We start from the raw sequence: 72,089 nt of genomic DNA, 5'->3' as shown, positions 1-72,089 counted from the left end.
GCCCTCCTGCCGCTCGGGCAGCCCGCATCCCTTCCAGCTCCCAGCTGTCCATTTGTGAGAGCTAAAGACAGCTCATGCCATTTCAAGGCACTATTTATAAATGCCCCTGCGTTGTAATCAGTGAGGGGCACCCCCAGCAGCATACGCTGCCCATAGCAAGGGCCTGGTAGTCCGAAACTCAGCACCAGTCAAGTGCCTGCAGCCAGCACTAGCACACCCTGGGGTTTTATTCTGTCCCACGCTACAGCTGCCAGCCCGCATAGCTGAAACAAGAGCCAAGCCCTGCATTTTCCCACTGCAAGATAAGCCAGAATCTTATCTTTGTCCAGCGCAAACACTTTCTCATTCTGCAGCAACCACCCCACGTACCATGTAATTGTTGACAGATGAGAACTTCCCCAGTAACTGCATTTCCCAGAGCTTCCTCGGATGCCTTGGCTAAGATCGCCTCTGCAGCAACTTTTACACAGATTGTAATTTTTTCTCCCAGTAGAATCTTGCCAGTTGACAGCCAGCTTTCTCCAGCCCACGCCGTCCCTGTGTTCAACCTCCTGAGAGTACCTAAGTGCATTCAGAAATACCCAACCAAAGTCTGGCAGGGATGGAGTTAACCACCCTCATAGCAGCCCATATGCTGCCCTGGTTTGGATTTGTGGCTAAAATAGCACTGATAACAGCAATGTTTGGCTGTTGCTGAGCAGTGTTTGCACAGCCTCAAGGCTTTCTTTTCACCCCCCACTGTGCTTCCCCAGCAAGCAGAATAAGAGAAGGCAAGAAGAAAACTGGAAGATTTAATTACTTTTCACAGATTGTTAGCAAATGGGACCCACCAAAAAGTTTTCCAGGTTCTCCGTTGCCACTCAGAGCTTTAACCATTGGTAGTTTCTCTGCACATTACTCCAGTCACCCAAGAGATCTGGGATATAAAGATTGTTGAAGGGCACTTTAAAGTAATCGGTTTTAGACAGTACTATGTTTTCTTTGTTCTGTTGGGTTTGGTTTTTTTTTGCTACATTTAGAATTAATACTTCTATTGCTTCTGAGTACTGCATTGCTAGCATACTTCATATTGTGGGTAATTTAACACTTTGTTAGTCATAAATGATGAGCAGTGATAATTATAGCCTGAATACTGTGTGTGGCCGAAGTAACATCTGTGATGGCAGAAGACTGACAAGTTCTGCAAGGATTCATGTAAGCCCCAGCCTGTGCAGAATGAACTGCTTCCAGGAGAAAAATCTCAGACCTCCCTACTAGCCTTGTTCTCCTTACACGGGACAAAGAAGTCCAGACTGCTTGTTCGGGTTTTCTTTTTTGTTTTGTGGCCTGTTCTTTCTTCCTGTTCTTCTTTTACTCGCTGCCCCCAATGTTTTTTCATTCAGCAAAAAAACATTCATTCAATTTAGTCTTCTAGAGAGGCTCCTTGGCAGCCCAACAAGTAATAATAATAATTGGAAAAAAAAAAAACCTTACCTACAGTCCTAGCACGCTTCAGAACAGAATGAAATAGAAATGAAAACTGCTTCTCCCTCCAAGATCTTCTGGATGGATGAATGGATGATGTAACACTGTTAAATAATACCCTAAGAAGAGGAAGCAAGGGTAAGCAGGCAGACAAGTCCCTGCCCTGCTCAATGAGAGAGTTCTTGTGGCCAGTAGCTAAATGACATGCCTACCATCAAGGACTTGTCAACTAAACATTGTAGAAACCATCAAGTGTTTTTATCAAAAAGGATGAACAAATAATTGAATTCATAATTATTTGGACAAACACATTAAAAACAAGATTTCCAAGGAAATAGATGGTGCAATAAAAAGAGGTTCAATAAAATCACGGTGATATCCTTTCATGGCTATACATAATGTCCTTGTCGTTAAGAAATGAAAAATTATAGGTAGATGTATGTTGTATTAAAGCATTTGAGCCTTTTGCCAAAGAGAAACCCCAAATCAGTCTTGGCTGGATAAATAATGCTGTAATTTTCAGGATCTAATATTACCATGTTCAACTCTTCTTGTATTTGCTGTACAGAAATATCCACACATTCTCTGCCATCAACACCACTGTTATATACAGTGGTGAACATATAAAACCAAAACACAAAAATAACTTTCCTAGAATTCAACCCCTGACCCTGACAATGACTCCCTGCCTGAGACCTTTCTCATTCAATGAAAAGAGGTTCACCCAATGAAATGCTGTTAGACTAAATCAGCCCCTTAAGGGTTTGGGTTTTGTTCACGTATCAAAATAAAATATTCCAGTTTTGTATAAGCCTAAATGGTAGAGTTTACTAAACCATTGTATCGGTAAAGGTTTACCGAAATCTTCTTTTTCAGTCTCTATTAAATATATGCCTCTTGTACTCTGCAGACATATCAGAATTCAGCAGTCCTTTGAGAATCCTTATGAAAAAAATTACTGAAGTTATATTTTTAAGCAGTTCTGTGGACAGCAGAAGTCTCAAGCATAAGGCAGGAAATAAGATCTGTCCAGATACATTTTGCCTTGGTGACGTACATCCCCTGAAGGCAGCTGGAAGCCCGCTCCCTCGATGAGCCACATTTCGGGTCATGTCCGGACACACACTTACTCAGCCAGTCCTGGGCAGCAGGGCATCCGTAGAGTTGGGATGTCAGACTTTAATCTTGCTGCCAGTGATTTTTTTCCCTTCTCAGCTTTTACCCCTGTGAAGGAAATCAAAATGGAGCCAACATTCACTCACTGATGTGTGCCCTTGTGGAAGCCACCAGGCTTTGAAGACCTCCCATTCACCCTCAGCGCAACAACTTTTGGCACAACCTGCAGAGAGCATGTCAACGGTTTACGGGTGTTAGGCCCAATTTCTGTGACAAAGGGGACGGGGGACCCAAGGGCCCACGTCCCGGGAAAAGGGGAAAGGGGAAAAGGGTAGGGAGATGGCCCTGAGAGCAAAGAACAGCGGCAACAATCTGAGGAGAAACAAACTAATTTACTAAATAAAATATCGGAATGCAAAACAACACACTATAATACAATATAATTACAATTTAAGCTGATAAATCCAATACAGAGAGAGAGAATGTCCCAAAATCAAGGTAGGCCTTACTCTACTACCGACGATAAGACGGCTGGAGAGCGAGGTGCTGCCAAGACGAGAGACAGCAGAAAAAAGGGACGAGGTCTCGTGATCTGCAAGTTTTTATACTGCGAGCTTCTATCTTTTCCCTCCGGCTGGAAAATGGTAACAAAGGAGCAAAGTACCGTGGGGACTGTAGTAGTTCTTCTCTTCTGAGAACTAGGTATGTCCACTACATGATGTTATGATGTGGAATACCAATAACCGAAAATCATAAAACCATGACAGAGCAACAGCCAGGAAACAACACACACTTTCATTGTTCCCTTCGTTCCTCCCAGCCCACCACCTGCGGAAGGCTCTGACAACCCCTGCTCCCATTTTCGTCCAGGACATTACTGGCTCAGGAGGAAACCTCAAGGCTTGACCCAGCACACGCCGTTCCAGAAGGACTGCCGGACATCTCCGCACCAATTTGAGCATTCAGATATTTAACTTATACACGCGTCTGTGCTTAACTGAGCTTTTTGATACTTTATCAAGCTACCTTCTGAGACCAAACAGAGATGATAGAGAATCACTGTTTCAGACTTTGAAGGAAGGTAAAAGGAGAGCGAGACATTCCCGTACATTTGTTATGCATATTTTTGGAGACTTATACAACTTTACTTTTGCAAAGCAATTTTCTGACTTACACTGACAAACAAACCTGATTTGAAAAATCTTACATCAGCAGGGTTGGCTTGCAGATGTTATTTGCACCATTTATTTATCAAAAATAACTAGAAAATGTTTTTAAAGCATCATTCCAAACTGCACAAATAGGAATGTGACATGGGCTGTCTGTTTTACTTATACGGTTTTACTGCTTCGTAGTCTGAGCAAACAGAGAGGCTATTTTCCCCAGGGGTTCAGGAGGGCACACTATTTCATTTCTTCAGAAAATTGTTTCTCTGGATTTCAATCTTTCTAGCTAGAGATGACAAAATATAATATCAAGAACACTTATGTTTTTTATCAGCCCTATTTTTAAAGCATAAATAATAGATCAGTATACATTTAAATCAGGTGACCAGGTCTTATTTCAGGAATCACATAAGCATTTTGCAATTTTTAAATGATGCTGTACACTTTCACAACAGTATCATTATGCCTTTAAAATGCTTTCAAAAGACCAATTTATAAGCACGGAGCAATTTTGAAGATATTTCACTAGCGTTAATAATACCTCACTCAGGTGGCATTCAATTTTCTGAATCCTTGGGTTAATGAGGCAAATAAATCAAAATTAAATTGGCCTTGGAAAAAAAAATGCAACAAAATTGCATCTATCACATTATACATCCTGAGACTCCTTCACTACTGCTCACAATGGCTAACAATATTCCATCCCCCAGAATCACTGCGCTTACTAGTAATGCATCTTCTGAAAGTTCTTAAAGCATCTGAGGTTTTGAAACCAAATATATCAGGCTGCTGCCATGGCTAGATGAGCATAATGCCTTATTATAGTGTGCCAGGAGTATTCTCAATAAGTTGCACACAGTTGCATAATTCCCCTCAACATTTCAACTGCTCACCTGTCAGTAATCTAACAGGCTCCTTCCAGGAAGTTTCCACCATTGCAAACCTATAAGATAAGTCTAAAGATAAGCCTTGAGAAAAAAATACATTCCACTACCATGCTGTCTTTCCCTGACCCTATAAAAGGGCCCAGGCAACACGAAGTCAAATAGCTGAAACAAGTCCTAGCTTTAAAAATAAATAGAATACATCCACTCATTGTTAGAGTAGGAACCATGAAAAAAATGTATTACATTCACTCCCTTCTCTAAAATATGAAAGGGAATACTTTCCAGATTCTGAGTGGGACTCTACCATTGGGGAATACCAGTGCTGTCAGTTCTTTAAAAAATAGTAACAATTAAAAAAGGATTACTATTATATAATATTGTTTACAGAGAAGAATCCGAGATGCCTAAATTGTTACTAGAAGTAATAAATTAAGCATGAGCAAACAAGACTCAACAGATAGTGACATGCAGCAACGTACAGGGGTTGCCACAGTTGCTTGCAACCAGACACCTGCCTGTGCCTTGGCCGGGGGAACTCCCTGTGGAAACGGACCTGACCGAAAACAGGGTTTTGCAAAACAGTTGCGTGATTGAGAGCTTGATTAGGAAGGCCAGGTTGGATGGGGCCCTGGGCAGCCTGGTCTAGTATTAGATATGGAGGTTGACGGCCCTGCCTGCGGCAGGGGGGTTGGAGCTTGATGGTCCTTGAGGTCCCTTCCAACCCCAGCCATTGTATGATTCTGTGATTTCTAGAACGATCTAATGCACTTGTTTTGCTGTTCCTCCTGGAGGAGGAACAACCCTATGGAGTCAAGTATTCTAACTGCTGTCAGAAACATTGGTTCTCCTCCAGGAAATTTTTCTAGCAACCTCAGTATACAGCAGAAACCTTCCCAACTCCTGAATTACAAATTGTGGTCTTCACAGAGGAGAAAGTTCAGCACACAACTCCAGCAAGGCAACAAAGCTCAGCACCCAGCTGCTGAGGAAGCAGATCTTACAGAACAAGGAATTCTGTTTGAAGTTATTCCTTCGAGTCTTGCTCATGACAGACAGCACTGATGCAAAGTCACCGTGCAATGGTTATTCAACTGCCTGCTCAGAATAAGACAGTAATTTAATTCTGATTTTTAGTCTACAGAGCAGAAACCACAACTGCTATCAGCTCTTCCTTCCTCAGATTTCCAGAGGCTTTTGGCTCTTTGTGGAGGAGTACTGATTCAGGTTCTCACAGTGTCTGCCACGTTGGCACCGGCATTAGGCAAATAATTTATAACAACAGGTGAGGAAGAAAACTTGTTTATGCTCAGGAAACAGATGAAACATTGATGGAGAAGCTAACTCAGCCTTCAGTACAAGGGGACTGAAAGAGACTTAAAAGCATGTAGATTTGCATTATCATCATGCATGTAACTTTTGTGAATATTACCACGAGAGGTGGGAACACAAGGTGTTAACCGGTTGCAGGATCAGGCTCTTCGGCCATAAATCAGAACATGAAACAGATCACACTGGAGCACAACAAAAAGGGTTAAAGGTACTCTCTCAGGAAAAAGGTACCACAAAACAGCCACTGAACCAGCGTTAATTTAAAAGCCAAGATTCATTTGAAAACATCCACCTGTAAGTCAAAAAGCATCCAGAGATTAATTTCCGCATTTACACTATTTGCAAAGTATATTTAACTTAGAAGCATCCTTTTTTTCCCTGAAATAATTGCTTACAAGATGAGAACTAAAGCACAATCTCAAGTGTAGTAAAGGTAATTGCTGCACTTACTGCTCATGTCATGTTGATGTATTACTATGTATCAAAGGTCACAGTTCTGTACTCATACATTATCAAATTTGAAAGAGCAATATTCGATTCTGACCAACCTTTAAACTGCCCGGAATGTGTGTGAAAATGGATGTAGGGCTAACTCGGGTTTTTTAAAAAAATGAACCCATGTTTCGGAAGCTGAGGGGTCAATCAGGCAGACTGACAGGGTTAGGTGTCAGTTCTGTGCAGCTAATACTCCCTCGGATTATCAATGAGGGGCAGCACACTGATCACAAGCTAAAGCAGCTGTACTAATGAAAATGAAACGGTCTGAAAAAATTAGGTAATACAGGCCTGTGACACAGGGCAGTACCTTGTGGACAATAATGCAAGAATAAGGACATAAATCACCATTTAGATACAATAAAACCTGCACTACCCACCCTGAAATGTGTCTTTGGAAGCACAGGCAAAAGTCGGCATCTTCACCACTCCACGGTCCCCCCTGAAGTTGTCACACCATTTTTCATACTGAGTCAAGGCAGGTTACCAACACCTCTCCCTCACTGCACACACAGCGTTCTGCAGCCGCACGCCAGCCTGACCCCTGAGGGTAGCTGGCTCTGGATGCCATCAGCCAGGAACTCTCACAACTGTTGGTAGCACAGATAAATGGGTCTCATCAGAACTTAACCCTGAACAACCTGCCCTACCTATGTCACCCCAGCTGTGAGGGTACAGTTGCTCTGAAGAAGCAGGGACACTGTCATCCTTTTCTGGTAACATACAAAGGTCTTACACAACAAAATATTAAATCCAAATTGATTGAGTACAGACAGTATAGAATGAACCACTGGAAAGTATCACTGCCTTAAAAGTATGTGTCACTCCTATGCAGAGCAACCTGCCCCTGGCTCCAGCCACCATCGTAAACTGAATCAGGTGAATATCAAATAGCTTTTTCAGACTTCCGTTGGGTTCTTTTTTCCCCTTTAAGAAATTACATAAACAGCAAAGGCAGTATAACTTTCAACAACTATCTATATACAGGGCTGTTCTGAAAGTACTGCCTCCTATTTTATTTTGTTGGCCCATGACAGCAGAAGTGGATGTTGGTGGTATGGCAGTAGAGGTTGAACTTTCCCACCCATATTCCATTCCATTTCATTGCCCTGAGACAGATGGCAGTGCGGGGGGGGGAGGGGGAGCAGTCTGACAACATGCCCTCTGACATGGAAGTGCATATGGAGCAAAGGTGTGGAACTGAATTCTTCCATGCAGAAAAGTTTGCCCCATTGTCATTCATCGATGCCTGTGGAACGTTGATGGGGACCAACCAGTGGATGTGAGCACAGTGAGGCTGTGAGTGGCGCATTTCAGCAGCAGTAACAGCAGGTCACCTCCACTGGTGCATTTTTACAAGTGCGGCATGCAGGCTCTTGTACATCACTGGTGAAAATACATAGTTAATGGTGGTGACTGTGTTGGTAGCTCACAGTTGTCTTTAACAAATAGTGTTATTAAGCTCTTTTTGTCTGTCATTGTTTTCATGGAAATAAATAGGAGGCATTACTTTCAGAGCAATCTACATAATTTCATATTTTCAAGAATTTGTCTAATTGGGAAAGTATCAGATTTCAAAAGAGAGGGCAAAAGTTTAAGTATTTTCTCACAAGCAGAAAAGCTAAGAACAATGAACACTGTCCAATAGGCAACATATCATGAAGCCTATCGGACCTTAAGAATTCACACTTTGCCATTGGTTTTAATGGAGGTGATGCAATTGTTCATCAAGACCACTGCTAGGATTCAAATGCTACTCTCAAATAAAGACACCGTTTATAGTACATACTACACAGGTAAACAAGATCTTTGCAACAAGGCCATTACAATAATAGAAAAAACATAAATACACAGGATCTCCTGTTTAGACAAAGTTCAATTTACAAAATATATAGGATACGAGTGCAAATATTCCCTAAGAAATACTGACTTTCACATTTCCTCTATAACATCATGTAAAATAGTTTCCTTAAAAATAATTTTCTTGGTGTTTTCGTAAAATGTTGCATGCAGAGCAATTCAAAATTAAGCTGCTTCAACTAAATAGAACGCCTCAGAGCAACAGAGGAATTAAAGAGCAGACCATTTTAGGATAGCAGGAAGGTCTTTGTTGCTTGAGCGTTCTACACATGCAGCATCTCTATTATCATTTAGGCAGTAAAATGGAGAAAGCAAGAGAAAGAATTATTTCAATATAAGTTACAAATCTAGAGTTGGATTTGAATTTTCCAATTTCAATACCCAAAATTGCCAGATCTCCCGTATTTGCACCCCACGTTTTCTCCCATATCTGATTATTTCAGAATTTTTGCTGCATGCATTTCTCTCGGGCAGTTGCAATCTCACTTTTACATATAATTCCTGTCACACAACAGAAGGAGAATACATGATTTCACAGTGGAAAAGGCTTACAAAACCCTTTTGGAAAAACATCAGCAGTTGTACACAGAACACTTAGCAGCGCAGTGCTAGGTCTGCCCAGAAGTAGCACCGAAGCATGTTTCTTCCCATGGTGACTATGGTGAGAAATAACCAGTATTACAAGAATTGGTCAGGACCCTCCCTACTATGTAAAAATTAAGTCGTGATCAAATTGATTTTATGCAACCTTGAAAGAGCTATATTATGATTCAGTGCTTTGGATTTTGCACCGTTGCCAGGTTAGATAATCTATCAAGAATCTTAAGAGCGTTTGCTTTAATCTCAAAACCCCATGGTTTGGGAGCAAATTATTGTATAATCAATATGTTTCATTTTAAAACCCATCTCTCTATCCTGCCCATCATACACCTCTGTAGGTCTTATTCTTGCAGAGGAAAGATTGAATGTGACCTGACAGGACCCTAGAGAGGTTCACAAATCAAAAGCAATGGGGGAGAGAAGTCAAATTCCTCGAGACTCATAATCTTAAGGGACAACTCAATGTGTTTATTTTTAAATGCTAGAGGGTAGCAATTTTCACTGTTAAAAACTATTATATCTTATTTTATTTGTTGCATAAACAAATTGCCAATAAAGACCAAGCGCCAAACAACTCCAGCCTACTCGGAATGCCATCTTTTCCCCCTGAAGAACCAGACTTCAGAGCACTAAACAGTTGGTCTAGCAGACAATCTCAAGCATGGAACATTTCTGATTGAAGTTCACTATTTCCTCTAACAGATGCTGTGATGCATGATTACACAACAAGACCTGGAAGGCAAAGTCCTGTGCCAATCAGCCCAGTAGGGACAATTAAGGGAAGAGTTGGTTGTAATTCCTCACCTTCATCATCCTCCACAAACTTGAAAACTATCAACTCCACCTAAAGACCACAAACTGGAAAGTGAGATCGCTGCAACAGATTGGTAATTTGCAAGCATTTTCATGGTATTAAAACTCCCTGACAAAAACTCCTCCATGAATTATCACACAAGTGCCATCATTTAATACACTCTTAAGTGAAAGAAGACAGGAGAGACATATGAGAAAGAATCCACTGATCACTGAATAATCTATTGACTTCTCAATCTCCATTTGAAACCTTTGACCACTGCAAGACTTTGTCCAAATCATTAAGAACTTCCAAACTTTTAGTCTGAGGTTATTCACTATCAACTCACTTTCTTCCTAGTTTTTACATACTGTATGCTATATTTGTAGGGTTTTGTTTGTCTGTTAAATAATCTGTACACTAAAAACACATATCTATGTGAAACTTCAGCAGCTCACTATGCCAGGAACCTGGACAGCTTTGCACTTAATTCCAGAAAGTAATGAGGTGCTAATTTTCAACCACGTAACTGAACAGGAAAGAACATCTGAGGGGTACTGCACATATGAAAAAAATCAGCAAGACATGGAAGGAAGTGAGCACCTCGATTTTGTTTGAGAACATTTGATGTACTGGTCAAATAACATTTAGAAACTTTTTGGCAAATCATATCTTCAGGGTTATACGATATGTGACAGACAGGCCATACCCCTGTGGACTGTCTTCCTCATTGTGGAAGATCTAACAAAGCCTCACTCCAGAATAAGCTCATTTACAAGGTGCTTTTTTACTTTATTTGTTTTTTTTTAAACTTTCAGTACTCTTATACTGAAGACTTTATGAAGGTTAGACTTTATGAAGATTAAGACATTTGAGAAATAGTTATTGAATAATGAGCAGCTTCATCTATCCTATTCACCCAACCCCACAAACTCACAAGTGGGCAAATACTGCTACGAAGACAAAGCAGAATCACGTGAGGGAGAAATGTTTTTTTTTCCCCATGCCTCTGAAGGTCAGTAATTTGTTATAAGAAGTAATCACTGTTAGATTCAGGAATAAAAAATAATTTCTATGTTTTTGTTTGAATAAAAAGGAAAAAAGCAACTTTATACTGTTTGCCTCTACTAGCAGTTAAGCAGTTTTACTCTACCACGTTACCATTACCGAATAATTTTGGGAATAAATCTAAAACAAACAAGTTTATCTGATATAATTTTTTGTTAATTGCAAAGACATGCTTACTGTTTCTAACACAAGATATTAACCTGGGGTATATACTATCATGCAGTACCCTGATACAGATCCTGAAAATAGAAATGTTTTCAAGGTCTTACCTTCTCTGTCTTAAGGCCTTGTCCTGTCAGATAAAAATACTCCCCTCCCTTCCATCCTGCATCAACTGGTGTCACCTCATGGTTCTGTTCTTCAAGTCTTTCCATTGGATTTACTCCAGCACCATAAGCCGTACAACCTTCTTGATCTTGACTTCAAGGCAAGCATCTGCACTTCTAGTGACACACTTTTGATAATCTCTAAACCAGTCTGTAAATGAAGGCAGCTTCCATATCATTTTTCTTCGCTTTTTCTTGTCAGCTTCCACTTTCCTGCTTGAAAACTGAACAGCTTTCTTCACACAAACCACCTTCATACTAGGATTCATTCCACTAAAAGATATACTTCTGTCAAAATGTTTAAGGGCAACCAATCGTATTCTCCTTTAGAGAAAGTGTTACAGTATAAAGTAGCATTTCTTCATTTCTCTGTTCTGAAAGGTTCTTAAAATTGACCAGCTGACTCACTTTGTTTTGAACTACACCTACTTGTCTTTCACAGCAGTTTTTACGTAGCCCAGGTAATTCCCCTCTAATGTATATACACTATGTGAATCAAAGGAAATCTCAGAAATTACTTGCAAAATTTCAGAAGCAACAAAAACCCAACATCAATAAGCTTCCCGACTGTTTCTACATTACACCACTTCAAGATTTTAATCTCCACCTAGCCGGAGGAAGAAAGGGCGGATTGTATAACATCTCTCACAATTAAATGAGACTTTCACAGGACCAGGCCTTCCAGTATTTCTGAAACAAAATGAGATTCGAGTACCTACTAGAAAGTCAGAATACAACCAAACCTGACATCGTAGTATTTATTTTCCCTTGCTTTCTTCCATCTCCTCTCATCTTTCGTGAGTCAGTCTGCAACTGGATTAAACATCACTGGTAATTTGCAAATTTCCAAATTTTGCTTTACATAATCCTACTTCAAGTTTTTTAGTGTCAGGAGACATGACTTAAAATATAAACTTTGTTTCTTTGACATGCATTTTGATCCAATTCCTCTTGCACAGGCTTTTTTTTTTTTAACACTACTGCCTCTACTGCAGTAAATGGAAGTCAAGAAGCACCTGCTGCAGAAACAAAATCCTCTCCTCTCAAGTGTGTCAGAACTGGAGCACACATACTTGGCATGAGTAATGTGTAAATGCTTACTGTAAATTGAGGAAAGCCTAGAGTCATATTAGTATCATATATATATCCCTGAGCCTGAATAGACCTGCAAATTAATCTCATGTACCATAACTTTAAACGCTTGACAAACTACAACGTTAAAAATAGATCTTCCTCCACAAAAATATGGGTTGAAACTAGATCTTTAAGCCCCTTCCAACACAAGCCACTCTTTTATTCTGTGATCTTTAACATCTCTTCTAAACCCTCTGAAGCAGTTAATGGGAACAATTGCATGGATACACTGTTCTAGGAACCACAAAGCAAGTTCGCTGCTAGATATCTTTATTTTCCTTTAACAAAATACACAAAGGCACAAGATTCACTTATATCTTGTCATTATTTTACAGGTATAAATAGTGCTTCATATTCAAGTACAATCAAGTGCAGAGACTTTCTATATTTTATGTAAACACAAAACAGATCCGTATGTATGTGCCTCTGGTTCATTTGCAATGCAAATACCAAAGGAGATGCCATTTTTGAGTGTCATTTAACTGAATTCTGTCAAAAAGTTAAACTATGAATAACATCAACACTACTGTAATGACACTTTCCATATGCTTAAGTCAAATGTTCGATGACATTTCAGCTTGTAAACATCTGTTTTTAAGATGTACTCAATTTACTTCAATAGGGAAACATTAAAAGGTATCTAAGTTCACTAGACCAAACTTACAAGATCAGCTGTGGGCCAGTAGTTGCTCTTTGACAGCTAAAGAGATGCCAAGTTATAGGTCACCTTTAATAAAACTTAAAAGTTAAATTTTTCAAATATGCAAAGTGAACAATGGTTATGACTGTTAGACTTCAACCAACTATACATTCTGTGAGTTAACTTAAAGACATGCTTAATTTACAATATCCACTTATACACAAAGCTTTGACATACTGTGGCAGTTGAGGCAGTTTAAGCTCAAGCGAGATTTTTAAGTTGTACCATTTAAAAAAGCTCACCTGAATAGTAACAACAGGCATGAACAAAGCTAAAAACTAGCTACAGAAGGCACTTGAAGTACATTATTCTGCTTTCACTAAAGATTCTTCACTTTGTTCAGTTGAAATAGCAGAATCTGAAATAGAGTCTTCAGTTGAAACATTTTCTGCTGCTTCTTTTTCAACTTCTATAAGACTATCATTCAACTGCTCATCACTTGGTGTTTTGTCATCTGTTTCATTTGTCTCAACAATGCGAGCCACTTCAGTTTCTGTGGAAAGAAATCAAATAATAATTTTTAGAAATGAAGATATAGCTAATATTTCTAAAGTGCAAATGAAAATATTTTGCAATCATGTACAAGTTTCAGCTAGTCCCTACATGAAGTTCTCAACTGTCAAAAGTAAAACCTATAAAGAAAAACGAAACTACTATGGAAAAGAGTTCAGACCTCACTGAAAATACTACATATTTGTAAACATTCATGCTTAACAGAACCTTTCTAGGCTTGTTCTTTTAATGTGAGACAGTGTTAGAAGTAGATATTATGGTAATTCAGCTTCTTTATTCTTGGTAATGGAAGCAATACAAACTATAGCTTTTTTGAGTTGAACCTCCCTACAAATACATTCCAAAGTATTCTACTTGATGGAAACTACTTTAAACATAAGGAGCCAAGTAATTAGAAAAAAATAGAGCAGTCTAGTTCGACATCTGAAAACTGCCAATAAATTTGAGTATTCTTGATCCCGCTACTTGTCTCACCCCTGCTTATTTTCTTCAGTCTCTGATACTATGAATGAGTTTATGCCTTTTGTTGCTCCAGCCCCTCCACACTCAAGTTACATTAGCTCTTTATTGCAGCTGTTGAAGCTCGAGTGACAAAGAAAGTAAGAGGATGGGAGGAAAACAACTCCATGCCCCCAGTTCTTCCATAGTATAGCCCAACCATTACTTGCCTACCCAGTCCTGTAGCCCTTAACAGAACAATGCTCAGCATTCTACAGAAGTATCTTAACCTATCAAAAAACATGGAGGCGCTTTCACTGCAAAAAACAGTTATTTTACATAACTTTTCCCTTCACTTTTATTTTAAAGAAATTTAGTGAAGCTGCTGAAACTCTCCAAAACATACAGTTTAAAAAAAAAGCTTACCTGGAAAGTTAGTACAATAATTAAAGGTCTGACAAAGTTAAGGAACTAAAGAGTAGGTTCTTTAAACAGGAAGCCATGGCAGTCATAGTAAATGGTACTGCTAACTCCACTTATAAACATGATAAATCTCTGTTAAATATACACAGTGATTCCATTGTAAATGCACTGATTAGTGGAACCTGAACTTAATATTAAGTGGTTTAAATTATTGTAGGAACAGTAGCTAAGAGAAAGCTCTGTAAGTAAACTTAAAGATGACAAAAGAAAGGTAGTATTCCTGATGATTAATCATTAATCCAAGATTTAATTGAAGAATGCAGTTAGACACGATTGACAGCAAACAGGTCTATGATGGTTTAAGAACTGTACTGTTGCAACTTTGAAAGCCCTGTTTTTGGCTGCTGTATTTCCCTTTTTCCTATCATTTCTGCTTAATGCTTACAAAGCACATGTACTTCACACTGTATGAGGTCATGAACCCTCTTTTTTAAGTGGGTATTCCATTGTATACCCAGTGATAACCACAATACTGCATCACTAGAGTAAATAATTCGAATACCAGTGTTACAGACAAAAACAGAAAGCAATTTTTAAACTAAAAGAAATGTGAAAAAGACATTAAACTCCAGGTAAAATGAGCCATGTCTGCTTAGAAACCATAGAATTCTAGCCATGTTAAGTGGATTACAGAAAAAACATAGCAGGCAGAAATTCACTTATTTTAAGAGACATATCAGCTTACAAAAATATAGCATATTCACACTGTCCTGTGAAAGCAGAGCATATTTAATAAAGAAGCAAGTCAAATCTCAAACAATTTGTCCATTCCATTATTAAAAAAATACAGCAAACAGACCATTTTGACCAGAAGCTTACTCCTTAGTTTTGTCCTCTACCAGTTGTATTCCTCATGTTTCTGCTCCATCTGAAACACTTGCAAAAAGCCAAGCTCTGCTTTTGGTAGAACTCAAATAAGCATATGCTCAGAATAGCACTATTTTTTGAGAACAGTATCACTGTGAACACTACTGTTGAAGTGCAAACCAAGTTTCCGCTTCTGCCTTGTAAATGGAAATCCTTTCAAATATACTAACAGCTGCTATATGCCAAGAACATGAAATAATTGTAAAATATTCTAAGATGGCCAGGGTACTCCATGCAGATCTGGAGATCAGAAGTAAAGTTGTCTTCATAAACTTCTGACCGCTACAATGAAATCTGAAGTTCAAAGGCATCTAACAAACATCGGTGCCAGATATTCACCACCAAATACTCATGCTGTAAATTTTTGATTCAACTTTCAAAAACATTGCTAAATGACAAACTACATCAAGAACAGCGCACAAGTACCTAACACAGGGGAAGCAGAATTAATCACAAAGACGAAAGTAATTCCTGGTGTGCTTCCCCCGCCCCCCCAATATAGGATTCAAACATTAATACTTCTAGATGTTCAAAATAGAGTTGCCTTTGACAGGAAAATAAAAAAAAGAAATCAAGATCAATTCTTTCCTTAGGAACTGAAGTATTTTGTTTCATTCTGGTACTAAAATCTCCCAAGTTACATTGCTGACTAGCAAAGCATAATGTTTGTGCCAGTAATCTGCATCAGACTGACAGCTGATGACTTCATGTTTCCAGAAGATTACAAAATCCAAGGTTCAGCGCCAGTAGCACTCCACATAACCATTCTTCAGATCTCTTATCCATAGAAGTAGCACGTAGCACGCTTGTCACTGCGTGAGCACACAGCAGAAAAAAGATTGAGCTTCATGCTCTATTCATTAGTAAAGTAGCTGACTGGTAAAAAATATTTATAGCACTTCCGCATCACATTAGCTTGCAGTTTCTTCAAGCTACATAGCTATGGTTTAAACAAATTACATAAGAGTTGGATATCCTTGTGTTGTCAAGACTGTGGTGAGTTTGGTTTCTTGATGTTAATGTTTGTTTACATCTAAGTGAAGATATTCTATTCTTGCTATGACAGCGTTTATATTACCACAGTGAACAAAAGCCTTCCCCAGAGCTAAACCTTCACAACTTAAAATTACAATCAAGGAAGATGCTCATTTATTAATAAAGCCCAACTGTCTGTAAGCAGAGTTATGTTTCAAATTAGGGTTCTGATGGAAAAAGTGATTTACTGAAAACGATATTTTCTCATTCATAAGAGATTACTTTGTGGACACAGGCAGTTAATACACAGTGACAAACAGATAGGGTAACATATATTACATCAGCAAGACATTCCTCAGATATTAGTTATGTTAATATTTAACGCATACTCTATTCCTGGCAGCTTACTAATTATCAAAACAGAATGGTTCATACCTTGTAGATGAAATACTCAGAAAATATCAGGTATTTAAACCACATAAACAAAAGTCAACATACCAAGTTACTTATTTCTTATGTCTCCTCCAAAAACTTTCCACATATACTTCTTAGCAGAAAAAGATGACTAGGGAATGACCCCCCACAGAGGTTTAATTTTTGTTGTTTCTTGTTGTTTTAAATTCAAGAACACCAAACTACAAAGACCACATCCAGAAAAAAAGTAATTTTCAGTGTTAAAGGTAATTTGAAAATAACACTTTTACAAAAAAAGAACAAGCTGTTTTCTCCTGAAAATTCCACTTTCAAAAAAAGCAAAAGTACTTCACAGAATTTTCACTCCCACATCTCAACTGCCTAATGAAAAACTCGCACTAATTCTTAAAGCTTTTTTTTTTTTTTTACAACATCTATAAACTGACTCAGCAGCTCAGACCCATTAAAAGTATAGTTTGATAAACATTACTTCAAAGATAATACTAGCTTAATTAGCACGCCTTCTCTCAAAACCCCTAAAAGCCTGCAGCTGAACACTACTCAGATGCCCTCAAGGCACACAACTCCAAGAGCTAAATATCAGTCTGCAGGGGCTTCTCTATTTGATTCATAAAGAAGAAAACCTGAGTTTTGAAGACCCCAGTAACAAACAATGTTTTTTCTACAACAATCTTCTGCCTTTTAAAGTAGCCACAAATTTATCAATCCATCCACTATTCGCCAAAAAGATCAGATAATAAGTGGGCAAAGGTGAAATTTGCATGGTCTGGCTTCACACATCTGATTTAGGTCTTGTTTCAATACTATATCATAAAAGTACATTTAAGCAGTTAAGTACACTTATCTCTGTTGCCTTTCTACCATAATTCTCTATCTCCTCAGTTGTGTGAAAAAAACTGTTAGAGATAGCTATGCTTACATACTTAAGGCAGATTGTAACCTGTGGCATAAGGGCAAACACAAGGAGAGAGAAATAAAATATGCTGTCTTAATCAACAAACGTTGAGCTTTTCAATCTACATCAGAAGTAATTTCTTCCCTCCTGTATGTTGCTCCATGATACAAACAAACCAGACATTAGTTCCTCAGGTCGACAGCTGGTTGGGGAACTACACTGAAACTAGCTGAGGCAAGCTGCCCTGTTACAAACATTGCTTTGACAGGAAAAGAAGCCAAGCAAGTTTTCCCTGCAATGTACCTTGCATCAGACCACACCCACAGAGATGGCTACAGTTAGGTAAGTTTTCCCTACCTGTCTCAATCAGCATTCCCATGCTAGAAAGTAAGGCTGATGCCATTCTGTAGTTAGTGTTAAAGATAAACAAGTATTCTGTTACAATCTGACAGTCTCCTACAGATGGTGAGCTTCCAGCCTGAATATCAGGCCTGTACCATCTTAGATAATGTTTTCCTACATAATCCCTGATTTGAACTAATGCAAAATGCCAGTAACTATTCAAGAACACAGCTAACTGGAGATTCCTTGGTTCAAAATTATCATTTCCGAAGTCTTTTAAAACACTGCATCTTCCTGTTGGCTGTATACCAGATGCCTACTGTATCTGCAGACTATAAAAAGTCTCAAAAGGAACTATGTTAAATTAAAATTGACAATTTGTCTTTGAACTCCCTGATTTTAAACAAGGCGGTTTTTACTAGATTTTCCTGCCCTGAGGAAAACAGCAAAAGGAACAAAGGCAGAAATTCCAGCGTAACTTAATCAAATGACCTGCTGAACACAGTTGAAGTTAACTACTTAGGGATGTATGTCCACTTTAACTAATTTACAGTGCTGTTTTCCACGTGTTTATCAGTAACACTGGTATACAGAATTTTGCTGTGCCATCATTGGCACCAGCCATACTGCATGATATCAAGAAACTTTAGAGTTCGGGACCAAAAACAACAGCATTAATAAGTTAAGCTCGAAGCAGGGACAAAAAAGACAGGAAAAAATTATAGACTACACCTGCTATGAAGCTATTCCTTATAGAAAAAAATCACCCACAAAGAGAACTCTAAATGAACAGTAAAAACAAACATATAGACATTACATATCACTAAAAGTTGGCACATTCAATACCAGCATGCATGGGGAAATGGAGATTTCATTGGACACTGAGTAAGAGCAGACTTGACGAGGTTAGCATGTACCTTCTGTCTGCTGATTCCCCTGCGGTTCTCTCTCACTTGATTCTGGACGCTCTGTTTCCGACTGCAATTCTGGAAGTTGCTTTTTTTCAAAATTGAAATCTGGTAGTCGTGGAGCTCGAGGTCTCGTTTTTCTTGCAGGATTCAGGAAAAAGCAGTAGGCACATCTAAATGCTGCACAAAAGCACATCCAGTAAATAGCCTCGATAACTGATTCCATGTTTCACCCTACTCCTGCACAGTATCTTGACTGTCCAAAATATTATAAAGAGAATTAAATGACTATCAATATCTAAGCTTATTCCCATCAAATTTACACAAACTGTTCTATTTAGCTCCTTTTTTTTTTCCTTCAGCATACATTTACTTCCAAAATACCCGTTTGCTTTCAAGCTCTGCTGCACTTCTGCATAGGCACTTTTGCCCATTATTGTGAAATATCTGACCACAACAAAATAATGCAATTCAGTACCATGAGATGTTGTTACATGTTGTTCCATTCTTTCCTACAGAAGACCTTCGCTGGCAGATTACTTTTTTCTTAAGATGTCACTGTGCTCATCATTCAAGTAAAGGGATGCTGTGGACCTTTAACACATTTCCTCACTATTTGCTATTTGAGGAGCATTCTGCTCCAGTGATGCTTAACTAAGAAAAGGCAATTTCGTTCTGAAGAAGTACTGTAGACCACATAACAGTTAAATGCATATTTCCACCAAGACACAAGCGGGGAGAAATGGTCATCTCTTGCACACTAGAACTGTGAATACACTTGAGCTCGGATGACATATACACTAAATATATTCAGACTCAGAGGAAACTTTCATCTTATTCTTTTACAGTGCTGTATATTTTCTCACAAAATTAAGAGAAACAAGATTAAATAGATTTATCTAGCATTCTCTCATTTTTCAAACATCAGGCTTACACTTGTGGTATAAAGGAGGCGAAATAAAACATCTGTGTTCAATAAAGAGCTGTGTCTGTCTTAAGTTATTGTCAGCCATAAATTCACATATAGCCTCCCAGGGCTTGTTCCCACTCCTTTTCCGATATCTCCCCAAGATCTTCTTGCCAAAGCAAAATTTTAAGTTCTGGTAAAAGAGGAAAACTTTTATGTCACATCATTTCTCAACATAAAACCCTTCTGAGAACCCTTCAAAGTCAGTAGCAATTGTCAGGGATGTATTGGAGGGGGCTTATTTCTACTGAATAGTTTTCTGCACAGAATCCTTGGCCTGGAGGTTGCAGTAAAGTACTTCTTTAAATCTTAAAGTGAATCTTTAGATACAGAGTAGTAAGTTACCATAAAACCGTTCCGATATGAAATGGCATTTCACGGTGTCAGTTGAGTATTTAACCACAATCAATACGAAGCACGATGCATGTTTGTTACAAAACACAAGCCAACTATTATAGTCTACTACTGATGAGTTCTTACCTATGTATTCAAACTCCTCCTTCAGAGCCATACCATTGTGAGAACAACATTGCTGACATATAAGAGCATACCTAGAAAACATTAATACATAATATCATACCTTTAAGTAATAACAAACTCAAGCAGGAGAAGCATTTTACTTTAGACACTAAAAGCTTAGATATTTACTCTTAAAAATTAATTTCCACTGTGAAATCATTACTATTTAAGGCCAACTAAATCTGTATACTTAAGAATAATTTTTATAGTTGGTTTAAAAACAGCTACAATTTAGACATCATAGTTGAATAGATTTTTAATATCAGCATTTTCAGAAAATAACATCAAAACCATTTAAATGTTTGTACTACATCAGTGACCATGGTTAATATGGGAGTTCTGATATGTCCAGACAGTTCTGAAGGCAATCAAAGCATTTATAATGGTAATAAAGCTGAAGTGCTAAGATAATTAAATGGTTGGGTTTCTTGAACTATTTATTCACCTACTGAAGTATCAAGGTTTTATTTTCATATCATGACTAATACCATTCAAAATGGTTACCATTTTCCCTACTAACAGACTTCATGAAGCACTAAGAAGTAGCCATTTCATTAAGAAATTTGCGATATTTTTAGTCTTGATCCTTTTGATTTAAAAGAAAGCTAAGTTCCCTATCTCTCAAGTATTTGCATACTCCCTTAAGCAATGTCTTACCTGTTCTGAGGACCATCACCAACCAAATATTCAATAACTCTATCCACAACTCCTCTTTCTCGAGGAAGAATAGCTCTTGCTAAAGGAGGGCCTGGAGGATGAAGACCTAGGAAGACATGAACTGTATCAAATGGATTTTCAACTATATTATATATGATCTGTCAACTGTCCATGCTAGCATCATTGAAATTCCACCTACTTAATATAAATGCATATTTTCAAATCTACGCTTAGTCATAGTCAGAAGACCACTAGTAATATCAAAAATATTTTTATATTCCATCCAACTACTACCAAATAAAACTCCTTTAAAAACAAGTAACAACATTAGTTGCTACCATCTTTCTCTCTCCTTACATATAGCAAATAAAGCACACCAATAGCACACACACACTTGTCTTTCAACGAAGTCTGAAAACCTCTGGTCTACTACAAGACCATCACAAACTACCATTTTCCATTTATGTCACTTATGTCCATACTTCTATCTTCCCTTCCAGTCTTAACACAGAAGTTAGGCATCATGAACAAAACAACAAAAATCATTCAGACGTGACCACTCAAATATCAAACATTTAAAATCGCTTCCCAAGGACAGTCCTTGCCAAAACCCATTTTACACACATCTGAGATGAGTAACTTACAGTACATTCAAGAATTTAACACGTTTATCAGATTATATGGCAACATATACTGCCTTCCACTTCCCTGTTAGTTAACTGTTGCTATTTTAAAGGAAATACTGCTTTTAATCCACAGTAATTCTATGCAATAAGATGTATGCCTCCCAGAACTGGCATATCACATTGTCACACTTACAGGCTACAGACAGCGCTTTGTATTTTGAAAAACTGCTTGATCAGTTACAGTTAAATCTCTTATCTGGGTGTCCAATCACCAGCCAACATCCACATCAGGTTAAGTTCAAATAAGTGCTACCAACTGAAAACATCTGGTTTCTCATCTTAAAGGACAGAACCTGAGAACATGTCCTCCAGAGACCACTTACACTATCTAAGATAAACTTTATGTCCCAATACTTCAGATTCTTTTTAGAGGTGACAGTAACTGCAGTCTACTGCACAGCTTGAACACTTTGCAGAGTTGTGAGAATACACACACACACTCTTCCTATTCCTCCAAAGTATTCCCTCCTAAATTCTGACCTGAAATAACTCATCTAAAGAGCATGGTTTCTGCAGATTATTCAGTCAAGAGTTCATCTACATTAATGATAAGGAGAGATTCCCTCCAGGATCTCACACAGTTTCCTGAGACAAAGACCATGCTACACCCACTAACCCAGTAGGCTAATACCTATATGTGAAAGCTCATTCATCAGTTGAGAAAGCTACTACAGCATTTGAAATTATATTTGGCAGCTCATTAACTAAACCTCTACCACATCATAGAGGAAAAAAGTACTTATAGCTGAACAATGCTAAAACCTTATGGGTCAACATACAGCATTAGTTCCAGACAACTTGTCCTGTTGTGCTCAGTGCCAAGGAGAAAGAAATCAACACGTGATAATCTGAAGCCATGCAAGAACTAAGTATATTTAATCCTTAGGAGTTAAATTCTCAAGGCCCAAAAAGCAACTAATATTCTCTCAGGGAAGAGTTCTGGCTTGTAACTATTCGATATATCCAGTAAAAACACATATATAAAAGGAATAGCTTAGAAGGGCTTTCAGCGACCACACACTTAGCTTTTGATTCTCTTTTCCAGTATTTTTCTTGGAAAGACATGTTTCACAGATTGGATTAGTAGAACTAACTCAGAAGGATATTTAATTGAAAGACACCATGAAAAAGAAAAAAAAAAGAGGGCAGACTTCAAGCCTCACAGAATATAAACTTATCTTTCAAGTAGCCTTCTTATGCATGTCCTAGTGCTGCCCCTATCTGCAGTTATTCCTTCCAGTAATACATCTTCCAGCAGATACTCCTTCATAAGTACACACACAGAAGCAACATGTATGACTATACACAGGCAAAGACAACATAGCAGATCTTGCCATTTAGTAAGCTGATTCAAGATGAGCTTTCTGCTTAAACAGCATTAAATGTAACTGACAGCAATCATCTCTCAAACCTTGCATCTTTTAACCTCCACAGATGGGAGCAAACGGAAAGAGAAGAGTTACTTATGCCAAAACACGCTACAATCAGTTGTAAACCTGAAGTTAGTGGTCACATATCTGCAGCTCCTAAGGTAAAAATCAGAAACATTGTTTCAAGAAGCAGGTATCAAACATTTGGAGCACTGTCCTCTCCCAGTCCTACACAAAGAATGAGAGTAATCTTGTCATTAAGAGTGCAATGTTTCTAAAAGAAAACGTCTCTCATCAATTCTGCAAAATTTAACTAAATGGTCTGTCCTCATCTACACATGAAAAATAACATTTGATCAGAATATACTGCAAGTTACATGCTTCCAATAAGCACATCTTTTCATGCTTGACATGCATGGTTTTTTGAGGTGTTTTTTTTTTTCCCCACTCATCCTCATTTTCACAAAGAAGAGAACTGAAATCAGGAGATACAAATCAGCATTGTCAAGTTATTCCTATATTCTGCAACCAAATAGTACTTAAAACTAAGAAAAACCTCAAAGCAGTCGCCAGAACAAATTCACTGCCATGTTAACGAGGCAGAATTCTACTTTTTCAGATTTTTCCAAAAGCTGTCCGGGGAAAACTTCAAGTGAAACACATTTCCTAAGGCTTTACCAAAAAATAAAAAAACTCAGTGCTTCCATTAAAAAAAAAGTGAATGGTCAATGTTTAACACGAGTGTGATGGCAAAGGAAGACTGATATAATCTGCAATAAAATTAAAACTCTACAATATTTTTTTCCAATGTCTGGTTAGTATTCAAACACTGATTAATATCCAAAGATCAAATTTTTGTATGCCCCGTATATCATAACAAAATTTCTAGTAGTTAAAAAAGGTAAAGTTTAAGTAAAACTACCTAGCATTACAACAAGCTCCAAGGAAAACTTCAATTACCTGCCTACTAATAACTCAAACCAACCATCTTAGTTCTCATGCTGTTATGGACACCAGTAATTAATATGAACATCAAAAGCAATCATTGTAGAAAGACTGGTCATTTTTGCAAAGCTTGGCAAACTCTCAACTACCTGCTGGTTATTAATTTTCAAACATATGGGAGCTCCGTGGTAATACACGTTAAATTGATTCTCCTCTTCAAAATATAGTATAATGAAAATGAATTATTAATCTTCTCTACTTTAGAGATAATTAAGGCTATTCACATTTGTTGCAAGCCATGCATAAACTTAGAGGCAATGATATTACTCTTACAGATACTGCATTTACATGCTTCCCTCTACAGCTACATGACTAAGATTTTATACGCTTGAAAGGTTTGGAGAAATTCAAGAGAAAACAAGGCCTCCACACTGACAGTTACAGCACACAACAGAACACTGCTGCAACAACAGAACAACACATTTAAGTAGAAAAAATGTACGTGCATATAAAGCATTATCATGAAAATTACATTAAATATTGTAATTAACAGTCTTGGCAACTGTCCTTTTAAACAAGCTGGTTGTTTTCCCCTCCAAACCTTTTCAGCAAGTAAAGGCTAACATTCACCCAGCTTATTCATTGTTCCCATTTCTTTTTTCCAGTAAGAAAACTAGCAGATCGCTGATACATCATTATAAAGCCAGCATCTTAACCAAGAAGGAACATGTGATTTTAAACTCATTAAAGAATTTTCAATACGCAGGTTTCAGTAAACACATTTTGAACCCAAATGACCACTTACATGGTGTGTGAAGCTAATTTACAGAACTTCAAGATAATCAAGAAGTATTAATATCTTGCCATTATAGTTCACTTCAGGGATAAAAACAAATTTAGCGGTTTCATAATAAAGGTAAACAATTACTAAGCAGTAACAAGGCTTAACAAAGCGCAGAAAACAGATCACTACTCATGAACATTACACCAAATTACAGTGGCGCTGAAAAGAACCTTGGCAAGTTGCATCCCCATGATCACCTGAGGAACATGAACATCCACAAGTCTATGGGTCCCAATGAGATGTATCCCAGAGTCCTGAGGGAATTAGCTGATGTAGTCACCAAGTCACTCTCAACGATACTTGAAAAGTTGCGGCAAACAGGTTAAGTAAAAGGCAACATCACACTTGTTTTTAACAAGGGTAAAAAGGATGACCCCAGGAACTACCAACCTGTCAATCTCACCTCTGTGCCAGGAAAAATCATGGAGCAAATGCTCCTGGAAGCTCTGCTAAGGCACATGGAGACAGGGAGGCGATACAGGAGAACGAGCATGGCTTCACCAAGGGAAAATCCTGCTTGACCAATCTAGTAGTCTTTTATGATTGTGTCTCTGCATCAATGGACAAGGGAAGAGCCACTGATGTCATCCATCTAGACTTCAACACAAATGCCTTTGACACAGTACCCCACAACATCCTTCTCTCCAAATTGGAAAGATAAGGATTTGATGGTTAGACCATTCAACGGACAAAGAACTTGCTGCAGGATCGAGTCCAGAGAGCGATGATCAATGGCTCAACATCTGGATAGAGATCAGTGACAAGTGGTGTCCCACAGCAGTCAGTGCTGGGACCGACACTAATATCTTCATCAGTGACATCAGCAGTGGGGTTGAGGGCACCCTCAGCAAATTTGCTGATGACTCCAAGCTGCGGGGTGCAGTCAACACACCAGAGGGATGGGACGCCATCCAGAGGGATCTAGACAGGCTTGAACAGTGGGCCCAGGGCAACCTCATGAGGTTCAACAAATTCAAGTGCAAGGTCTTGCACCTGGGTCAAGGCAACCCTCACTACCAATACAAGCTAGTGGGTGAAAGAACTGAGTGTAGCCCTGCCAAAAAACCTGGGGGTACTGATGGATGGCAAGCTGGATGTGAGCAGGCAACGTGCCCTTGCAGCCCAGAAAGCCAACCATACCCTTGAATGCATGAAAAGAAGCGTGGCCAGCAGGTCAAAGGAGGTGATCCTGCCCCTCTACTCTGCACCGGTGAGGCCTCGCCTGGAGTACTGCATCCAGACATAGAGTCCTCAGTACAGGAGGGATACAGACATATTGCAGCGCATCCAGAGGAGGGCGACAAAAATGACCCAGGGACTGGAACACCCCTCCTATGAGGACAGGCTGAAAGAGCTGGGGCTGTTCAGTCTGGAGAAGAGAAGTCTCCAAGGTGACCTGTGAGTAGCCTTTCAATATCTAAAGGAGAGCTACAGGAAAGAAGGAGACAGACTCTTTAGCAGATCTGTGGTGACAGAACAAAAGAAAATGGTTTCAATCTCAAAGAGGGTAGATTTAGTTTGGCTATAAGGAAAAAGTCTTTTACAGTGAGAGTGGTGAGGCACTGGAACAGGTTGCCCAGAGATGCGGTGGATGCCCCGTCCCTGGAGACTTTCAAGGTGAGGCCGGATAAGGCCCTGGGCAACCTGATCTAGCTGTGGTGTCCCTGTTCACTGCAGGGGAGTTGGACTACATGGCCTTTAAAGGTCCCTTCCAACTCCAAGGATTCTATGATTCTATTTTTGCGATCGCAGTCTTATCTTTCATTGTCTTGGGATCCAGCTTGCCAAATATCCTGCAACAAATGGATACCTTGGAACTACCCTCTACTGCTTCACCTTCAGTGAACAGAACAAAGTCTCTCCTTCTCTCAAAATCTCCCAAATTTTAGCACTCTTCCTGAACCAAACTGCACATGTTCCATTTGATTAAGTCCATCTCATCACAACAGGAAACCAGAAACAAGGAAAAACACTTTCACGATATGAAACCAAGTTTTAAGGAGCATTCATTTCTACAAGATTTTGACCTGTTGGTAAACTTCTGACTATTGCACCAAACCAACAGGCAATTTTAGAAAAAAATCCAGCCACAACAGACAATTTTTCTAGCATATTTGGTATTTCATACTTAAAATTTATGAATATAGATTGCCTGAGTATACCTCCTGGAGTAAAAATTTAAATAAATGTCAAGATGCATGTTAAAAAAATATGTGCAGGGTTTAGTGAGAAACATGAATGTATTCGGAAAGCGTTCTTGTCTATACCTGATTTATATAACTATAGAGTTCTTCTAAACTAAGAACATAAAAAGGTATGCTATATTGTTGACTACAGAATACTGCAAAGTTTTATTGCCATTTAAACAAAGAAGCCATAACAGTTAAATGAGCTCAGGCAATAGGTTTCAGCATCAAGAGGTGCCAGCTGTAAAGAGTTATGGCTAATTGAATATGGAACTCCTGCTTAATCAGATAACTGCTCTGCAATTTCCAAATGAAATGCCATTTCCATACTGTCTGAAAATGGCCTATTTTATTGGTAACCAGAGAAAACAATATAAACTGTAAATAAGAGTAAGCATTCTGTTTACCCATTCCAGGCACTGAAGTAGCTGGGGATCCAGGGTGCCTTGGTAGAACATTTGACTGCGAGGGTGGCACAGCCATTCTTTCTGGTGGTCCACTAAGAGCAGATGCATCCCTCTGCAGATTAGGAGACGGTATTACCGGAAGAAGCGATTTTGGAGAGCCTTGTTTAGGAGTAGCAGGTGTGGGTGTAGAAGCATTTCTTTGAGCTGCAGTCCTCTGACGAATTTCTGACAAGATATGTGCATACTTATTTTAACATCTAGCATTATAAGCAAAAAATAAGTATATCAATATCACTCATCTGCTATTCTAATCAGCCAGAAATAACTGAGTCAAATAAAACCAGAAAGGTCTACAACCAAAGATTGCCAGCTGAATGGCTGAGTATATCATAGAAATAAAGCCTGCACAGAATGCTATGTTTTTAATAGTAATGATCATTACCTGTATACTTGGGGTAAAAAACTTCCAGAAGAAAATTAGTAGATGCCTACCTTATAATTTTGTATTCTAAGGCAGAAAGTTGGACAGATAAGCAGATAGGTTCAAACCAGAAAGCACAGATAGAACCAACTACAGTTTTACTCTATGATTTAAACACGCTTCCAAGCATTTAGTTTTCCATGGGAATAAGAACTATTCAGTCACTGCCTAAAATATCCAGGATAAGTATCCAGTGCTATTCAGAAACTTTCAGATTAGATAATTTCAGATTATATAAATGAAAATTCTAGAACGACAACAAAACATCACACAACTAACCTTAAACAGGTAATACGGTTTTGTTCACTCTTTTCAATAAATGTACCAACAAGTCACATGTTTGGATTGTCACAAAGCAGGAAAACTCTCTGCTGCATTGTTCACTTTTACTTTTTTCTCAATCCACAGCCATAAAGTTACTATGAAAAACTTTACATGTTTCTTCATCTCCTCTTATATGAAGATAAAGTTCTCATTAACAAGAATAGGAATATCATCCCAGTAATACATTATGGGTTGGATATTTTATCAAGTCGTGAAAATTTGAAGTTCCATTACATTTACATACAAGTTCATTCACTAAAGTAAGCCAGGATCAGTGACCAGGAACAGCAACCACTTAACTATTGCTCATCCTATCTACATCTTACCACCTCCAAAGAACCTTTGAAATACTTTAAGAAATTAAATTGAAATTGATCCTCACTTCAGGACTCCAGACATTAACGTTGTTAACACACAACGGCTTAAACTAAAAACTACGCCCCCAGAATGCCTACACCTGAGGGTACAGTAGCCTCCAGAATTAATTTCTAGCACCCAGAATATTTTGATTGAACTGGCTTAACTTATCTGTACAAAAAAAAAGAATTTAACATTTGTTTTGGACTTTAAACTCATCTCCCTGAGTTTCAAGATTAGAGAGTTTTTAATTGCTGACTTTCTGACAGGCCAGAGAGTGTCAGCTCCTAGCAGGTCCCAGGCAAGTCCATTAGCAACTGTTTGGCCACAGGGAGACGGGTGTGCTTAAGCCTGAAGGAGTGACCTCTGTACCTGGGAATTAGAACACTACCACACTAAGCTTTTGTATGTACTATGGGAATGGTGAGCACGTAACATGAGCTTATACTAGCCAAGGAAGAGTTGCTATCACTGGAGCGTTAGGTCAAACAAAAGTTCAGTTGGTCAACTGCCAACACCTAGTGCTATGAAATTGCAATATGTAGGCTATATTCTTGCCTACTGATCTGTCCATATAAATAGCATTAGTATATACCAGAAGGAAGAAAAGATTATCATCCACAGTCAGAAGGCTGCAACCTAAGGCTTACTAAAAATCTATATAGCTCAGTTTCCTACTAAACAGAACACACTATTAGCTTCTCCTTCCATGCCATTATGTGCATTGCTGCATTAACTGACACTTATCTTCCAGTTTAGATCACCTAACGAGCATGAAGATTCTGTATGCTTTTTATTTGGTGTCAGCAAGTAAAATTTGTCCCCTCGTTTAAACTCTTAAGAATCCAGATAACAGGGTAAATTGGTGAGGTAGTTGCAAAAATTCCTTAAAGGTTTCCTTGGTAACATGTTCCTATTTTCATAACTAATCCTGTGTCAAAAATCGACTTTTAATTGAGAATTCATTATGATGTACATCACCACTGACATTGAGAGTTTTTTGTGAGAGATTTTACTAGTGACATTTCCAATTAACCTGGACTAGAATAACTACCCTCTTCATTTACTCATTTGCAACTCTGAAAAATTCTGCCCAACAAGTATAATTCATCTATCAATAATACATTGCACATTTATTATGAACCTCTTATAAACTTCCAGGTTTCCATCATTAAAGTCCCACAAGTTAATTGAGTAAAGTGTCCATTTTGTCTCTATTCTAACAATGTATAGCAACTGCTGAAGTAGATTGAATGAAGTTTTGCAGTTTTTAAACTCCCTCCCCCATAAATGATTTCTTTGCTTCTGCAAATTAACTGTATGAAGACAGATGAGTAACTTGAAAATGGACCTTTTATCCTTCGGGTGCACAAAAGTTCAAATTCTACAGTTACTGGTACGTATTGTTCAGCGCCAGTGTAGAATATCTTTATTAAGATATTGCTACTGGTGAGAGAGCTGTATCTTTCATGTTTACAAGAAGAAGTATTTTATTTCTCCTTCACTTCAAAACTCCTTGATTTTTGTACATTGCTCTTAAAATATCTGGAGCATAATCCCAGTCAATATATAGTTCACAAATTTGTTGGCTTTAGTGATAAAGATGAACCAAGAATTTCTTTATCCTCTTGGTGTCTGTACCCAACCCACAGCTTGCAACCATCTGTTATTGCATTATTTTTAATTCAGGTCATGCAGTGATCTCAATTAGAATAGAGCTCTGCTAACAGCTGTATCAGCACACTGAAGGGAACAGGTAGCAACAATAGGATATTACTGTTTATATTTTTTCCCCACTTACCCTATTTTCTTCATATGGACAGAGTACTCATTAACTCCACCCTCAAAACATCTAATAGATAAAATTGCACTTCAGTTTTCAAATTCCCTTCCTTCTGAATTTCCAGGATTTTCTAATACCAAATCTCAAGATTAATATGAATCATTTGTTAAAATGACAATTACTTAACAAGCATCTCAAAAATCACAAAAACTTCAAGAAGGGCTAAGCGAATGATGAAGCTGCTGAGTGGCTTTCTGAGAGTTAACTACTATGTAAAGCTGATTGATAAAAATCTCTCAACTAAATAATTTGTTAGACGTGTGAGTTTCTATTTCAATCGCAAGTTAAAAACATACTAACTAACCTTTCATCATTTGCCACATACAACTTTAAGTCCAATCTGATTGGTCATTATCCATTCAGTGCTTAAGATAATAAGTTCTGCTCCCTGACCAGCTTGTCTCCAAACTGAGACAAGAGGAGTCTAAGGAAGTATAAATGTTAACTTATCAGCTATTTTATTAATTTCAAAATCACAAATTCTACTGTTTATTACATACATGAAATTATACCATAACCACATTAAGGTTCCATGTAGTTAGAGTAAGTTAAGTTAGATTCTGTTCTGTGCAGTGTATTTGTTTGGGGCAGATACTTAGTGTGAAAAACAATACGATAACACTTTTGATATCTAAAAATTGAATGAATGAATTACTGCACATACAAAAAACAGGCTATTAAAAAAATAAGTCTCCCCAGTTTCAGAAGATAAAGCCAAACAGCATAAATACAAGCGCTGCGTACCTACCAAAACCAGCATTTCAAGAGTGAAAAATGAAAGAAATACAGGCTTGTTTATTTCAAATCCCTCTCACAAGAATTAGACAAAAGTTTAGAGTTCTCATATGTGCTCTGCAACAGTGTTTCTTTCATGGAAAATTATGTACATCAGCTGCTGCAGTTTACTTTGAGCATGAGCCCCCACAGGTCTGAGTTGGCTGAAACAACAAATTATTCTTTACACTTTTTCGAAACAAATTTTTGTAGGGAAGTCATCTTCATTAACATTATACCAGGAGGCCTTTAGACTGAAAATGCTGTTAATACGGTACAAGTACAGCATGTTATACTCAACTTTAAGAAAAATCCAAGTATATTTTGTTTGTGTCAGACTAGTAAAGTTCATTTTTAGCATCTACATAATACCATTTCTGCACTAGCTTTGAGTTAGGTCTACTCATCTGCCTTAGAAAAGTAATTTAAGTGCTGCCTTATGAAATGTCTGACTGGACAAATACCGTAGCACAACTGGAAAGTTAAGTAAAGGAACGCCGTATAAGATTTCACAGCCACTTAATATTCAAACAAAACAAGTGTGTGACACGAGAACTTGATTTTAACGCATCAATATTTAATGTTGATGTTAACATTGTCTAGAAGAGCAACAGTATTTACTAATAGAGCCATTGTATGAAAAAATAAAGAACATCCACAGGCATAGTCTAATAAACAGTCTATTAACCCTAAATAAAGGTCAATCAATCTATGAATTTTATTATAGAGAGACTTCCAAGAGTAGAAATTGCAATGAATGATGAGCATCTCTGCTAAAGAGCAGCCGTTTTACAGGGCTATTACCTTGTCCAGGTCTTGGGGTTGCAGATGTTCCAGCAGATGGCAGTTCAGCCTCCTGCCAATTAATTATAAATAACATTATCTGAGTGTACAGCTCCATGGTACCCTTTACATTAAATCAGTATCAATAAAGATTCTTACCTTTGCATTTGATTCGGGATCAAACCTTTCAAGAATTAGTTTAGCAGTCTTGTATGTTTCCTTCTCCATCACTTCCTCAAGCTGGAAACAAAAGGTTCCACATATCAAAACAGAATTCTTTCAGCATTTTCTTCACACACTCCTATTTACAATCAACATACAGAAGTTAGCAAATTGTCAAGCTCTACCCAATGAGCCATGTTCAGATGTAACTCACATAACACGTTCAGATAACTGCAGATTTGGTGCACACAATGGATATGAAATTTTCCTTCCAAAAGTTTAGCAACTCTAACGGGCTACTTGTATTTAACAGCTTTATTGCAAGGAAACACCAAATATTGCTAATTGTTTACATATAATGAGGAGAATAATTACATGCACCAACTTCAATAATGGAATGTGCAAAAATCTATCAGCCATCATTATTGGAAGTTATTAGACATGACAAGCAAATGACAGGCAATTCCTTAGATTTATTTCCTCATAGCACTTAATGCTATTAATTTAAGGAAGGTCGTTAGCCAAGTGCTTTACAGAATAAAGTCTCTGTGCCAATTAACTGCTGTCAGCATCGATTTTAGATTATTTATTAGCAGAAGCAATTAGCTTGCTGCAAATGCTGTGAAAACTCACTAACTAGAGAACAGCCATGGAATTTGCTCAAATGACTTTAAAGGCTAGAACTCCATCTTTACAGCAATTCAAACTGCTTTTCAGAAAAAAGGGAACATATTAAGAATTTAAATAAAAAAATTCACTGAGAACTATTCATACTTTAGGGAGTGTAATTAAAGCACTTCATTACTACAGCGTTTTATTTACAATGCACTCAAGTGGCTTTATAGCTAATACATGGGCTTAATTAAAAAAGTAATCACTAGTAAAGTATCATTTTAGTGGTTAACAGTCAACATCAGAAGAAGCTTAACTTTTGAACAGATAGCTGAATTTATGACAAATAGCAAATATATATAGAAATTATAATGCATTTTACAGTATCTTAAGCAGACCTTTTCTCTTAGATATGCTGACTAATGGCCACGTTCAGCTAAAAGTGGTCTTATTTGTTTGTTTGTTAAATTTGCTGTTGGCATAAGCTGCAAAACTGAAAAGGTCAGTGGTCAAAAAATTACGTTCCCTCAAAGTCATTTATCACTGCTAAAATAACAAATGGTGCACATTAACATGACTTTTAGGCAAGTATCTCACTAGTGAGAAACTAAGATCTCAGCCTTTCTGTGTATACAGTCCTTGCATTGCTTTTACCGTTAGAGAAACCTCAGAACCACAAATAGACCTCAGAAGATAAATAAATTCCACTCCATTTAACATATACACAGTACCCATTTAACAGCTCACTCCTACACAAACTACCAGAAGTTCAAGGCAAGGAATACTACACAAGCTGCTAATTAAGGACTGCTGAAACAAAAAGGGAACAAATAGGGAAGTAAAAAAAATAATAAATTTCCTAAATTTTTATTTCTGCAGGACTTTGGAGTAAACCCACTAACTTATAAAAGAAATGCCACACAGTGTGCAGTAAGATCAGAATTAAGAGTCTAATAGGAAAAGTAAAGCATTTACTGCTCATAAAAGTGCAAACCACAAGGCAATCCTTCACACGAAGGGGTGATGTTAGCAAGGGAAAGTGAGGTAACATTAATTATCAGTGTCTATATCCAGCCCCCAAACCAAAAGGAAGAGCCCCGAGACACTTGACATAAATAATCACATAACGCATGCATTTGTCTTCACAGCAACACAGGAAAATGAGAACAGCTAAGCAAGATGAGTTCTAGGTAAAGAAAAAGCAGAACACTCCACCATCACTTGAAACTTCCTTATCACAAGATTCAGATGTCACAGTCATCCTCATGTTATCAAGTTATAGGATAATCCAATAATTTATTCTTTGTATTTTGAAGTTTATATGTAGCTTTATAAATCCAGTAAAGCTGAAACTTAATGAGAACTCACACCGACAACCAAGCTTTTACAGAATTCTTGAAAACTTCTAAAAATTGTCAAGATTTCTATAAGCACACTCTCAAATCCCATGGGTTCACTTCTATTTTCCTGAATTCAGCTAAATTTGGCTGGCAATACCTAAAGTAGTAGTAAGGAGGTCAAACTTCCCCTATTGCTAGAGCAGATTAGTATAATGACTAGAAGCAAATAACAGCTTGAGTGTATAAGCTTGGAATACTATAAGTTTACATGACAGAAGAAACTTGCTTGTGCACTACCACGAATTCATTTATAAAAGCAAATCAAACAACTGACTTCTGGATTATTCACTAGTTCGAAACAACCCCAGAAAAGGTTTACCTAGTGCTGACCAATGGCTTAAAAACACCAAATTGCTCTACAGTTCTACTCTTCTCCATAATACCCTTCTCTGAGATTCAATTTTTTTTTCCCCACAAAAGTATTCTCCACCTCCTGCCAAAAGAAAATTCACAGTTATCAAGATAAAATGCTGAGTTACCAGAACTACGGGTGAATTCACTATAAAATACCACCCTAATCATGGATTTTCAAACTAACTCACAGAATTAGCCACATCTTAATAAAGCAGCATGGTCATGTACCACTTCCCCTCTCATGAATAATTGCATGGAGTGCCTCCTTTCCAAATGGCAACCAAAAAGAATGCCTGCAGAAACTGCATCAGTTGCCCATATTGAAAAGTAACATGAGTAACATATTTTAAGCATCTTGTAAATGTGATTTAGCAACTGGAAATTTGAAGTATTAGCATGGTGCAAGCTACTTAATCGCCATGCTATCTTGCAAGTTCTTAAACTGAATTACTTGGGACGTCAAACCTCACTATGGAGAAGTACTTCTCTACATTTACGCAAAGCTGAAGATTAATTTCAATCTACAGTATAAGATTTGCAAGCACACACAAAAGTAACTTTAAAATAGAAAATGATTTAAGCCACAATAGTAACAGTAACTGTTTTGTATGAACACTGCAACACATCTACAAGAAACACACCTTGATCATTCATCGACAGAATTAATTCTTAGTCACACAAAGCTTCGTATTACGAGTTTGCAGTACTCTAACATATACTGGGTAGACATGGCTGGGCTCACACAATGGTCAGTATTTACTATGCTATCTTAGCAACTCCGTCCTCAGGCTAAGAATTATCCCATCTTTAAGACCGCTACTCCAGGTAAAGTCACTGTTAATTCCCACTTGTAGCAGCTTAATACATGTCCGGTGCCCTTGCTTTCAATCTGCTTAACCCTCTGAACTTACTTATCTAAACACATTCAGACTTAAGGGTTGACAACTTCATTAACTGATGAAGAACTAAGGCCAAAGTGACAGTTACAGTATCACATGCACAGAGTATCCCTTATGATCAACAATAGAAAAGCTGCATCTTGAAGTACTGCCTTGATTATAGCTAACACACTCAATTCTTACCCCCATACCACGAAGAATCACAATATGTTTTAGACCACTAAGGAAACGATACTGTAAGGACTCAACCCTGTGCAAAGTATTATGCACTCCGTGTACTTTGTCTCAACAGACAATATTAATGAGTATTTCAAGAAGAAATATGTTTCTCAGATATTTCACCCACATTACAACCCACGCAATTATGCTACCGAAGACTGAACTCTTCTGAGAAGAACTGAAGGGTCCATTTGACAGCTCACATGGCACAACCACCAGGGATTTCCATCTAACAGGTGAGGAGCTTACTCTGTTGTGGGCACCCTTTGGAATTTAGGGAGCATCACTAAGGAAAAGACAGACCACAGGCCAGTAAAACTCAAGTACTGTAACACTTCTCAAAAGGCCAACTGTCTAAAGTTTCTCTAGCAATCAGGTAGCTGAGCTTCAATAAAGTGAAAAACCATAGCTGTTGTGACAGGCTTACAGTGCCTAGACAATCTGCATTACAAATAAACAGGAAATAAATAATTTATGTATTCCAATGGTGTTTGAAGATCACTATGTTAAAACTTCAATAACTATTTCTATTAGCAAATACATTGCTTAATTAGAATCCTACAAAAATATAATTTTGTCCCTCTCCATTCCCATTATTTTGTTTGAATGTTTTTGGTTGGTTGGTTGGTTTTTTCCTTGTTTTCATTTCTTTGTTTAACTACAAAGTAGGTATTGCTACAGGTACTTGTCGATACAGATGGGAATAAGAAAATTATCACAAAACCAAAACTAGATCTGAACATTATCAAAAAAAATCACATTATTACGTAATTCTTATATTATGCAATTTTAATAGCATTTTTATCTAAAATACAAATTCTAGTCATACCTCGTTACCTGCATCCATTTTCAGCTCATTTCAACACAGTAGGATTCAAGTTTAATTAAATACCTTTAAAATATGACAAAACTTCTAAGAAAATCTTCTCAGTCAAAAATACCAACAACACACCAATTCAATAGGCTATATATAGTAGGTGCCTTGCACCACACCAATTTCAATAGACTACAGGTGCCTTGCTAGGAAGCAAGCACCCACAAGCTCAGGAGATAATCACAGACTTTTTATTGCCTTCAGACTGAAAAACAGTTGAGCTAAAGCTCTACTTAGACGTTTGTCCTCAGTGATTACAGGATGGCACTTCTGCTGTTGTTTTGACTTTTTTTTTTTACATTATATATTTTACATATGCAAAGTCAAGATATTTACATCATATTTCAGTGGCATCAATTCCAAGTAAAAAAAATTCCCCTTTTTTTTCTCCTGACTAATCTACCTGATTTTGTCTGATCTAAAGAGAAAAGCCAAGAAACCCACACACAAGTTCAGCATGACTATTTCTTCAACAGTATGAAAACTGTGATCACAGAAAGCCATTTATTTAAATGAAATGAGAGATTTACACTCAAGACTCCAAAGGCTCTTTTGTTCTCCATTGAGCTTTTCCTGTTCTCAGAAATTTCTCTTCAAAACAACTCAATAACTGTGTAAATTGGACAGATTAATTTTGGTTATTGTTTTCATAAAGTAAGATTAAAAATATAGCTGTCATATTCATTTATTTCATTCCTACAAAATTTAAGCATCTCCAACCCTTTTTTATGACCTCTCCAGCCAAAGGACACTTCCATTTAATAGATTCCTTAAAATAAAGATTAGCAGATATAAATTAGCAAATCCTCTTTACTAAAGGACAATGGCATAAGTAGGTTACAGTTTAACGTACCATTTTTACATTTACTAAGTACTTCCACCCAAGTGGAAGATCAGTGAATTCTGTTTGCCTTGAGAAGGCCATACGGTTTCAGACATTTATCATACACCTTTCTAGTAGCTTTGCTGTGGGTTTTCCGTTAATTTAGCTACTAGAACAAACAACCTAGAAGGCACAAGGTAAACACTTGGAAAAAAACATTAACAACAGAGGCATATAATGCAACTTCAGGAGGATGTTTTGGGGGTAGGGACTGCATTTGTGTTTTGTTGTTGGTTGGTTGGAGGTCTTTTGGTTTTTTCTTAAGTTTTGCCCTTAAAGACTTGAGATGAAGCCACACGGTTTCTTCATAGAGTGACTAGCCAGAGATGAAACAGCTTGCAGTGTTATGAACTTTGCACAAACAGTGCAAGTTATCCAAGACTCTGAAGCTTTTCCATTCAAAATTTGTTTCAAGATCAAGTGTGGATCCATCTGATACAAAGACCTGGCATACACCTGTTTCATACGGTTAACTCATCCACACAGCTCACAAAAATAGACAGTCTGGAGATAACCACTGGAACCAATACAAGACAGTATACATTTTCAAGAGGAAAGAAGGTAATGGAAGAAAAATATGGTATTAAAATAGGATGGAAAATAAGTGGTGAAGTATTTGAGATACAAACAATCTGTTATTTGATGACAAAGTGAATCCAGACGAAAGTCATTTTTGCTATGCACAAACAAGAAATTAAATGACAGTATCCATTAAAAATTCAGTTGGACTCTACGTTCTTGAATCAGTGTATCTACTGCTTTATAATCCTAAAGTAACAAATAGTCAGCAATAAGCAGTTTAAAGAACACGTTTTTATTTTTTTTACTAAATCACCTCACAGATCTAGCAACAATAAAACAGGAGTTTTAATTTAAACTACAAGGAGAGAATTTATTCTCATTCGCAAGCAGCCCAGTACTACTGTGTGGCAGGAGTACTAGAAAACACATGAAAACAGAGCAATGCTAATAGCTTCCCCCTCTCCCTCTCCCTTGCCTCCCTCTGCTTTTCATCTATGTATCATCATCAAGCTGAACTTGGAGAGACGCAAAAACATTTCAGTGGGCCACAACAACTATTTTTTCTTTAAGTTTTACTTACTATTTTTTTCTTTTGAGATTTTAAATCTTCCAGCGCATCATCTAAAAGAAAAACATTATACATCAGTTTTCACATATAAGAGAATTTCAGCACCCTCTGAACACTGAATTTGCCCTGTACGATCAAAGTTTACTGACCACAACCAAACCTACGCCAGTAAACTTTGCAAAAAAAAAAAACACAAAATTGTATGTGAAAATAAATTATCTTAAACCCTGAAATTGCTCATAAATTATAACTCACTTATCATTTTACAGTTGTAACTATTTAAAAAGTTTTATGTACCATTTCCTCATTAAGGGAACCAATTCTAGCTAGTGCCCTGCTTTGACCTACATTAAAATTGCTACAACAATGGACCAAATGCACTTAATCTCAGCAGTCAAACTACAGAAAAAAAACACTTGAAGTCCAAGTATTAATATATCTGAGTATCAGATTTACTGGCTTCAATATTTCATGTAAGCCTCTTACACACGCTAGTTCCAAATGCTGGATGAATTTTGAGCTTCAAATCTGAATCTATTTCACCTTTCCAATACTTTGAGACTACAGAAGAAAAAAAAGTTTCGTAGGCTAAGCAGGTCACTTTACTACTAAATATAAGAGACTTTGCTACTAGTAATAAGTGCAGCACTTAACCTCTTATCTCTAGAAGGAACAGAAAGGAAAGGTCAAATGCAATGGGATTCTCCTTAAAGTCAGTGCTTACAGCTTGGCAGTCATGAAAAACTCACTGCAATAAACCATCACATAGTACAGAAGGTATTTTCTTGGTAACATCAGTTTTCCACTATATACTTCATATCAAGAAGAACTTAACACACACAAAAACCTGTTTAAAACTCTTCCCCTTCCTCAATATTACTGGACACTAGCAGTTCACTTGTAAGATATCATGGTTTTTACCCATTTTTTAGTTTTCCAAAGAAAGTATAAAGCTAAAAGAAACAAGATCAATATCAAATGTAATACATACTTTTATTTGTATACACACATTTGCATTTATCTATGTATATTTATTAGGAACATTAAACACTTTTGAAAAGTTATTCCAAGAAATAACTTTAAGGAACACATAACAGAACTTTCCCAGAATGTAAGAATCAATGTCATAAGCCATTGTACTGAAGGTAAAAAACACTAGAACCTGACACGTACAAAATTCTGAAGTTGAATGCTAAGAAAGAATAACTATTACCAACACTTATCAGTACAAGAGATAGAACTTAGAGCAAGATCTACTTAGTGCCAGGCCAAATCAAAGACAATAAACAATTCCAGGAATTACTTATCTTCAAATAAACAAACTAATGCACCTCCATCCACCAAATTTGATATTTATTTTAGAACAACCCCTCAGGTAGCTCTGCATAGATTAACAGCTTGCACTGTAATGCGGTATGGGATCAGGCAGTCAAACAAATAGGAGTGCCAGTCATTAACAATTACTTAAGAAACAGAGGCTGCATTTGGTACCCGACCACCTAGAACATCTCTGAGTACAGCCACTCACAAAGCAGTACAATAAGTTTATAGAGGGGGCATTTCTTTCTTTACCTCTTCCTTTGACAAGTGTCTCATGCTTGCCCCTTCCAAGGTGGACAAATGGCAATTACTGGAAAGCACTCTCAAGAAACCAATATATCTTATCTTAATTAAGCCTACTGAAAAAGAATTCATACCAGAGAAGTCAATATCTGCAAGATACCTCATTTATTTTCTCTACGCTTTGGGATAGATCAGCCTAAATCTTCCTCAACAGCTGTCTGACTAACCTATCTTAAAAACTGAAATTCCCTAATCTCTCTATACCACCCATCCTCCTTGTGTTTCACTAGGAATTTTCCTCATTCAGAGCATAGCTCCCAAAACTGGTATAGCTATCCAATGTAGACTTTCACAATATTAAATTACTATTTCTAATGAATCATGTGTTATACTAATTTACCCCAAAATAAAAGACCATACTTGAGCCACTCAGTTGCCAGATCTCTTCCCATTGCATTTTTTCCTGCAACTCTTGCACTGTGTATTTTCTCTTTTCTAAATAGAAGACTTCCAATTTTTAGGTGAAATATTTGCATGTACTTTAGCAACTACACACACATGTATTTGAACAACAGCATTTTTATTTTATTTCTTAAGCTATATGATACCCATTTTTTCCTTAGTTCTCAAAAAAAAAAGCCACCTATCTCCTTATACACCCAGGTGAGCATAAGCATATTTTGGAGAACTTGGTGGAGTGAAAGCCATCTTGACAAATAAATTTAACACCTGCTAAACATCTCTTCTACTTAAAGATGACAGATTAGGACTTGCAAGAATACTTGCAAAATGCAAGTATTAAAAAATCACTCCTATTATTTTTCTTTTTCCTTTCTCCTTTTCTCTGCTTCATTTTATTCCATTACACTTTCAAACGTCCAAAGAGGGGAGAAAGTTACCATCATATCATAAGCAAAGTGAGAGATTAAGCAGTTTCCTTAATATTCTCTACAGAGTTCTGGTGGAAACAACAGTGAAGCTAACGCTACCCATTTTAACATCAAGAGGCTATTGCTGGAAGCACCAAATTGTCCAAAATATTCACTTTCTCACAGCAAGCACCATTCCCAACTAGCTCCATACACTAAAAAAGACAAAATACTTACTATTCCTTTCTGTCCTTTTGGAAAAGAAAAAAATGAGCAGTGTTCTTATAAACCAGATTCTTTAAAACAGAAAGAAGAGTTATATTAATTACAATATTACAGTAATCATTTCCAAAGTCATTTAGCAAAGCAGACAGTTCACACAGAAGACTTACCACATGAGATTTAGTTCTGCAAATACAAAGAACAAATCTTCAAACAATATTTAAGCAGGGAGCTATAAATGAAACTACTATATTGCCAACAAGGCATCAACATTAGTCTAAATAAAATCCAACTGGAATAATAGTTAATAAAATACTACTATGGGTAGAAATACTAAGGAAGCAGTAATAGTAATGACACTGCTTGCTAAAATGCTCAGTGAGAATTCTTGGAAATTCAAGGTATATGCAGCTAGCTGAAAACTACTTATTCATTGCTTCTTGTTTGATAAATTTATGAAGCAAGTTATCCAAAAAACAAGTCTACCAGACAAGTCCCAAAATTAAGACACAGGAGGTTTGTAGAAAGAATTCAATAACAATAAAAGGCAAGAGATACAGCTATTGTGTAAATGCTCTCCCAAACAAAGGTAACTGTCCTGACTCCTATTGATTTTACAGAGCTCTGAATCCAGTCACATTCTGTACAGTTTCAGCTGACTTAGCCCAAACAATGCAGCAGCTTTATCTGCGCTCAAGATAAAATTACTGACCTATGTCTGTTTTACATTTGAAAGGTTTCCCTACAATCCTTAAGACTTTTTTTAAAAACTAAGAATTGTTTATAATTATGATAAAGTAGCAATGATTCAGTTAAGCAAAAAAAAAAACACATCCTAAAGGCTAGAAACATTCTCTCAATAATAACTAGCATAGGAAAGCAAGCAAAATAATGCAAGATTTTAAAAATACTTTTGAGTAATACATAAGCACATATTTTGTATTTATATAACGGCTACTCAGTTTTAAATGCCTTTAAGCAGCAATAACAAAACATGGTTTAGATAAGTCAGACAAGGAAAATGGAATGTGAAAGTAACATATCCAAGGTAAGAGAAACAAGCTTAACTGTTCCACTTCCAAAAGTGTACTGTAATGTCTTAAGAATACAGACAGCTTTGTCTCTTAACAATGTAAGATACTTCTTCCCATGAAGTAAGACAACTATGTTACACGGGCATTACTTCTCTATTTTATCTATGCTTACTACAGAAAAGTCTTTTCCTACCTATAGTTGTATCCTAAGCAAACACATATGGTAGGATTTCATGAAATCGAAGATTCATGAAACTTTGAAGTCAGAAAACAGACCTTTTCATACAAATATAACAAGTTTAAAATGAAAAACAGTACTATGAGAATTAGGGCAAGATGAAATAGTTTTCATTTAAATTAGATTCTATTTCAAGAATCTCTCCCTAAAATGCAAAACTTCTCAGCTGTATCAACACACATTTAAAATTGATCCTAGCAGTTAACTCACTCTACCAGTAACACACCAAGACTGAGGGAATGACCTAAGGCAGAAACAAGCTGGTGACTGACTGCAAGTGGAAAAGGCAGACATACTCCAGTTTGATTAGGTCTTTAAAAAAAAAAATCTCTAAAGCTATTGCTGGGTGACGCCTCCTGACTGAGAGGAAAGATAAGTTGGCAGTTGTTTGCCACTCATATGCGTCAAAAAAACTGAAGGGTAACAGCTTAATAGAAAAAAAAAAATCAGATGAACTGTCACAAATGATAAAAAAAAGTCTAGCTCTGACCTTGTAGTCTAATTCAAGAATCCCACTATTCCAAAAAAAAAAGTGAAGCAACAATTGGGAAAACAAACTAGGGAAAGTCTAAAGTGAAAATTCACACGAGAGCACAGTCATAAATTTTTCATTTCTATCACAGTCAAGAGAAGTTTCCTTCTCTACATACTTTCATTGGTAGCATAAGCAAGCTTTACATGCTGACAAGAAAAGTTGTTCAATTCATTGTATTCAAGAATCCAAACAATTCATATTGCTGTCAAAGATTAATTTGTGCTTTAATTTACAAATTAATTCTTTCCAGAAAAGACAGCACTACCCATCTATCTCCTCCACGGGATTCCATAACAGCAACATATTACTACATTACACATAACATGATATAACATACGGAGAATAACTTCATGCATCTTTTAACGTGTTATGTTATGTGTTATCCACACTAATTGATCTTGCAGATCCCTAAATATATACATTTGACTCTTCCTTTCAAGTCTAGAGCTAGAGCACTGGCAAATCAGGTTTCCACACAACTGTGCTGTACAAATATAGACAGTATTTATCGTGTTCACCTGAGATGATGTAAATTCATATGATGTAAATCAGTAAATGCACTGTACAATCTGTTTGCTAGGAAAATTGCTCAGAAGACTGATTCTCCTCACTGATGGCTGGGGCAAGGAGGGAAGGAGTGAAGGCACTGCTTGGTGAGGTGGGAACTCAATTTTTTTTGTTTTTAAACAGAAGAAAGTCAACTTAGAAAACAAGTCACTCATGAAGACAAACAGCCAATCGTGTGGAAAAGAGGAGACGACAATTCTCTCCCCTAGTCACATTCAAAGACTTTCGTTATTTTCTACTTAAATATTAAAAGAACTTATGGGGGAAAAACAGTTATTCACATAAAATTGATCCTCAGCCTATTTAGGCTGACAATCTTTCACATCACTTCAGTATTAACATTCAGCTAACATCTAAAATTCAGTTTTTCCATTCAGTCTTGAACTTTTCCCTCCAATTTTACGTGGTTCATTTCACATACAGGCAAAATACTTTGTGTCACTTCCATCTAGTAGTGTTACTTTCCCAAAATGGCAGCAGAAATAAAACCCAAGATAGCGTAATATAAACAGAAGAGGACTAGCCTTGCTCAGGTACAGCTCTCTCTCTAGCTCTGGTATAATTTTGGTAAGACAAGCAACTTCAGATGCTAACATCTTTTGATGTTAAGACTTAATTCAATACTAAATCCAGACCCAAGAGAAACATTTCCCTTAAAGAAAGTGTCTGTCTAAATACTTGGATTTGAAAAGAAAATGTTAAGCAAGTTATCACAATCAAAGATCATTAAAAACAAACCCAAACCCCTGCCACAAAGTATTTTCCATCTCCTTCTATCAAAGGGACAACCATCAGAAAAAAAAATTTACTTACATCAGAGGAAATGCAAAAAATGGAAGTGTCATAAAAAACCTTGCTGTCCATTCATCAGGGAGACACCACAAATATACAATTAAGCAGGTGGCAAGATAAAGAAGTGAAGAGTAGAAGAGTAGCCTTCCAACCCATAGTTTCTGTAGTCTCTGATTTTTTTCTCTGAATTCTTCTAATGTCTGTATTTCCTATAAAAAAATAGGTTCAACTTTATTAATGAAATGTACCTGTGGTTTTTATTAAGCCATGTTTAAGTGATTGCTAAAATTAGCCATATCAATGTGATATCTGCATAGAAAAAGTTAAGCATATTTTTGATAAATGACTTTATTTACCCAGATATAACTTTCATAGCATAAATATGCCATAGGGCTATACTGATAAGGGCCACTTGCACTGTATTAGCACTGACATGTCCCTACCGGGCAGAGCTATTGAAAGTGATTACTTTTTCCTGTATAGCGTTTTAGCGTATTTGGGACAAATGGAAAATGCCTCATATCTTATGACTGGCTGTCTTTAGGATCACATAAGTCCCTGCCAAGTATATTTTGCATCTTGAAAACCTAAACGATGCTTTTGGCATATTAGTAAGTAATCAAGCTATGCTCTGAAGTGTTACCATTTGATTGCATTTCAAGTGACAACAGAAGTGCTTACACTCAAATTTAAAGGAAAAAGAGAAGTATCAACAGCATATTTCAAACCAGTTAATTTCCTCATACAATACAGACAAGTCCCAAATTCTAGATAAAAATCACAACTGATTAATGAACTGTCTATTCTGTTATCCAGGCTCTGACCTTACTTACTACCACTATAGTTCCTATTTTTGCACTTTAAACCACACATTGAAACTTTCCTAGCGAGCCCGAAAAACAGAACTTTCCTCAAGTGACTTTTCTATAACATGGGAGTTTAATGGTTAGTTACAATAAATTGTGCAGTTATGCTAAGCTCACATTCATACCCGTTCCAGGCTTTCTAAATAAGTGTTTAAACTATAGTTTCTCAGTAATTATTACACAGTGTTTTAGCTGTTTTTGTTTAGTGTTTGGGTTGTTTTTGGAAAAAAATGTAGCAGTCTACATGAAACTCAGAATCTATGACAACCAAAGGGAATAATCAAAACAATTTAAAATTCCATGGCATTATCTTACTTAAAATAAAAGCATGAACAAATAAGACATATTTCCAAACAAAAACAAGTCACTAAGAGGCAAATACATACCTTATCAATTTTTTCTAATACTTCTACGGTAGAAGGCTTTACCTGCTTACAAGGGAAAGAACAAAGACATTAATCTGACTAAAGCAATACACTTTGAGGATTAATGTAGATTAACAGTTTCCTAACAAAAAGACATGTAATAAATTAATATATCATCTATTTTATATAAAGATAATCATCTTTCCTACTTTAATAGTGACAAATATAGAAGGCACTAACGCATCGCTGTCTTACAGTTCTCATGACTATTGACTGAAGGCTCCATTCCTACACCACAGAAGATGAAAACCTACGTATGCATGGTAACGATGGGTATGTGGGCAGGAAGCAAAACAAGAAGTGAACTGATGAGTGGGAAGAAGAGGTAAAATTAAGAAAATATAGACAAGAAGCCTCAACCTAAGAACTTTTAAGCTTTTTACCAATACTCATTGCACACAAAGATACACTCTAAATAAATCATAATCAACTGCAAGTAAGCATTCTCATCTCCAGTAAAATTCCCCTTAGGAACAACCTGGAATCCACTCTCTAAGAATCTTGCCTAATTTCTGAGAAGTAGGAAGGTACTAATTATCCTCCCAAACCCACTGGACCACAAATGTGAAGACTAAGGCTGATACAAAAATCACTGTAGAATCAGGAAGTCTTCCCCCCCCCACTAAGCTGAACTGACAATTTTAACTACACTCTCACCTTTAAATGATTTTTTTACTCTAAAAACATAGGAAGATGTAAACCCAGACTCAACAACTCACACCTGCTAGTAAAAAGAGTAGTCAAAAGTTTCATGACTTCCGCAAACTCATTATCTAATTCAACAATAAATTAGCCAATAAAAATAGTTAGGAAGAAAGATCTGTACAAGAAGCTACCGATTTTTTTTTTTAACATAGAATGAGATTCTGAATGTATCCACTTTGACTGAGCATAGGTACTAATCCTTAAAGTTACAGATACTGCTGTATCTATCCTGATAGAGTACTACAAAACCCTTCAGAGTCAAAACAGTAATTTTGTAACCAAATCAAACCCTGCCAGGTCTGGTACTGCAAAGGAAATAAAGCTTCGGCGTTAACTTTCAACCAGCATTAAAGCCAACATATAGACATTAAGAATCATTTCCTGGGAACTCCAATCTTCCAAACTAACAAAAGATTATTACACGTTAAAATATTTTACTTACCCTCCATCTTGAAATTAATCCACCCATCTTCTATTGTGGACAAATGTTGGTAGAGCTATTAATCTTCTACAAGAACTCACAGCTAGAAGTAAAGCATTAAGCACATAAGACCAATCTAACAGCATTCGACAAGAGTGATAATGTAGTCTAATATCTAATGAAATCAACTAGTGCATAAAATCACTGTATAGTTACCTACCTCTATGTTATTATAACACCAAGTCTTTGCTTCATAGGCCCTCTTGTAGGTCTGTTTATCAGCCTTAATGTGGACAACTTTACTTATACCTTGTAAGTATTGAAACAGAGGGGAACCCTCAAAAACAGAGGCACAAAATAACCACTAACAAGCCAAAATCCTCCAGCACAGACAAAAAAAATGTTTTAGAACTTATTAAGCAGGATTATTTACAAAACTGATTTCCAGTTAATTCCTCAGCTGCTCACAAGCTCAACTCTCGATGCTCCTTTTCAGTTGACACTCCCAACATACACAATTAACATCCTATTATTCATGAGAAAGAGCTTTTCTTCCGCAGATTTCCTTCCTTTTCACACTCATCAACAAGAACTTTCCAGATACTATTATTATTCTTCCTTCGTATGATCAGTTTTAGGTTCAAAGCAGGCAACAGAGATTTCACATGCTCTTGGAAAGCACTACATAGGCAGGTGCTCCCTGAACACAACACAGGGCAGTCACCAGCGCACTAAACGGCCCTAAAAGCAATTCCAGGTGTGCAAAAGTAGTTCAGTCTACACAAATCCAGAACCCATGAACAGCACTAATGTAAGAAGCTGGGCCTAGGTTCCTGAAATAGAAGTGTTGCAGCCTTCCAACAGTAAGTAGGTGGAATAAATGGACTTGGAACCTTAGGATGACAGAATTTCTCTCCAATCTGGAATGAAAGAGTAGAACAAAACAAAAAAAAAAAAAAACAAAGCACTGCCCAGCGAGGAAGAAATAAGTGATTATTAGTTTGTTTATTAAGTTACTTTTGGCCAAAGATCGAAAGATAAAGAAATCTCATCTCAGTCCAAAGTTGTTCTGAGCTGTCTGAGACCATCAGAACAAATTAATACAATACAGGATACACACTACTCACTAATGCTACTGTATTACAGTCACCTCTTCACCTTGTAAGAGAGCCAAGGACTTCAGAACCCAGAACTGTAGGCACTATGATTTTGAAAATCCATCCTTGAAGATAAGCAAATCTGTATTTGAAACGCAGCCAAAACGAAGCTAGAACAGATGGACACATGAGCTCTGCTGTTGCCAAATTACTAGCACAGAGCGGGTGAGCTACAGAAAAAGCACTATTACCCCTTGGTCTTCCGCATAAATTCTCCAAACAACCACTATTACAGTAACTCCCCTCAGTAAAACAGCAACATTTCCACTTTTCAACATTCAATACTACTGTTCTTTAACACTAAAAATTTTACACCATTCTAATTTTTCCAGGTACGTGTAGATCGACTTTGACAGGCACCGAGTAGATCTGAGATGACACTATCTTCACAAGTACTTCCACGTTGAGATAGCGTCATTATTGTGAAACAACACGAATGCTGCTGACTAGCCAGTTAAGAAGCCTGTAAACCAAGCACGTGGTTCCCAAACCCAGTTTGCTTCAATAACACTGCCACTGGTGCTAGGAGCACAGGCAGCTCTTTTAAGCCCACGTGGCCTTTGGGGGCCATTTTCCTTCACACTACCATTGGAGAACCTCTGGCACTGAACATTTAGAGGGCCCTGTGAGCAAAGATTATTCATGAGCCATCGGTGTTGCAGACCTCTGTCAATAACACATTCATAGTGGTATCTATCCATATGTCTTTCAAACTATCCAGCAAATACCTGGAAGGGAAACAGGTTTGGCAAGTGTCATCACACGCATAATTTTATATGAACCACAAGAGCGACAGGCTTTATGGATACTGCCCTGTGAGTCAGTAATATTATCAAAACCCTCCTCCAAAGAGGATTAGGGCTAGTGAATTCACATTTACAATTTAGTCACTTAATCCTTAGTTACCAGATGGACAATTTTCTGTGTTTACTATGGACCACTTCAGAAACTTTCCTTCCTCGTTCTCCTTCAGAAGAATGCACTTCCTCAACACAGAGCTGCTTTTCTCGCTCACTAAGCACTGCTGCAATTGGACTCAATTCCACACACATTACCACTGATTTAATGTACAAATAAGATAGCTGAATCCTAGGCTTTAAAAAAAAAATCAACAGTACAAGTGTTGTGAAAATAACATAGAAGCTCATGAAAATGCTATTATTGATTTCTATTACTTAAGTCTCAAAAAAAAAACTCTTCTACCCAAAAATACGCAACTTAACTAGGAAAAAGCAGACATGCCTCAGAAGGACTGCTGGAGCAGAAAAGGCTTTTCTTTTAAAAGAGGGTGGATCACGCACAATTACAGAAGTCACCCACCAACCTACTCATCCAGAGGGAGAAAACTGCTTGATGATCTCATGACACCTTACCAAGTTACACAGTCAGGCAGACTGCCTCCCATAGCTAGCAACACAAGCACCACTCCATTTCAGAGCTAGCATAGGGTCCAAACAACACCAGGTACCCACAGAGCTCCCCTTACAAAAGGCCCAAAATCATGCAGAATGTCATTTCCTCTTTCAAATTTCTTCAAGCTAAGTTCAAAGAAGTTTTAAGATTAAAAAGCTCTCCAGAAATTAAAATCCCCAACGTAAATGTTAAGAAATAACACGCTGAAGTTCATGACTAAATTAACATCAAACCAAGTCATACTGAAAGGAAGGAAGACTCAGAAAGTTGCAGCCAGGACTCTGCATACTGACACGCAGACATTGCACCCCGAAGGGAAGGGGAGTGCCACTTAAATCGGGTATTCTACAAGCCTACTAATTTGTTCCTGCATAGACTTCATCAGGTGCTCACCATCACACCCAGGGATGGAAGTGCCACCTCCAAACTGCGTGTCCAGGTCTGCTCACTCGGTTTCCACTCGGAGCCCAGGCTCCTGCACAGCTCGCTGGCCTCAGAGCCCCACAGCCAGCAGAAGCAGCTCCAAACACCTCAGACAGGTGAACGTAAACCAAGAGCATCACCTGCCACGCACTGCTTCCTGCCTTGCTACCTCTGTTAGAGCGAGACACTGAGTTTTGTTCGTTTCGAGCTTCATTGCCATCTGCTTGGGAGCACCCCAAGGTGCCGCGCTTCTCCTTAACTGAAAAGGAGCGCGCTTGCCCAGAAGGACACGGAGCACGGGGCGGCGGCCCGGGCGCTGCTCAAAGCCCAGCCGTGCCCTGGAGCCGCTGAGAAGCGCTCCGCGCCCCCATAGCGAGCCCGGGGCCGGACAGCGCGGGGCGTGCGGCAGCTCCGTCCCAGCCCCCCGCCCGCTGCCACGGGGAAGCCCCACGTCCTCCTCCTCCCGCCCGCGGTTCCTCTTCCGAGCCTGCGCCGCCGCGCTCCCCAGGGGCCGCCGGCTGTCAACGGGCGAGGGGAGGGCGGGGGCCGTGCCGGCGGCTCCCGGCCGGGCGCGCGGGAAGCGCCGGGCGCCCCGTCCGCCCCTCAGGCGAGCGAGTCCCCGCCGCGGAGCCGGGCCAGGCGCTCCTCCCCGCCTCACGTACCTGCCGCGCGCCGGGCCGCGCATCCCGCCGCCGCCCGCCGAAGGAGAGGCCGGCCGCCCCGGCGGCGCTCCCATCAGCCCCCGCGCGGCCCCGGCAGCCAATCAGCGCCGCGCCGCCGAGGGGCGCGCTGCAGCGGGGGAGGGGAGCGGTCGCCGTGTGGCGGTTGTAGGCTGCGCTCGGCTTTCCGCGCTGATACAGCCGGTGCGGCGGAGGCCCAGAAGCGCGGAGCGCTGCTGCGTTTGCTGTCGCAGCTGCTCAGGTTCCCCACTTAGGAGTTTTACAACTATGGCTGTGCAGAGCTGCGAAAGAAAGGTGGTAGTTCCTTCGGGGGGGAAATTCGTATGCAGAAGCCGTGCGCCTTCAGCTGACCCCCGCACTGCTGAGCTCGCTGCATCTAACCATGTAGCATATCGTGGCCTGTGTTTTTTTCTCGTTCGGATTAGCTGACCTCGGGAGGCAGAGAAGCGCCTGCACAGCCCCGTGTTCACACCGCTGCCGAGGGATCAGGGAGAGAATAGGAAGCATGAGAGTAAGAAAGCTCGCGGGTCAGGTTAACAGGCAGCTTAGTAAGTGAGGGAATGAAATAAAAGTGGTACAAAGGAGATCACTCACCGCCTCCCACAAGCAGATCGATGCCCAGCCAGTCTCCAAGCGATGTCTACCTGGAAGACAAAGTCTCTCACCTTCTGCTACCCCAGTTCTATTGCTGAGCGTGACATTCTCCGGCATGGAGCATCCCTTCAGCCGGTTCGGGCCAGCTACCCCATGTGCTCTCCTACCTTCTTGCCTGCCGCAGCCTTCTCACTGAGGGGGCAGAGTGAGAAAAAAGAAAGATGTGCGAGCGCTGTTCAGCAATAGCCAAAACACTGGTGTGTTATCAACGCTTCTGTAGTCAAAAAATCCAAAACACAGTAACATGGAGGCTGCTGGGACAAAAAATATCTCCACCCCAGCCAGATGCAGTGCACCAATTTTAAATGTTACAGAAAATAAAAAAAGGTTGGAGGAAGACAAGACATCCCAGTTACTTTTCAAGTGACTGGTCAGCTTTGCACTTTAAGTAGTGGAGCTGCTGAGTTTGGTCATCTGCCCAGCATCCATTCTTTGTTTTGACATTAGGAAATTAATTCTTTTAGCTTCTGCCATTGCTCACAGTGAATCCTACTACTCTACATTATTAGTCACAATACCAGCTAACTATCAGCTTTCACTGTGAATGACAGTCTAGAGTGGGTTTCGAAGCAAAATAACAGCAGTTGGTGCAGAGCCAGTGGATGCACTGAAGTTGCTTTGCTACCAGCTGCAGAGGTCACAGCTGTAAGCTGCATATCCAGCTTTGTTTTCCTCACTATGAGACCCTTCCATTCCAAGAGGAAAAATTCTGGGTACCTTCTCTTCAGCTTGCTCTCCTGAGCCACATCTGCTTAAATCCTTGTAGAAATCACTATCCTGCTTACAGAACGTCTTTGGTTTTTTTCTTTGCTTTCTGATGAACACAGCTGTAGTCTACTCCTGGTTTTCATACTGCAGTGTGGTGTGTCGCTGGAGAGAAGATGATTTCAATATTTAAGCTAAAATCTTTAAGCACACTAATGATTTTTCCATGGTCTAGCAAAGTATCCACTTAAAATAAACCTAGGTACTGCTAGTACCATGTTTTGTGGTGTTTGTTTGCTTGTTTTTATAATGCTACAGCCAATAGTAACATCTCCAGGAAGCCTCTCCACCTTTTTTATTGCCATAAACTTTTTGAAGTCACCACAAGAACTAGCCCTGACTCAGGGCTGAGCCAGAATCATGAGGGACATCCCAGACTGTACTTTGTCCTTGACCCCTGCCATAAAAAGCTATCTTTAAGCAGGCCTCCTCCATTAAGTTCTAATCGCTGCTATACAATCATTAATCTATTTAACTGGTAGGTTTAAAAAGGTGTTGATAGCTACCATTTATTGAACCTTTCAAACAGAGAAGTCTCTCAGCTATGTGACATTACATGATGGTATGCAGGGACCTATTTGCTTCAGACTATAACTAGCCCAGATCTACCTAAAAGAAACACAAGAAATTGTGCCCGTGTAGGTGGTGAGGATAATAAATTTGAATATAGAACCATAGCTTCAAATCAGACAACAATTTTAATTAATCTGGTTCAAAACTGCCCCCTACAGAGTATTAAAACTCTAAATCTATTCCCTTTAAAATCCTTCATTATCAGTGAGATTGGTGTTTGGCATGCTTCTATGTAACCACTCCAGCAGCAGAGAACATCTCCAGAATTTTCCCCAGCATCATGGACAGCATTCAGCACTTTTTGCCCCTCCACTCCCAGAATGCTAAACAATCTGTAATAAACTTATTTTAAATGTTTTCATCTCACACCCTGAGACCTGTTTTTTGCCTTTGGGAAGTGATAACACTCGTAGCACACATAGGTCAGCAATAAATGCAGTCTAGTAATCTGATTTATTTTCTAAATAAATACATGATCCTATACATCCTTAGGAAAATGCTATTTGGGTAAGAGAAGCTCAGCTTTGCTCATTTGTGTTTACTTGAGTTTTTTTAATAGGCTTCCAAAGTATACTCTGCATTTTCTTAAAGCAGACTTTAAGTGAGACTAAGCAGACTGAGTGAGGCTGCTTAGTTTAACTCATTCAGATGTTGAAACCGAAACATTGTCTACATTGCAATTTGAGATGTCACTGCAGCAAACGAGTGTATGCAGCTAGCCTTAAGATCACTGGCCCTGCTAATCCATAGCACTATTGACTATGGTGTGCATGTGCTGCCATATCACCAGTACTTTCACAGTGCTGTCAATGAAAGAGAGTTTGAGGATTACATGCCATTGTATGTCACGTTTCTCTGAGCAAAGCTGGCAGAATGCTGTGCCACAGCTCCTCTGTTTCTCTTAGCCAGTCCTGTCTTCATTGCTGTATGCCACAGGGGCTTCCTCAACAGCACAGCTTCTCTTCAGGCCACTTCCTCACATGCTGTAGGCACTTCAGTAATTAAAGCAAGCCTGAGCTGCCAGGAACACTGTCCAGGCACTCACCACTCAGCTCTGCCTTCCTCCTGCACAGCTACCATATGAGGCCGACCAAGTGAAGCTGTCGGTGCTGGACTGCTGCAGCTTCCTCGTATGCCATCCGCCACAGAACATGCCCAGCTGGCCGTGACAGCAGAAGCCAAACTGAATCAAGCCAGCAGTGGGTCACATTTCTCAGGGCCCAGGCTCTGCTTCCTCTGCATCTTGAACAGAATGAGTGCATGTAGCATTTCATAAATGACAAACACATAATAATTTATGGGAATCTGTGAACGTCTTATCTAATTCCACTTTAAAAAAAATTATTTTATATAGCTGGGATACATTTTTGATATAACATGGGAACATTTTAATTTTTACCAACGCAGGAAACTATTAGTATTTTGCTTATTATTGTTCTGTAGTAAAAAAGTAATAACTTGAAAGATTAAAATAAAATAAATAGAAAATAACACCTTTGTGGCTCAGTGAATCAGGATTATTTTTGTGGCGCAGTGAATCAGAAAAGTAATTTCTCATAAAACATTGAAATGTGTGTGTCTATTCTGTCATTAACATCTCATGAGCAAACAGAAGAAGCTTAATATGAAATTGACACTGAGGAGCAGAAAGATGGTTTTGCCCATATTTGAGATAAGTTGTGCTTCAGTGTGCTTCATGTATGGATTTTGAGAAGCAGTTATGATAGACATAGAAGTGTGTACGGTCATAATGAGTAATATATGTTTATAGTTAGAAAAATGACTGTGTAAACCATAACTCAATGTTCTGTTAAAAAAAAAAAAATACTAAAGAATTTTTCCCTAGTCTCCCAGTGAAAGCCTGATTATTCTCACTGCAAGTATTTGAGCTGTACTAATACCTAAGTCAGCTATATAATTTTTGCTTCCTGGAGCAATTTACTTTTTAAACAAATTTGGATTCTGATTCAATGGGACTCCTCCTCTTCAATTAACATGTAAGTACATCCTTAAATTTTATTAACATTTATTTCCTTGAAGCTAAATAAAACAAAGAATGCTATCCAATAGCCTTTTCAATGTGGCTGTGCCTACTGGGCAAAGTGGGAACTAACCCAAAAAGTGAGGTTCAAATTATGAAATAATTTGAGTGAAACTCCTGTTGACCTTAAGAGGATTTTTACTTGATTAAGAATAATGGAATTTGGAACCAAGTGAATGTGAATCAAGGTGTGAATGTGAATGTGCTGCTCTTTCAGCAGCGAGCCTCCTTTCCAGGGCACTGTGTGTGTGTGTGTGTGTATGGGGCACAGACTAGTGCAGGAACAGTGTGCCATTTCCATTCAACCTGACTGCGTTTTAGTGCTAGCTGATTAGTCAGGCTGGAGGAGACAGGCAATGAGAAGGAAAGTTCTAATTAGTACATATATTTTGCTTTTGATAACTGTTCAAAATAGTAGAGAGAACATCACCTACATTAAAAGCAGTTTGTACATACTACTGATTGCTACAAAAGCTTACTTCAATGAAGTATTAAATTTGCATATAAAATTGCTTTCAGCAAAGTACCGAGTACTGGATCTGCTAATAGCCTTTGTTCTGGTTGGAAACCAAACGGAACCACATAGTCCCAGAATGCCAGAAATAGGACAATAAATATTTTTGGCACGGTTTCAAAGGTGTGTATTACCAGACATAGACATGTAAAAGTAATGGCAAGTTCTGCAAAGATTATGAAAGAAATAAAATCACAGTTCGTAATTCATATAATCATGCTAAATAGTAGGCTTATAAAACAATTCATGTAATAAAATCCACATGTAAAACTATCTGTGATTTCATTCTGTTAAAGATGACAAATAATAGAGCTCCCCTTGAAAGCAAATGAGTGTCTTGCAAGCAGGACAAAGAACAGTTGCTTTGTGTTCATATTACATTATATAACTTCTGTTAGTCTTTTCACACACACTATTTTCAAATAACTTTAAAAAAAAAAACGAAATTTGAAAACATTCAGAATTTCAGAATGTATCTCAGCTACTGTTCTTTGCCAAAACTATTACAGTTTTAAGCTTTAGATAAGATCTGAATTTACAAAGCCTTCGCATGCAAAACTCCCAGTGAAGTCAACATGACTTTATTATAACATACCGGTAAATGCCTGAAACAGAGCTTGAATGGATTATATTAATAAGATGTCTAATGCATTTGTTTTCTTAATATAAAGCAGTTTCTTTAGATACACACAGAAGATGAAAAAAAGAAAAAGGAATATTCCCTGTAATAATGAATAACTCCAGTGACCCCAAAAGATAGGCTTCAAGGTCATTTCAAGGCTGCTTTGATGACACCTAAGTGTTTCAGTAATATTAATATCTCTCAAGTTTTCAAAACACACTTGGGAACTTGCATTTTGGAGTATTTAATTTTGTTTCTACTGGGAATTGTTTGGGTGCTCTTCATGTTCCACTCATAAACTGACACATAATCAGCTGGTGGATAGGACAGTGAAAAGTAAGGGCAAATTGTAAAAAGTCAAAGGTAGAGAACAGACAGGATGTTGGGAAAAAAATGAAATAAGGTTTCGATTCTTTAAGTAACATAAACCAGAATAAAATGTATTAGAAGATGAACTCTGATTCATTTTTCAACACAGGCAGCACATCAAATTGAGTCCTCTTGAGAAGAGTTTATTAGGATATAGAAAATAGTACATAGCGAAGTCTAGGAGTTTTGCTTTAGGGCAAAATATATTTTTTTGTTGGGTCTGAGTTATTTTATTGTCATATTTTTTTTTCAGTAGTAGATCAGTTCTTTCATGCCAGAATAGCACAAAAATCTGTAATAATGCTTTTTATGGTTGTCAGTGGCTTCACTTCTTTACAATGGACAGTCTTATTTTACACATTCATTTAATTACCTTTAAGACAGACGGATGCTGATCTTGAGCATCTTAATCTAAGGTACAGTGGAAACTTATTTATTTTCATTGTGCTATTTCTCTCTCTTAGGAGTTTGTTCTTCAAAACACCACAACCTCTCTTCATTTTCACAAAAGATCTAACACCAGTGTGCACGGAGAAGATCACTGAAAAAAGATTATTTGGGGGGAAAAAAGCAATATTTTCTTGTTCATGGCCTATCTGTCTTTTGATTGCTTCCTGTGTGTAAGTTGTAAACAGTTTGGTGCTGTCTCTGTTCTACACTTGAATACCTCATAGCTAGCGAGTTGGGTCCTGGAAACCTCCACAGTACGAATATATGCCTCCTACTCAGTAATGTATTGAATTATACCAAACTAATAAACATCTTTACAGATCATAATCTTCCCTTTTTGGCTTTCTTGCTTACTTCCCAATTTACTTTCCAAGGAAAACTTTCAGAGAAATTCAGAGGGTTTGGCTCAAATACTGCAAGGGATCTCACTTTCAGAAAATACTAAGCGTCTAAACTTTGAAAATCAAGTCCCTTTTAAATGTTTTAGGGGCATCCAAAAGCAGAAGAGCCCATCCATACTCAATGGGCATTGTTTTAGCCTTGACCTATGTGCATCTTCTGATTTTTTTCCAATATATTTAGGAAAGTAGCTTCTGATGTATGCAAATTATTTTCCCCTTTTTTGTTGTTATTGTAATATATCTTGAAATTAACAGTAAAAATAAATCATTACATTATTGCTCGGAAAAGTGCAGGCACCACACATATTTCTAACAATCTATAAATGAATTCCTACAAACTTGTTTATTGGATAAGTCTGGTCATAAATTGGCCAGGACACAGAACTTTATATGAAAAGAGCAGAACATTGAACAAAAACATTATAAGTCCATAGTATTAGATTTAAAGTCAAGCAACCACAAACTCCTAAACATGTATCCCAAAACTCACAATCTCTAGAATGAAAGGAAAAGACCACATCATATAACTGTCTTAGTCTGGCAATTCGTTTATTTAACTTGTTTATTTTTCAGTTAAACAAAATCCAAATATCTCTGGGGAAGACAATGCTAATAACAAACATAACCACATAAGCTTTGTATATGAAATTCAATTTTAGCTTTAGTAGGGCCTGTCAAATTGGAAATTGTAGTAAAAAGCCAATAAACCTTAATCAAATTCTATCACACAGAGAGATTGGGCATTTTGGTTTTACTCGGGTTGCTACAGAATTTCTGGTTTGATCCTGAGTCCTATTATACTAGCATATTCCTTTGATATGTTTCTTAGATTTGGAAGGAATCTACTCTGCTTTTTAACAAGGAAATTCCACATTAATAGAAGAAACCCTGCTTAACTGGCAGATCTGAGAAAACCAATGGCTGTCTTTTGTCTTTCTGGTGAAGCTAAGAGTTTTCCTGAGTGGTATCCTTTCCCTACTGATGAAACTGCCCCCAATTCCCCTAAGAACGTGATTGTCCTGTTAGGAGAAAATACACCTGCAGTCCACTGATTTTAAATTTCTCCTGAAAATTCTGAGATTTCCTGAATTCCTCCTTCTTTAGCATTGCTTACAAAAGTATGTGCATTGACATCTATCTATTAATTCACTGTTTTATATCTAAAATAATTCCTTGCTTCTTCATGCTGTGCTCAACTATTTGTATTGCACTGACATTGTCTTTCATCCTTCAGTATTCTTATTCTTCAGTTTGCAGCTTCTCTATTCTTTGAGCAAATTTAGACCCTAAATTATTTAGACCCTTTATCATTGTCTAAATTGAATATGTTAGCTGAGTGCTTTCCCAAAACACTGCTGGGGTTCTACACAGTTGTGGGTATCCCGAGGAGAAATAGAACAAAAAAAAACTTGTGTTTTCTGTGCCTACTTCCTCCTATGCTTTTGTGACACATATCACATAGATTACTTGGCAATTTTAGTCTATTTTTTCTACTATTTCCCTTCACAGTTTCTGCAGACAAGCAAAGTTGCAAGTGTATGAGTTTTTTAATTATCATTGCTTCTGTGTTATCTGAGTTGTGTGCATGTCCATGATATTGTTCTGTTCTCCTAATTTTATAACACTTACACCTTCAAAAGTGACAGCTTGTTTTGTGTGCCACACTGGAGAAATCCCACAGATTCTGACTTTCACGGAAGATCAGACTATGTAAAGCTTTTCAATGCTCAAGGCAGTTAGAACTGAAAATGTTAAGCGTGTCAAATATAGTGGGCACATCTTCTCCAAGATGTCCTTGGGTGTTCAAGTGTTTCCTCACTATCTTATTGCTTTACAGAAATGCTTTTTATTTATTAAGTTAAAGGATATAACATATAGGTTCATATTTTGAGCTTAATTCTGTCTTCACATGAACACAATCTGCTCTTTGACTTAAGCAGAATTTTGTGTGAGGACATCTACCTACTCTGTGCTAGAGGACCAAGCTCCTGTCTTGACTGAAATTATGGGAAAAAGCCTTCACGTGCTTCAAAACAGTGCAGCAAGGCAGAAGGTAGCAGCTACCTGATTCTTTAGCCTGGATCTCAGGCAGGAGAAAAGGCACCATACTGATGCTCACAACAGTCAAGTCTCTTGTGCCACAGACATAAAATATTTTCATTTGTGAAGGGGGCTGTGTCTGGTCTGCTTCCAGACCCATGTGAAGGAGATACTGACTCTCTGCACGCAGAGTCACACTTCTCTCAATTCCAGAAGTGGGTGTGATGTGAGGAGCTGATAAGTGGGATCACTGTAGTTCTAAAATCTTTGTATTCAAAAGGAGAATTTGATGATCCACCCAGCTGTATACAATTAAGAGCAGCAGCTTGGCATAATAGGGTGAGGAACTTTTAATAGGTGTTTATAGGTTGAAATCATCAGCCTCTCTTTTAAATAAAAGAAGCAGTAGAATAAATAGTACTAGTACTAGAGCTAAAAGATAACTCCAAATTCAGAGTGCCTTTTGAAGGGGAAGATCTGTTATCCTTGAAGCTTCAGAAGGCCAGAATACCTACAGAAGACCTCTGTGTTTCATTGTCGCTAATAAGGACATGAGAAGCTATTTTTCAAAAACTTGCACAAAAAAAATTAAAAGTTGCATTAACGTTTTTAGCTGCTCAGAAGGTTAAAAACATTCCAGCAAAAGGGTCTAGATTGAGTTATGTGAGGCAAAAACAAATATTTCTCCATAAAAATGGCTATGCCTGCATAAAGAGAAACACTTGGTAGGCTTAAGGTGGGAAATTAGGGAATAGTATTTTTCTTTTTTTTTTTGCCCCCTTTTTTTTTTTTTTTTTTTTAGACAGGAAATACTGTTTAGGCATTTTATATAGGGGGTTCTGCATCTGTGAAGGGATAATTTGCTCTAAAATATGTGGGCAACCAGCCTAAATTCTCTAATTGAGCAGTTTGCTTATAACCCCAGGCCATTAGGTGAATGTAAACTATTACAAGCTTAGTAAGAAAATAGTCCCATTAGGATTTTTGCATTTGTATGTGGCTGTGGGTTAGTGTGACTGTTTCCAGAATGATGGGTTAATGAAAAGGTCTTTTTTTCTGAGTTTGCAAATATTTGCTTTGAAATACTCAAGCTTGAATGAAGACGTAGAGCTCTATTTCTAACAAAAAGTACAAGATCAAGGCTTAGCTACAAGTTTCAATGTGAGTTATCTGAGAGAGCTTTATAAAGTCAATATTCCTACAGAAAGATATAAATTAAGTTGAGCTCCATATTTCATAAATTCTCTTTGAGTGCCAGCTATTAACGCAATCAAAATGCCCTCTGTCCTGTGGGAAAGCTATGTTCTTTCTGGAAGTATACTGTGACCTCATGCTTCATGCACACAGTTCAACTGCTGATGTTAGGATGTCACACAGGCTGCTTGTAGTCTCATATTACTGTGAGGAAGGAGACAACTTTATATGCAACTTCTTCTATACTGCTACTATTAAGTCCTATACTTGTCTCTACACAGTATGTCTCTCAGGTGAATAGACTATTGCTTTAGTCTATCGCATTGTATGTTCATGGCTGCTGTAAGAGACTAAGGTATAAGATGGTGAGATACTAAGAGGAAATTTAGTTTTAGTTAAAAGTCATAGGAATACATGACTTATACATACACGCACGAGAAGTCAGCCCTAAATTCCCTGACAATTTCCAATATCCAGCCTCCCTCACACAAAACCTGAGAACCAAGACTTGTGAGAAACTCTTGTGTCTATGAAGTGAGCAAAGTCCTGCCATAGCTCTGGTGCAGAAGAACGTAAAGAAAACATACTTCTGTCACGTGGCACCAAAATTGCAGAGGAGAAACGTGAGCGTGAGGGCAGACAGTTTTCCATGTGAGGCGAAGGAGAAGAGAAGCACAAGAGTAGTTCAGCATCTTTTGGGCTCTGGAGAGTATTCACCTAACAGAAGATGTACCACATCTGAAGTCTGCCACTTGTCATGTAAATTGATATGTATCTTTGTCAATGTAATAGAGATGGGAAGGATTAAAGGAGAGAAACAGACATCATTTTGCATCCAGGATAACTAAAACTGAACAAAAGCTTTAAAAAAAAAAAAGCTATTTGCTGAAAAAAAGTATGGCATTGCAATACACTATCAGATTGTTTAGGAGATTCAAGGAAATAACCCCAAAATTAGCTTTGTATATATTTAAGAATCTTTGTAGAGGGGGTTTATCAAAAACAGAATCATTACTTGGCTTGTTCTGCGTCTCTTGCAATGTCAAAACCCTGTAAGTTGTTGCCCATTATATCAGTAATATGAGAGAGTTTGTCCAATAGGTAAGAGCAATAAATAGGAAATCTCTGTCTTGAGGAGTCAACAAATTTAACATCACTATGAATCCAATAAGTAAAGCACAAACAAGAAAGTGACTATGCAATAAGCAGGCCTTAGAAGTGCAGTGAGGAGGAAGCACAATGTGCAAGAGTAGGTTGCTCTGGTTATATCCAGAAAATCTGATGTAGATAGGTAAGAAAACCAGTAGAAGTATTTTAAAAATATCATTAATATCATGAAAGCCATTAGAGAGAGAAGGTGAACATTTCAGGGATTTTTGAAAAACTTAATCATGACATCACAAACAAACCTGGATCAAACTTCCCTCCTCACACACAAACTCTTCACCAGTCATTCCCACATCCTCATCCTTTCTGTCCCACACTGTCTGTGTATTGACTGGCAACTTGTAAAACCGAGATAAGCAGACCAACGAAAAACCCTTTATCTGTGGTATGCCTGGCATCGTCTCAAACAGCTGCAAGATAAAACCATTGCCATGACAACAGGCTAACGGCTAAAGATATGGTTGGAGGAGGGAACCCTCAGGAGGCAGGGCAGCCTTGCTTTGGCCAAAACTCCCCCGTTCAAGCAGAGTTGTTGATTGTGGAGTTTTGACTGTGGAGTTGTTGACAGTGAACTTGTTGATTGTGAACCCAGCAAACCTAGCAGACATAAAAAGATGTCTGAGAGAAGCTTGGGGGGACTTCAGAACTTTAGGGCTTTGGGACTTCAGGATGAATGCTCTCACAGACAGAGGACCCCATGTGGCTGGACCAACACCGGAACACAAACTGGTGGTCTCTCCCTCTGTCCATCTCTATTCCACTCCCCACCCTTCTTTGTCTTCTTTCTTTTTCCCTCATAAAGCTGTTAAGTAACACAAGGCTTATTTCAACTTCTTATAAAATTACATAGTTCATCTGCTCGGCTTAGATAGAAACAATTGTAAGAGTGCCAACACTTTTAAGATAATTGTAGTACAGAGATTCTAATTAAAATCGATGATTGCCTTTGGACTGTGGTGTCAGTTTCACTGTAACCTAATCAAGGGGATTTGCGAAACTGGTCACCCCTCCCTCCCTTTATGTGCAGGAGATGACAGCACAGTGACTTGTGATATTGAGAGAAGCCAGGTCTCAGTCGCATGGCCTGGAGCCACCCTTACAGGCACAGGCAGTGGTAGGTAAGTCCATTCAAATCCTCTTGAAAGGTGTGTAGATGCAGGGCAGTGAGCACGTACGCTGTAGGGAGTTAAGCATCTTCACTGCAGACAGGACATTTATGAGAACTTAGCTACTTTGCCCTTGAAAATTTCCACTCAGGAGGTATGAGGCTTACTTATTGGAAAAGTTGGAGCAAAAAACAGATCTCTAACTCACAGACAACCCTTCTGCTAGTTGTAAATTGTTCATCCATAGCAAATAGAAGTTTTAATATTTTGTGTGTGAGAGAGTGTTTGCTTGCTTTTTACTTTGGGAAAAAAGACAACCTGTCTTTTATGAATATGATGACTTAACTCTTGGTGCTGACATTTTCAGACATTGATCAAAGGCAGATACACAGCACTCCATATGAACAGTGTAAGCCTGGATACCAGGGAGAAGGGACAATGAGGTCTTCTAAGAGGTGTTAGAAACCATAGCTATAAGGAGTACTATTCACATACTAAAAGTGAAGATTAAAACCCACGTGCAGACGGTTTGATGGTTTTAACTGTGTAAATTCAGGTGCTTTCCTGTAGTCATGAATTAACCTGCAGTTGTTTATTCTTGTTTCCTATTCTACCATCAGATTCCCACCAAGCTTAGCATTTGGCTTCAGTTTAGGATCCAATCTATGCCGTAGATCAATAGCACTGATGATGTAGGTTGTCTCTCCAGAAGAAATGAAAAAACAGCACTGAAAATGGAATATAACTGAACCCTGACTGTAAAAACAGATGAAGGTGTTACTAACTCCTTCAAACTCTCCTGTGTTTCCTGCTGCACAGAGGCAGGCAGGTACCAGCTCCTTACAAGAATGCCACTGTTCTGACAAGCCTGAGATCCTCCTTCTCAGGACTGTGAGCACTCAGCATGTCCAGTAGCTACTATAAAATTCCCTGGCCTCTGACTCCTCCCACCTAGTGTCCAACCTTAAAAACCATGCCCTAAGATGATATGGAAACATCTCAGTTTTCATATACATGATGCAAATGTTTCTCTTACTCATATAGGCTGCCATTGCCTCTCCTGTTCACCACCTTGCCCTAGACAGCCTGGCTGTCTCTCAAGTCAGCAGTGAGACACAGCAGCCCTGAATGTATGGGGCAAGAGGGGAGTTCTGCTGATGTGCCAGTCCTTGGGCAAATTCTCCCTGGCAGCATTCACACCCTTTCTCCTGTTTGCTCTCTTGACTGCCCTTCCAGGAGCACTTGGAAAACATAGAATTGGAAGTAAACATTGTAAAATGTATGCAGTCAGCATATGTGTGAGGGTTGGGTTTCCTAAGCAGATACACAAAAATCTTCTAAGTAACATTAGTTACACAAGAAATCTCAAACAATTATAACCAAACAGCCTTGGAAAGAGAATTTCATGACGAATAACATAATGGAAGCACTAGAGTCAATATTATGTCATGAAAATAAATGGGTATTTATTATTTCAGAAGCTTTATGAAGGAACTTTGGATGCTGAATACTTCTTAAAACTAAACTACTTTTCAGTGTGGAAAGATACTGAGTTAGTTGCCTTCAGTCAAATTGCTTTGACTTGCCCCATAGCATTTCTCAGACAAGAGATTGCTCAGGACAACCTGAAAACAGAATAACTGTCAGCTGTTTTTTTTCTGTATAAGAAAGATTTGGCAAAGCAATGATGTGGAAAGGAAGAAGATATCATGAGTAAATTATTTTTTTAATGAATCCTCCATTGTATTTCTACAGAATTCCAACATATCTTTCCCTTTCCAGCTTTCCTATAACCTGCTATGCAGGGGCTGGGTGTGAGCCCCATCCCTGATGCCTGCAGAGCAGGGCTCTGTGCTGGCACTGAGCTCAGCTTTCTACAGGGAGCACACTGCATGAGACCTGCTGCCTTGCAGCAATGGTGAATGCTCTCTGTGGTGCGTCCTATCTGCCGCTGCCCATCTGCAGCCATGTTCTACCCTTAATCTCTTCTTAGATCTTTTGACTTTAAATCTTAGCGTAATTGTAGCTTTAAACTGTTCTTTGAGATTATTTTGGGAGTACAATGAATTCACAAGAGACTTGATTTTAAAAGTGCAGGCTGGATATAAACCTTACCTACTATGTAGTCGTACCGTGGATACAGGAACTGTATCTAGCTTAAACCCAGGGAAGAAAGCCCCAGGATCAAAGCCAGACTTTGTAGACATATTTAATTATGTATTACTGGTAAAGCAATAAAAGCTTACAATATGGGCTCTATTCACAAAAAGGACATTGTTTTGTCATGCTCTTCTTGTAAATTCCTTAAGCATGACTCAAAGTGTCATTTTACATGAGATTCATAAAGACAAATGTCAGTTCTACATGGGTGTACCAATGTGTTACAAAATTTAATCAAAAGCAAATGCGTATGTTGAAATCCTATGTGTCATTAAGAGCATTTTTGCCCATAAATTGAAACTCCTATTATGGTCAACAGACTGAGCTCCTATGCAATAAAGCCAAACTAGGCCTTCTGCATTTCCTGAAAGAGTATAGCAAACCATTTATAAATTCCATTATTAAACAAAATGTTCTCTGAGGGAACTATTATCTCAGGGAAGTACTTCAGGAAGAGTCTCCATACTTTGCATTCCTGCTTCCGTTTCAAGTATTGTCATAGAAGAGGTTTTAAACAATGCAGGGAGCAAGAGCATGTCCTAAGAGAGTTTTGGTCTAGGTTTTTTTAATGAGAAAAAGAACTAAAGTACCTGGAGGGTCAGGAATTTCTGCTGGAAGACTTAGGAGGCACGTTGGTGGGAAAGAGCAGAAGGCCAGCAAAACAAAGCTGGATAGAGGCTGAGGTACTGGGAATCAGAACACTGACAACACTCTGAATTTTCATTTTCATAACTACTGTAGCAATGCAATAGAAAGTTAATAGAAAACTCACTTTTTAATTGTAACTTAGGGCATTAAAAATGTAAGTAAACCGGAAATGTTACAGATATGAGTTACAGACATAGTTATGGTCAAAGACAAACTCACAGGAAATACAGATGCTGAGATAATCCTTAAAGTAGCACAGTTAATCTCCCATCCTATTATGGCTATGTACCAAAGCACACATAGCTGTACATCACTTAATTTCAGTTAGTGAATAAAGCCCCATAAAATAGAATTTACTGATAAAGGTATAACAGTGAGTAAATAACATTCAGAGGAAGATTACAAGGAAGAAACAAGCAGCTGAAAGACAAAAGACCCAGAGGTTGCATAGGTTTTAATGGATAGCTGGAAAAGCTACCACTCACACAGCCAGGAAGCAAACTGACAACACACATTCAGGATGCAAAAGCAATCACACACTACTGATGTTTTGTAAAATACTTTTTCAAACATACATATGCATACAACAGGCATGTGAAGCAAGTGGTGCCTCCACAGATGAAACCTAACGTTTGTCTGCCATGAAAGAGATTTCTAGTAAAGTCAGTTTTAAAAGACTGGGTACTAAAGAGCTGTGTTTGATTCTTTAAAAACAGAACATGTATCAGAATTAAGAAACAAGCTCTGAATACATCTTGGTTGATTCCACTGTAAAATCTTCTATTGAAGAATTGGGTAAAAGGCAGATTCTTGGTTTTCATCTGCTATTTCTGTCCATGACTCTTAACTTCCCTTGGGAATGGGACATGTAAGTGCTCTTCTCTACCAGCTTTCCCATGCACAGGTGTGTCCTGCTGGAGCAGAATACTTATCCCCTAGGAAAATGCCATCGGGCCACTCTGATGGAAAACTATCACTTGTTTGGATACTGCTGACACCGGCTCTGAGTCAATGGACTTTTGTGTATTTGTGGGGACAGATATGCCCATGTCTGCACAGAGCATCCTGCTTTCTTTAATTTTTCATTTAGACGAAAAAGATCGATATGTGACTTGTATGTAATAATTTTCTTTTCTTCTCCCCTGAAGCCTGAGTTAGATTTCAGTTCAGGTAAATGTAAATTATCCCACAGAAAATTAAACATAGCAACTGCTAAGAGAAATCAGATGACAATGTGTGATGTAAGTTGCAATTAGACAGAATCTCAACTTTAAATACCAGCCCTTACAGGACAAAAGACCAGTGAGCGCTGTCTTCAGTAGGGTGTCTTGGGAAGAACAAAACAAAACTTTTTCTTCAGTTTTCTAGAAAATACTCCTAACTCCAATCTCATCATATTTGTCACCGATGTGTCAATGCGAGTCTTTTAGAAACACTAAGTTGTTTTTCTTTCCTTGAACTTGAAGTATCAGAATAGTAGGATCCACGAATGAAATCTTCAGTGAGATTTTGCATAAAGTGTATATCTTCTGTTCGATGTACACACCTCATCCCTTACAGTTTAATGTCAGGATTATTTGAAAAAAGTTTAGGATTGTTATCAGGGAAGGTATAGCCCTCTTTGGGTTTAAATGATTCAGGGCTTGTTTCTGTTTGGTTGTCTTTGGCTATTTACTCAGTGTCTGCCTCTGGTTTTCCATTTTTCAGATAGGTGTTATCACCTTACCAGTTTTACAGCATTGCTCTGAGAATTTCTCAAAGCGATGCCTTTGTACCAACTCATGTGCCTTTGGCTGATCAACTGCATAAAGCAGAAAGAGATGCTGCTTAAAAAATAGTCCTTTCTACTTATTCCATTGAAATGCCTGAAGGAAAGAGAGACATCACTGTTCTACATAACTATTTTAATAGTAAGTGTAATAAAAGAAAAAACACACTCCTGAAACACTTTATAGATGTGGAGACAGATCTGCATGCATGAGAAAGGGCTGCGGCTTTTTCAAAAGCAGAAGGACAATTTACTCAACATCCTGATGGGATGACCAAGTTCTGAATTTCCCAGTGATGTTTATTCTTTAACGACTCTGCTTGGTTCTGATTTTTCCATTCTGCATGGTTACTCTAGATGCTGTAGGAGCCTTATACAAAGCAGTGTCCTCAGAACAGTGGCTCACCAGTGAACAGCCCCACTCCTCCAGCCAGAGAGGCAATGCTCTGGGCTCAACAGGCAGCCCAGTAGCACACAGCTGGTGCTCTAGTCCTCAGCCTGGGAGCCATGAGCTCATATCAGGGCATCTCCAGCACCTGGCACTTCCACACCTTTAAGTGGGAAAATGCCTTCAGGAGCTACTAATGGAAAAAAGAGAGGTTGGTGCAGAAATCTGGAAAATTACTTGTTCAACACGCAAGAAAATCATTCTTACAAGTAGAATTCTAAGTAGCAGGCTGTATCCTTTACATTTTTGAGACTATATCAAGATGAAGTGTGGTGACCAGTGGTCTTGACTGACCCAGGAATGTAGTTCTATCCACCCTTCAGAGATATTGGCTAATGAGTTTGGCTAGTCCCTGGGGCAAAGAGGCAGCAGCAAAAAGGGTGAAGTGGTCCCTTGCAGTGCAGTGTTGCTATGTCTTCATCACCCAGGGCAGCTGAGATTGCTTAAATTGGCCACCTCTTTAATGAGGGATAGCATTTTATTACAAATTTCAGGAAATACAAGTTCTAGTCAGAATGCTAGATTATCACTTGGACTTACTTTAACAGCCGATTTCAGAGATAAAATAATGAAATTACAGCAAAGCAGAAATATTAAACAGAGCAACTGAACATATTTTATCCCATGGTAACCAAAGAAATGGCTGTGTCCTTTTGACAAGATCAGTTTGATACTGAAATAGGGTCAGTGTAAACTCTACATTACAAGAGAATGACAAACTTAAGCAATAAAATCCAAGACAGACCAGGCAACACCTAGGCTAGAATGAATGCAAAATAATTCCATTCTCATAAAAGGACTCATACTACTGCTAGGCATATGAAGTATTACTAAGACATCACTCTACAAGAGCAAAAATAATATTGCAAATGAATGGTCTTGCACCAACTCTCAACCAGGTTGTCTGGCACCATCTACTAGCCTGGAACCAAATGTGTGACTTCTTCTGTGAGGACATGGTGCTATTTCATCCCACAGAATACTTTTCATTACTGTGTTTTTTCAGCTATACCTGAGGTATATCCACATCTAAAGCTTCAAATAGCATCCTATAGGGAAGCAATGCATTTGTACTATCTCACAGCACTGGCACACACCGCCAGTCTAGTAGCACCTATTTATTAAAGCCTTATCACATCTAGCCCTGGAGGCTTTCTTTGTACTGCTCCTTCAACAACACTCCTTCCCAAACCAGCTCAGATCAAGGTCTCCTGCTCACCCCAGGACTGGGAGCTCAGCTTCCTCTGCACCAATGGGAAACCAGGGAATGCAATGTTTGCAGGAGTGACCAAGCTGTACAGCACCAGCAAGAAATGCATGGAGTTTTAAGACGTAGTTATAATGGCTTCCCTGCACATCTCTTCTGGGTATCATAAATTTCTCTCATTTACTGTACAGGTAATCCCATGAACTCTCAGCTGGGGTACTCAGCATCATCCAACAGTAAATGAGAGAAGTTTATAACACACAAAAGAAATGGGCAGGGGAGCAGTTATAAATGTATGCTAGAAGCATGTGAACCCTGTGGAAGAAACTGTAAACTAGTTTTCAACCTGCTTTAATATTGGTTTAACAGTCAGAAGAAAAAGCTTTATTATTTAAGCAAAGTTTAATATGAAGTTTATATTAAAGCGCTGTTTAAATAATAAAACTATTTCTTCTGATTCTTAAAACTATTTGAAAAATGACTGAGAAATGTTTTCACACTCCTGCATTTGCCTCTCACCTGCAAGTGTCACAGATTACTTTGCAGCAAGACAGCAACCATTAGTGCTCAGCTGAAAAATATCAGCTGGAATGAAAAACGCATCAGAGAATACCACAAACATGCAGCAGCATGCACCGCTGACAACATATTTATTTCTTCATGAATTATTTAAATGTTGGTTTAGCTGCGCTGATTTTGAGGCGATTTCTAGCTTACTTTCAATTGCATGGTTGGACTGGCAGAATATCAAAGTTCCTTTTCCAAGGAGATAGAGGCTCATGCAGGGAGCAGCATGCTGTACTGACGACATCGTAATGAAGCCCCTTCGTTTCACTAAGAAAATTGTTCACTTCAATAAACAGAGAAAATGCTTTCAATAAGAGAGCTGGAAAGGAAAGCCACAGAAGCTCTGAATGATGCAGAGGCCCTCTCCTCTCATCTGCCCACCAGCACAAGCCATGGGTTGTGCCTCCATGTGCAAGCAGCACAAGCTGGCTGTGCTGGGACTTGGCAGCTGCACCCTACATATTGCAGGGGTTTCCTACTTTTGAAAGCTCTTGACCAGGCCCATGGGCTGAAAGCCTTTTGCAGCTGGTGTGCAGGAAGTTGTCATCCAGGTTCATTCATCAAGAGTGAATCCAGATGTGCTCTGGGGTTAGCCAGCAGTGGGAAGCACAGCACAAAGAGGGAGATAAACTAAATCAATCTCAACATGTGTCCAGACCTCATGAAGAAACCTGGGCTCTAAATGACTGTCAGGCTGTATCCCAGTGAGCTTCACCACAGCCAGTCACCCAGCCTACCACTCAAAATAGCACTGGAGCCAGGTTGTGTCCCAAATCCTCATTTATCCCCCCCAGTCTCAGCTCATGAGTTCTACCTAACACTTAGGTAATGCTGAGACATTTCTTTCCATACTGATATATGTCTACCTACTGTCTCAGAGATCATGAGGCAAAGGAGGGATTTGATTTAATTTCCAGTCACAGCATCAATGAGATCAGCACTCGAACATGTCCCAGCAGTTCTGCTCTGCAGCCAGACTGAAATGTGTGGAAAGCTAACACCAAGGGTGACCAAAAATTAACCAAGAACTAATAGAAATTCCATGCCTTGGGAAAAAGGTATGGACTTGGATGGCTTGACCTGTTTAGTTCATCAGATAAGATGACAACTCAATTTTGTCATAAGTAACTCCATGGGAGTCAACAAAGACCACTGCAGAATACTTCATCCAGCAGAGAAACACAATGATCCAAAAAAATCACAGGCAATTTCAAATACATGTCTAAAATGCAATCAAATGGAGGCACTCTTGAGCTAGCTTTGAGCTCCTGAGGCTCACAGGTAGTTGGCAGCCCACCCAGAGCAGCAGGGCACTCATCATGGTATAACCACGCCATCAATAGATGGTGTATGTGCCGAGGTTTTTTGGATGGCTCCAGCTCCACACCCAGCACTGCTGTTCCAGCTACACCCCCGATTTATTTAAAGGTCACCAGAGCGTGACTGTGCAAGCTGCAGAAAGGGCAATGCTCCAGGCCCTGGCTCAAAGGAGACTGAGAGTGGGAGGATGCTGTTTGTGTTTGCATTCATGCCATGTAGCTCTAATGAGTCACTCTGATTGTCCAGAGTGAGAGACACATTGCAACTTGTTGTCTCAGCTCATTACAGGACCAGTTATAATGAGCCTTTAAAAGGCTATAATCGCAGGGTTGCTAATGGACCTGGGTGATGCTTTCCCTGACAGATCTTTCTGTAGGTCAAGTGCTGATGCTGTTGGCAAGTCAAGTACAGATCTAAACACTTTTTCTATAATGAATAGCTAGGAGCTGGGCATTACCTGAGATGACTGCAGTCACCTGCTTTTCCAGTGAATCCTTGTTTTCATTACATGAGGAAGGGCAGCTGTAGTAGATTCAAAAGAAAACATCCTTTGTTTTTAAGTTAGTTGGAATGTTAACATGTTATGAATGTGCAAGAGAAGGAATGGACCTCAGTCCCAAACACAGCATGCAATCCAAACATCACTCAAGCACCTAGTGCTTTTTGTAGTTTCCTACATTTTCCTTCAGTATTTCCACAACCACCACCCAGAGTCCCAGCTGGGCAGTGGGTCATATGACTCATGAAACTTCCCTCCAGCAGCTCAGAAATCCCCAAGCATGTTGCCAGCAAGGGCTTTGATCCCTTATCTGATGTGGAGCAGTGGCACATCCAGTAGAGCATCGAGAAAAATTCTGTTCTGTTTCATGTTGCACAAGAAACCCATAGCAAACCTCACCTGCATTACTTCTGACACCTTGCCACAGTTTCTGTATTCATTCCTCTACAGTATCTCTGGTTAGTTTTGAAAGCAGCTGTTCACAAACCTATCAAACCAAACTGAAGTAACAATTTATCTTGTTTTTCTCTAATTAGACATATTTTCAACTTGTTGTCAAAGGTACTTTTACTAATGGGTACACCCATGAAATAGACATTTTACAAAGGCTTTTCTCTAGCTGTATCCAGTTGCTGCCTTACAACATCCAACAAGGTGTTACAAAGGGTCTTTTTTCTAAAAGTAGTGACACTCCAAATCCATGAGGAGACTTCCTCAAAATACATGCAATAACTTCTGCATGAGAGCAGAGCAGCCACACAAATGTACTGATATTTCTCAAAGATAAGGGGGGAAATCTTTAAGCATTTTATTATCCAAGATGAATCATCATCTGTAACCATTTTCATGCATTCAGATGAAATACGATAATTTGGAAAAACTTCCTGCTGATGTTTGCACACTGCTTTGCAAGAGAAAAAGAACATTTTATTCTTCAGTAGGCTGAGTAAAAGGATACGGAAAATAAAGCACACAAGTACATCAGGAAGGGTTTTTAACTGGACCAGTTCTCTGGAACACAGGGAGATGGAGGCAGATAAGTTTCCCCCCAGTTTGGCTCCCAAATAGTCATGATCTGCCCCCAAAACAAGTTGTGGAACTGTATGCATATTCAGCTATTTAAACACAACATCCAGCATTCAAAAATTCTACAAAGATCTATGAAAACTTGCATGGAATTTCTAATTTACAGACTACAAAGACCAATCACAAATGTAAGTAATAGTCAGTAAATTG

At 38.4% G+C, this 72,089-nt stretch overlaps 1 protein-coding gene across 11 annotated transcripts; it reads right to left on the bottom strand.

Annotated features, from left to right (window-relative positions):
* LNPK (lunapark, ER junction formation factor) lies at positions 12,492–51,152 on the bottom strand. 11 transcript variants are annotated; one of them, XM_021398899.1, is made up of 14 exons: positions 51,102–51,152; positions 50,935–50,984; positions 46,689–46,770; positions 45,503–45,547; positions 44,272–44,459; positions 41,100–41,158; positions 38,443–38,483; positions 32,097–32,177; positions 31,959–32,010; positions 27,376–27,600; positions 20,938–21,058; positions 20,242–20,312; positions 18,804–18,974; positions 12,492–13,431 (listed from the first exon to the last, which is right to left on the bottom strand). In XM_021398899.1, the coding sequence occupies exons 3-14, from the start codon at positions 46,713–46,715 to the stop codon at positions 13,244–13,246; spliced, it is 1,269 nt and encodes a 422-aa protein (XP_021254574.1). In that variant the 5' UTR covers positions 46,716–46,770; positions 50,935–50,984; positions 51,102–51,152; the 3' UTR covers positions 12,492–13,243. The 11 variants fall into 11 exon arrangements, with proteins under 11 accessions (XP_021254574.1, XP_021254580.1, XP_021254577.1 ...); XM_021398905.1 differs by having other exon boundaries at positions 45,503–45,544; XM_021398902.1 differs by lacking the exons at positions 50,935–50,984; positions 51,102–51,152 and adding exons at positions 46,888–46,976; positions 49,631–50,132.

This window comes from Numida meleagris, chromosome 5, assembly GCF_002078875.1.
Source record: "Numida meleagris isolate 19003 breed g44 Domestic line chromosome 5, NumMel1.0, whole genome shotgun sequence".
In the NCBI taxonomy this organism is placed as follows: domain Eukaryota; kingdom Metazoa; phylum Chordata; class Aves; order Galliformes; family Numididae; genus Numida; species Numida meleagris.
The sequence above is the reverse complement of the archived record's forward strand: the minus strand, read 5'-3'. Positions and strand labels throughout refer to the sequence as shown.

Coding starts and splice junctions, on each gene's coding strand:
- LNPK (XM_021398899.1), bottom strand. CDS start 46,715: ATGGGTGGATTAATTTCAAGATGGAGG. Junction 44,460..45,502: donor TATTAGAAAAAATTGATAAG/GTATGTATTTGC, acceptor ATTTTTTTATAG/GAAATACAGACATTAGAAGA. Junction 38,484..41,099: donor CAAAAGGACAGAAAGGAATA/GTAAGTATTTTG, acceptor TTTTTCTTTTAG/ATGATGCGCTGGAAGATTTA.